Here is a 66,973-nt window from a genome sequence, read left to right on the forward strand (position 1 = left end):
TTTTATTTTTAAAAGAGTTTTAATCTTTTATAGAATTTATATAAAAGGCTTTCTTAAATAAGTTTATTATTATAATATTGTTATTCTATTAATAACTATATATTTAAAATAAAAATTATAATATATTTAATTTATTTAATAAAAGTAGATTTAAATAGTTATATAATAAATATATTAATAAAAACTAGTTTATTAAATTTTATATATTATAGAATTCTTCCTTTTATAAAAGCTATTTTAAATATTTATTTTAATTTTATTATATAACTATTTTACTAACTTTTTAATATAATATTATTAAAAGTAATACCTTTTAATTTTATTTATATAGTATAAAGTTTAATTATATATTTATAAATATATTATATTCTTTTTCTATTATTATTAATATTATATTTTTTAGATATTAGGTTCTAAGTATTTATTATTATATAAAGGTGCTATATATATTTTATATGTATGGGGATTAAAAATGAAACCACCCTCGCTCTCCTACGCTAGTGGCAGAAAACGCCCACCGTAAGAAGCAGCAATGCAACAACTGGGCGAATGGCACCGCCAATTATGTTTGTGCTGTCAGGTTTTGACATGGAATTTCTGACAGGAAGTGTGGCATATTCAGTACATAGGTCAATTGGTGCTCCAAAGTGGCTGTGGTACCACAACGTGCTATTTTGTACATTCATAGTATCTATGCCAGCCTGCCAGGGAAAGATGCTTCCAGTACATGAGTGACAAGTGAAGCAGGAGAGAACTAGACAGCCGATCGACGCAATGCAATCCAACACATTCAGAGTTGCTAGAGTTCACAAATTCAATTCCAATCTCATAACTTTGCCCTTGGCCTCTCGGGTAGTGATAAGGAGCTAGCGGATTGGACATAAGAACTCTGATGGCACCTGCTAGTGACTGCAGCAAATGGGGAAAGCAGTATTGAACTTCAATTCACCGGATAGCTACAGTACTAGTAGTGTTGGACCAGTTGAGTGGAGTGTAAAACTTGTATTAGCTGCTGCTATGGTGCTATCTCCGTATGTTACTTGCCTTCAACGACACCGTGGACTCGGTCTGAGTGGTTGGTCGAGCTGTTCACCCGATTGTCTATTTCAGATGAGCCTGGTAACTCGCTGATGTTCAGACGTGCACACTCATCCGTTGTGGTAGAATCATGAAAAGGTTCTGCTGCGGCCGCAAGTGACTGTTGCTGTGAATTTTGGTTGTTTGTGCCGCAATGCTCAGCTCCTTGCATCTCCTGAATATTGCCATTGGGGCGGATTTTGGCTCCCTTCCGGTCATCAGAAAGCTCAACGGGCCCCGGAGGTGTCGCCTGCTCAGGTGAGGAGACAGTGTCGGGAACAGAAGTGGTTTCTGCGGCCAGCTTCTTCCGACGCATATAACAGAATACTACCACCGCGAAGCAACCAAAGGCCGTGATTGCACCAAAAAGTGCGCCGATCAAGATCCCCACCTGGCCAGCCTCCGTGGCGTTGGTCGGGTCGCTGGTCTTCGTCATCAATGATGGAGGGGCGGACAGCATTTGCCGAGCCCCTCGCAAAGACTCAGGCCCGCATGAGAAGAATGTATAAGTAGGAGTTATGGTAGGGACATCTGCACTGGCATCTCCAGTCAGAAGCCAAGTCACACACGCAGGGGTCATCGAGCCACCGCTGTAATTCCATCAGTCATTGACTCGTCGGCATTTGTGCGAAGGCTTCGTCATTACCAACAGAGAGTGTTTGATCCGCAAATTATTGCATCAGACGAAGCTTCTATCAATGTATTGTCTGTCGAGGACACTGTAGACAGCGTGGACGTCATGGCATGAGCGTGAGACGGACCATGTAATGCGTCAGATTCGAGGCACTCGTACCCCGAGTACACGATGTTCATGCTGTCCTTCGGATCAATACACTTCATGTATTGACCCCAGGTCGTACAAATTTCGGAGCCCACATTCGGGCAGAGAAGCGGAATTCCTAGAAACAAAACTCGTCAGAAACCTATTCTGGTTAACGCAGCAACCATCCCAACGTGTTTACGCAGTATTGGAAGGGAATAATCAGTTTCTTGTTTATTTACTTTTTCAGGGGAGGGGGCTCCGATGTCAGCATACCATCATTCCCGAACCCACATGCACCCTTGATAGAAACTTGGCGAGGAGCTTTAGTTGGGATTGGCGTTGCGGGTTTGTCATATCTTTTCGGAACAGTTGACGTCTCTGGTGCCTTCTGCAACAGGTGGAATCCATAGGAGGGATTGGTCAACAGTAAGACCTGCAGGAGTCCCAGTGGTAGGAGCGGATGCACCGAAAATTGCATTTTGTTCGCGTTGATCAGATGAAAACGAGTCGGCAGCGACGATGTGTTCGAAAAGCACTGCACACCTAGCTCGCGGAGGGAGTCCTAGCCGTGCGATAGATCCTACACAACCTTGACGAAATGGTAGATGATCAAAGACACGTTGAAGGACCGCATAATATCAAGTTGGAGGAGGCAAGAAATCCGAAACTGGCCTCCATGAGGGGGGCTGGGGGTGACTACCGATTCACATCTCCCTTTGCCAGTAAATCATCCCCAATTGTCCCGTCTCAAGGAGTGTGGCAAAAGCGTCACGAAAGTAACATCTGCGCCAACTCCTTGGTGTGGACAGAAGCATTTTATGGCACAGCAGCCTGCTGTGCAATGGTCTGGAATGCATCTCATCCCGTATGTGACCAAACCTGCCTGCGCGCACCTGGCGAGAACTCCCAATTACCTATGAACCTACGGACTTCAGTAAGGTTGTGGTCTATCACAAAGATTCGACTTCTAGATATGTCCATACTGATTCCTTGCCGTATGTTGCCCTCAACGTACATCTCTCCACTCTTGCTGAGAGGCCTACAACCATGTATAAAACTTGGGTGGGTAATTTTCTATGTACATAAGACTGGGAGTCAAGCCACGCAACCGAAGTGACATTGGTATTGGAAAGCATTGGGTAGATCATGGGGCATCCGTCGGGTCCCTGCAGTCTGGTCAGACAAAAGACACGTAGATTGAAGGGGCCCTCGGCTGGACGGGAATAAAGCACTCACCAATCCGTAACAAGCCCTTCATCCAAGTTTGCCATGGTCTCCAGATCATCGTTCGATATTTCAAAGCCGTTGACGTCGACGTTCTCGATAAGCCTCTCCTTCCTGACGCTCTTTGGCAGGGTGATCATGTTGTTTTGCAGAGACCACCTGGCCGGCACGCGATCAGTATCACGGCCTTCCGGGAATGGGACAGACGAGGGCGGAGTCGATATGCTCACCTCACAAACAACTGCGCAGGCGTGCACTTGTACGCCTTGGCCAGGCTGACAATCTTGGGGTGTCTCATCCGCATAGCCCTGGCCAGCGGCGCGTACGCCTCCACACTGATGTCGTGCTTGGCACACGTCTCACGGATGGCAGTCTGCGTGTTAAACGGGTGCACCTCAATCTGGTTGATGACAGGGTGGACCTTGGGATTCGACGCCATGAGCTCTTCAATCTGTACACCCGGCGCATTGCATCAGCACACAACAAACAAACGCTGTTTGCCTCTTCTTCTCCCGGAGTCCGACTCGGCCCGTTGCAGAGAGAACACACTCACATGTCTCACGCCAAAGTTGCTCACGCCAGCCATCCTGACCTCCCCCGCCTCGACGGCATCCTCCAGCGCCCTCCAGCTCGTCAGGCGGGCCTCCTTGCCGCCGTACGGGCTGTGCAGCAGGAACAGGTCCACGTACCCCAGGCCGGACACGTCCACGGACTGCTTGATGCTCCGGCGCACCTGGTTGTAGTTTGTGCTGCAGCTGGCCAGCTTCGAGGTGTAGTGGATGTCCTCGCGCTTCAGGCCGTCGGTGTTCTCGGCGCTGCTGAGCCAGTCCAGGATCGCCTTGCCCGCCTCGCGCTCGTTGTGGTACATCTGGGCTGAGTCGAAGCCGCGGTAGCCTGCCGACAGGGCCCACTTGGTTGATTGGTAGGCCTCCTTGCCGGACATCATGTACAGGCCCAGCTGGATCTGGGGGATCGTCTGGCCAGTGGCCAGCTGTCGTATGGGTCAGCATTCTGGATGGTGAGATTGCTGGCCCTCCGCTGTCATTGGCATACCTTGACCCTGGTTGCCAGTGTGTAAGTTTGGGATGGCATGATATTAGTGTGTTTATCAGATTGAGGCCGTGGCTGGTCGAGATGTCGGAGTTGATGACAATGAGTTGCATCCCCATCCCTCGCAACAACGACCAAGCTGACGGGATGACAGCTGCAAAGATGTTTGGACTGTGACGTCAGAAATTATCCAATGACTGCCCTCCGACATCGGCCCTCGGAACGACGTTCTGGGACTCGACACAATGTCTACAGTGCTAGAACGAAGATATCCACCATTAAAGGCATGATGATTCTGGGCCAGGTCCAAATGTGAATAGCCGCTGTCATCGCGTACGGGATGGCCTCAACGAAATCACCTGCAGTATGGCGGATTCCAGTCAGTCTGCAGAAAGTGATTGATGTCTGCCTTGATCGTCGTACTTCTTCCCTTTCTGCCTGAGAGTCCACGGTGGCTTCTGTGAAGGGATAGATATGAATTTGCGCTCTATAATTTGTGAAATCTGATGGGAAAGGCGTCCGAAGATGAATTCCGGCCCGAGCTTGACAGCCCTGGAGCCTCCGGTACCTTGGCGCAAGGGAGATTGGGAGAGCTCTCCAACCAGCAGAATCGGGCAGGTCGATTTGGACGAGCCAAGAACCTTGTGCAATTTTGACATTACTTGATAGCTCGGGACTCGCATCGCTGTATTCGCGATGTTCGGTCAGCAGGTAAGGCCTTCAGAATGGTGTCAACAAGGTTGACCACGAGACTGACTGGCTCGGCCTGTTCATGTGTGTTGTAGATCATCGGCCAAGCGTGTCCCTTGCAATATGGGGTGGTCTTCTATCAATCACAAGGCTACGCAAACTTCGTGACGCGCAACACATAAGCGATTCCGCCTTGGCATCCTTGCCATTCTTCGACAATCTCCTTGAGGGAGGAGTGCTGAGATCACCTAGTACGAACATGACAGGCATGAGCGAAGCGAGCGAGACTCCTTAAAGAAAGAGAGCACGCAGGCCAGAAGTGTCGACAAGGATAATTACAACTAGAACTGCAACCATGCAAACAATGTTTTGCACAATGTTGAACGGAACGTCCTGTGCGTCTATGATCTCTCAGTCAGATTCGTCGAGCTCGATCAGGTCATCCTCCTCTCCACCCGAGTCAGCCTCGTCTTCGGCCTCCTCACCATCATCCACGCCAGCCAGCTCGCGGTAGTTCACACTGGCACGGTTACCACGGGGTGTTCCAACTGTTCTTCAATTTATCCTCGGCTCCTATGTAAATTAGCCCTTAGAGCTTCCCATCAAGTGGTAATGTGTGTATGCTGGCACGCGAATGATAACTGATATCTCCCAGTGCTTACGTTATTCTGTCAGAGGTAGCAGATTCTCGCGTGAAGGAGAAGACAAACTTGCTCGCTATTGTGGTCTTTGTATTCACCACCTTCATTACTTCGTTCACGGTACTGTATCTTACAGATCCCGAATATGCCAATCTCGGTAGGAAGTTGGGATATATCTACGGCGTCATCAACATTGCCATGGCGTTCGCGATCTACTTCATCATTCTCCACTGTAAGAATTGTACGCTGGACGAGGTCGACAAACTCTTCACAAGCGGCGAACCTTTGAGGGACTTTTGCAGAGTCGATACTCAGGGTGCGATCCAGGTTTACGACAGATATCGGAATTTGGGTGCCGTGAAAGCGGATGGGTCAGTAGCGCATGTGGAATAAAGTTTACTTAGACACAAGGCATTTGCTAATAAATGCTTTGTCCATGACAAAAGATATTGGAGTCTACTTTGGATACATCTGGCATCTTTGAGATATCCCGTTAATCATTTTCCATCGCTAGTGACTAGTAGTAGTGTTGGTAGAGACACCAATGTGCTACCCGTTCGCTCGTCATCTCACCGAGGCACACACCAGTTGAACCCGTGACCTTTGCAGCGTCTAACCTGAGGTAACTATGGCCTCAAAAATATAACCGCACTGCATGTGTGACGTCGAAGCTGGCATTACTGAAAACAGCAGCCTGCATGCCTATTTCATGCCCAGAGGCCTGACCCAGTGCAATGGCCATCGACGACACCCGGCCGTGGGTCGATTGGGGGGAGAAATAACCAACGGGGAAAAGGAACGGGTTCCAAATTCTTATTGACCTTACTTGTCCATAAGGTCTCAATATTCTTTCACACACACATGTTGGAACACATTCAACACACCGCCCGCGCCCCCAACAGCCATCCACACATCCAGTCCAACGTACGGACTATACTCCCGCAGTACTCAAGTTCCCCAGAAGAGGCTTTCGACTACACATACAGCGTCATTTGATTGAAGATCATCGCCCTGTGAATAATATACCTAGGTATTCCAATAATTGACGATTGGAACCACAGATAAAGTGGAATAAGAGGCCGGCTGGTTTGCCGTACCACGGCACCAGCTTGTTGCCCAATTTGTTTGTCTTTGATTTCTCAAATCTAGATAGGTTTTCGCGTACCGGTTCAGTAACGTGTTTACTCGGCACAGAGTAGTTTGAACCGAGTCGTTGCCCCCAACCTCGAACGTGTGTCTGTCGCGTCTCGCTCCCAGCCTACCTAGGTACCTAGGTATGGAGTGCCCTCGGTACTGGGAAGCACGAGATCTCTAACCTTCTGTTTAGGGGCTCACAGCTTTTCACTATTTGAATGAGTGGTGGAAGTAACTGCAATTCCTGCTATTTGCTTAACCGCCCAAGAGTATGGAGCTCGAGTGTGCTCAATCCGACGCAGAGGCTCAGCAAGTATCGCATGTTGCATGTAGGCTCACGCATCACTTCACGGACCTCGTGCCTTCCTATGCCCAGCGCTTTACCCAGCCGCCTAGGTAGCCATTCAGACCGATTTAACTTCCAACAAATTGTCAGTGTCGTCTCAAGAGGTCAATCTAGTCAATATGTTGTGTACTTTCAAAGGCTGAGTCTTGAGCGTTTACCACTATATGAAGGCGCCATGTGAATATGCCTTCGGACGTATAAGGAGTAGAAGCGAAGCCAGTGACTTGAGCTGAGCTTGTGGATAGGTGGTTAGGCTTGACAATGTGGTTGAAATCGAATCCACTTTGAGTTGTTTCTTCACCTTGTGATCCGTCAGAGACGCTTGAAATTTGTTTTCTAGCAGGAATCGGCCCCTTCGACGATATTTGAGACTTCTGAAGTCGACGCCATGTCTGCAGCGCTGCCCAGGTGGCACCAACATGCCCGCTCACCGTTGGCCGGTTTATCATCTGTCACCAGCGTGAACGATGACTGCAGCCAAGATCTTGTATCTAGCTGTTCAGTAGTTCAAACCAGACAGCCATCCTCCGTAATGCTCAAAATACCCGGGAACAAAGTTGTACATTCCTAAAGGGCTCGCTGCCTATCCACCTATTCGTGTGTGTGATACAATAAGACGGAGATTTCCTGCGGTGCATTCGTCACAGGGGCGAGGGCGTCGTCTGGCAATGCTCTTTCCTACAGTATCCTATACCGTGGTCAGCTGGGCGAGGTACCTAGGTATAATGTGATGCCACAAGTGGCTGTCCATTGGCGGTTTCCCTTCTATTGAATCGCCCCATGACGGATACTTAGGGAGTCCCGAGGGTGGATGGTCAGATAGCTGCCGTGTAAAAGGCTGGCCTGTTGGTGATTATCCTCTTCATTGTTGGAGATCTTCCTGCGTATGCGTGTCTCAAGTCATAGTACAGGTGCCCAGATGTACCAAGGTACTAGCAGGCAGTGTGTCAAGGATTTACATGAAGCAAGTAACGGCAGGGGTGGCACGAGGAATCGGAGAGCTGGAATGGTCAGCCACAACGTTGATGAAAATGTTGTTTTATTGATTTTGTTTAATGATAAACAAAATGTTTATCTTGCACTCTCACTGCGATGGATGACCCCCATGTAGTCGAACATTCCCAGCACCGCACCAACAGCCACGACGACCGCCACCACTCCAATCACGACCTTCACGACTCGACGACACCACCCCCAACGGTGTTCCTGACTGCGCTGCGCCTTGCACCTCTGGCACTGGCACTAGCGACCAGAGGTGCATTGATCCTCAGCCCATCCGACCGAGGCCCAGTAGTCGTCCGAATTCTGCCGCCTCCACCGGCGGGTAGGAGCGGACGCGGCTGACAAGGCATCCAATGGTCAGCAACGTGGATGGCCAAAGCAGCCCTGAAGGGCAAACAAAAGATTTTGCGCGAATATCGAAGCGGAGATAGGCATGGTGGCCCTGCCATGGAGCTCGAAGACGCGAAGGAGGCTCGACGGAAATGAAAACACGAAGGAACCTTGACGAGAATGGCGAGGAAGGTGATGTACAGGGCAGCTCGACGGCGCAAAGAAGATTCATGACGGGAAGGGGTCAAGATAAACAAGGGAGAGAGAACGTGAAGGAAATGGACTTACGTTGACTCCCGGCCGCTCCCTCTGCCCCGTGGAGGCGTGGCGATGGCATTCGGACGACGGATTGGCTTGACTGGGCCGGATTGACGTTGTCGGAAGGATGGGCATCGGGAGGCGCGCGGCTACCCTGGTGAAGGGCGTCAGGAACATGGGGGTCTTCGGTGTCGGTCGCGACAGGTCGTGGCGAAAGTGTTTGGAGTGGGACGGCGTCCATGATGGCTGTGGCTGTTGTGCGGTGCGAGATGGGAATGTTGATTCGATGGGGGTCTTGTGTGGGATTGCAGTGAGAGTGCATGATGAAGAAAAAAGAAGAAAAGGGGAAAAGGAGAAGACGCGAGGGCGGGGGACGGGATTTGTTTAAGTATGCGACAGATCTGGGCTGTCTGTTGACTTTGCGCCTGCCTTCGTCTGAGAACGTCACCGTGGTCAGCTGCTGCTCGAGTGAGTGCGTGGAAGGCGAGCACTTTTGGAAGGACCATTCCCAGCCAGGCGCATGACTCCTCGGAACCACAGTGCCTCCCCCATACTTCCTGGTGCAGCGCAGAACGGAAGGAGGATTGACCCAGGTGCCACTTGGGTGTTACGGACCGCGAATAATAACGACGGATTGTGCTGTGTGTAGAAGAAAATGGATAATGTTGTACTAGAATCGGGGACCCAAGTAGATATATAATAGACTTGTCTCAACAATGTCCAGACTTTCATGCCAGGCCACGGGGATGCGCTTTGCTCCTGGGCTGAACTCGAGTGACGATCCAGAGGTACCTTGAACTGGACAATGCCTCGCGTCCTGGCAGCTTCCTTCCATGCGTCGACGAATCAAGGAATCTGCCTGGGTTGGCCGAGGATTCGGCCCGGCATCTGCGCGCCTTCTTTCCATAGAGGGGATTATCTCTTCGCGCCGGACCATATTCTCCGGTTCAAGAGACCATGACATCGTTGCTCCAACGCAGCCCCTTCCCTGGCAACGCAGATGATGGGCTGACATGTGCTAAATGATGCCACTGGCAGCCGACTTGCATGTCTCCCTGTGCTTTCGGCAAGCAGCGGAGGCGAGGTTGATAAAGGAAATGCATCGAGAGTCAGCTTGACCCACGTGAATGATGTACACCTAGCTACCCTACGCATGGAGTGAGTGCTGGGCAGGTATAATGAACATCGAGCACTCTCCCTCGATGTACATTCAGCGCCTACAGGTGGTTACCTAGACATCCAGGTGGTTCTGTTTTGCACCTGCTGGTGTCCGCAAACAAGTCCACAGTCTCAAGTTGATGCCTGAGGAGATTACAATTGATGCTTGTGGCAGGAGCTCTTCTCCCACAACCCTAGGTCCATGCCGGCGTCATCCTTCCGCCCGGTCCCAAAGCCGTGTTAGTGTTGAGAGCCGACCTGGACGCGCAATGTTTTTTGATTTATATGCATCAGTGGTCACCATATATGAACAAGTCGTGCACACAATCAGGAGAAAGTCCGAATCCTGAGGCCAGATGATCAGAATGCCTGATGCTTTCTGGCCAGGGGGTAGACGATGTCACAAATGAAGAGTGTTAGGCCGCTGTGCCAGCATGAGTTTGCGCCTTCCCCCCAAGTTGCCCACAACTCTGGGCGTATCGTCGTCATCCGGACTCTTTGCTCCTAGTGCACATTCTCTCCCAGCAAGGCGCCTTCCTATTGACACAACTGGATCTCGACCCTGCCCGACTAGGCTACCCTGGGGCAACTTCGATGGTCGACAGGGGGTTAAGGCCATACCTACCTCACGGTCATTGCCCAGGGTGCGCTGGGAAGACAGGTCTGTCATGCAAGTATGATCCCAAGGATGACATCTCACAGTCCAGGGATCTCCACGTGATGAGACAACCATCAATTGATGCGTTCTGCTTTCTACGCGGTACCGTTGTGGACACCTTGTGCTATCTGAAATGAAAGACACGGAGAGAAGTCTGCCCAGGTGGAAGAACTAGATGGAAAGCCTGAGCCAAGCTACCCGGGTCGTGCCTAGTTGCAGTGAATGTTGAGATGATCCTTCTACGGTTTGGGTTCTCCTACTCCGTACTCCTAGTCGTTGGGTCCACCTAATAACCTTGGAAGTTAACCAAGTGGGTAATGGGTACGTACCTAGGTAGGTACCTGGGTACCTACCTAGGTTAGGTAGATCGGTTCTTGGATATGTAAATGGCACCAATGATCGCTAATGATTGCCCCCACCGTGTCCGCCAATGTGTCGTCGAGGATAACATGCTTACTACCCGCCTACGTAAATGGAAGCCCGCTGCTCTCGGTGCTTTCACAGCCCTTTATGCAAAAGCAGCCCCGTGATTGCATTGACTATGGCGGGCGCTTCATCGCCCTCAGCACTTGAACGTGATTTGAAGCGTAAGGCCGGGGGGGAGTAGACATTTCCAGTGCCTGGTGTGCGAGCCACTAACATCAAGCATGGTTCTTGGGACCGTCTCTTGACTTTCTGTATTAGGTCCCTTGGCAGTGAGACTAGATATTGTGGGTTTGCAACGAAGCCGGTGCCAGTGTACCTGGTTGCTTCTTGATGAACCTTCCTGATCTCTCTTTCCACACGGTGGCTTCCTCCGGCAAAAACTACCCTAGGGTAGTTACAAGATTGATGCTTAGATTGAGGTGTCAGGCAAGCAGTGACTATTTATTCCGGCCATTGTCTCGCTCAAAATGAACCATTGACCTTTCGCTTTCTCATCACATCAGTCACTTTGAATACACATGTACAGGAAATCACCAACGACCAGACTTCACATATCACATACTTCAAACGACCAGAAAGCAGAAGCACCAAGAGTACTGTGCACTATTATCGGCACCTACTACTATATCGTCGCCTCGGTATTGGCACTGGCCAGCGCAGTCAATGCCGCTGCGTTACCCTTACATCCACATAAGTACCTAGATACCTAATATCCCCAGCCTACATTCTAACAGTCCCCTAAATCCAACTACCTTCTCCTTTAACCACCCTTTTACTTTAACCCTATTTATACTACTATTATAATTTTATCCTCCTTAATAGTTAAAGTCTTTAATTAATTATTTTTATTACTTTTTTTAAATATCTACTTAACTTTAATTTAAATTTATTAAACTATTTTAATATTTATAAATAATTTATTTAAATTAAATTAAATCTTTTTTTTAAATTACTTTATTAACTTTTAATTAATATTTTAACTTTTAAACTTTTTATAAATATTATTAAATTAATATTTTTAATTTTAATTTTTAAAATTTTATAAAAAAGTTATTATATAAAGCTTAAATATTTATTATAAATATATTTAGTTATTATATTATATAACTTTTATAATTATTTAAAAATCTTAAAATAATTCTTTAAAATTAATAAAAATATTATTTATTATAAAAATATATAGTATTTTATTTAATAATAATCTCTTTTACTTTCTTTATTTTAATAATCTATTAATCTTTAATAAAATATATATTAAAAGCTTTATATTTAAAGAGTAATTATAAATTAATTATTTATTATTTAAATTAAATACTTAACTTTATAAAGGCTTTAATATATATTTTATAATAATAATAAAAACTTTTTTATAATTATTAATAAGAAATTATAGTTACTCTAATATTATAAATATTTTTAAAGGTGATCTTAAATAAATTAAAAATTAATATATTAAATAATGAAAATATATATAAATTAATAACTAATAAAAATAATATAAATATTATTTAAAAGTATTTTTATATAAAATTAATTATAATATATATATAATACTTATTAATTATAAAAGGTATTATTTAAATAAATTTTTAATATAATTTTAAAAACAAGACTTTCCTTAACTATTTAATTATAATAAACTCTTTTATTTAACACTTTTTATTATTATAAACTATTAATCTATATAATTTTAAAAACTATAAAAATTACTACTATTATATATTTAATCCCTTAAAAATAATAAAAGGTTTAAAAACTTACCTATAATAAATATATACTTTATAAAAAAGTTTATATATATAAATTAAAGTCCTTTTAAAGTAATTTATTACTTTTAAATAATTAATTATAAATACTATTTTAAACTTCTCTTTTATTAATCCTTCTTTATTAATATTCTAATAGTTATTTAATTTAATAACTTTTATAATAAATAGTTATATTAAATTAAACTATATAAATATATTCTTTTATTATTACTTTTAACTATTTTACCTTAACCTATTAATATTTATAACTTTTAAGGATAAAGTAATAAATTAAAAACTTTTAACTACTTCCTCCTAATAGAAAAATATTAAAAAAAAGACTATTTAACTTATTAAAGTTTATATTTTTAATAAATTAAAATATATTTTAAACTATTTTAATTTATTAAAAATAATATTAATTACTTTTTTAAATATTAAAAATTAATAAAATTTATAAATAATAAATTTACTTTATATATTAAAGAAATAATTATAAAATATAATATATAAAATATATTAAATTCTAAAAGTTTTTTATATAAATATTTTATTTTTAATTATTCTAAATATATTATAAATTCTTTTTCTCTATATTTTTTTATAATAATTAAAATAATACTTAAAGAAAATTTAATAATTAAATAAAATTTCTTATAAAGTTATAAAGAGGTATAAATAAAGTAGGAATAAATATATATATATATAAATATAGATATAAGGTAGTTAGATTTAGAGGATTATTAGAATGTGGGCTAGGGATGTTAGGTGGTTAAAATATATAGGATATATCTTGCTTGTTAGTTTGGGGGAGCTGACGAAGCAACCGCGTAGACGATCACGCCGAGTTGCATGCTGAGGGAGTTGTCTGCTATACTGTACATTGGTGTGTATTAGAGATAGTCACTATAATATTTATTTACCTATTTAACTATTATCCCTCTAAGATTAACTTTAAATATATTTAATGTAAATAGTAGCCTTTTAATATAGGTGATTACTTAACCTTTTAATAGTTTCTTTTTAGTTAAATAAACTTATAAAAGAGAGACTTATAGAGAGAAGAAGTAATTATAGAGAAGTCTTTATATCTTCCTTTATATAAGGAGAGGAGGAGTACTTCTCCCTTCCTTCCTTCCTTCCTTCCTTCCTTCCTTCCTTCCTTCCTTCCAACACCAAGTCCTCCACCTTCCCCCTTCAAGTCAATCAGAATCCCACATCCAGAGATTCAGAAGCAGAGCCATCAGAAGCAGACCCTTCAGAAGCAAAGCCAACAGAAGCCAAAAACTTAAAAAAGACCTAATAAGAAGGGGAAGGAAGGGAATCTCTCTCAGCCAGCCAACGTACCTAAGCAGGAGACCTACCTTAAGGATTTAGAAGAGAGTTACTCAGAAGGAAGGAGCCTCCCAGGAAAGTCCATTTCCACACCCACAAGCCTTTTTTTCAACGACCACTTTCACTTCAAGATACCCTTACGATTCCTAGAGAATTATTCAGACTTGACGATATGTACCATCTTGACTGTCAGATTAAGGCGAATACCATGGTGATAGTTTTGGGTAGTAAGAAAGGGCTTCAGAGTGAGGAAATGACCTAGAAGCCCTGGGTCCTCACGGTGGCCCTCTCGAGTACGCACCAAAGCACGGTATGGAGACCGTCGCGACACGTATAAGGCATGGCGCCTCAAGCATACATTTAGTATCAGACACGACTATGCTGAGACCCTATACCAACGCGTGGCAGGACTACTGGCATACATTAAGGAGCACGGAATCATCAAGTGCCACGCCCTCAAGCCCACCAAAGTCGACCAGCTTGTGAAGGCCACCACGGATGAGACCGTGATCTCCCACTGGGGCAACGTCTTCGCTGTCCAGAACGAGCCTCGCAGTTGGGTTTGAGAGCCGCCATCGCACGCCAACCGCGTTCTCTAACGTGACTCACGGGCCAAAAACCCGTGTCATTGGCACGCAGTCGAACCAGTGGACGTCAAGCTGCCACAGAACCCCCCAAGCCTGGAGACGAGGCGACACAAGTTCAAAATATTTGGTTTTGGCTGCGGATGCAACATTCTAAGGTTAACAGTGGCTGCGGATGTGGTCACTAGGAGGTTTAGGTGATTGGGCTAAACTGGGTGGATACATCATCAATTTACTTCTGCTTCAGTAGCTGGCTTCCTTATCATTTAATATAACGACTGAGTTACTGAGTGCAGATGACCAGCTTCTAGATTGGAGCCTCCCGAAGGAGGGTACGAATATTTTCCGTAAGGGCGTCAACACTGTCGTCAAGACGGTCCCCCTTAGCCTTGTCTGTGCGTCGCAAGGCTGAGGCCATAAGAACCTATCGTATTATGACTATCATTATCGACATTGTATTCTTTTCAAGCGCTAGGTCTTGAGTGCTTACCACCGTATGAAGGCGCCATGTATGTCCTCGGATGTATATAGAATAGAAGCGAAACTACTTATCACGTAAGAGACTACTAGTAGGAGTATGTTCCGTAGGAGGTCAACTCATAAAAGGTCAGGACGATGTCACATAGCAGATCCACCCGAGGCTCGCCCTGTCGTGAGCTCCTCTTGGCTCGTGGAGCAGAGGCAGAGTTGCAGAGATGTTGTGGCTGGTGCCTGAAACTGCAATCTTGGAACCTGTAGTATGACATGCACGTTGCGCAGCCCTTCATGGGAAATAGGAAATCTTTTTGTCGTCGAGTTGAAAGTCGGGAAACGAGACCACAAGATGATTCAATGGAAGCGGCCTACCTGGACAGCCTTAGATTCCTGATTCATGAGTTGAACCCCCACTGACGCTGGCAGAGGCTAGCACATCGGCCTTGCGATAGTGATCAGTTTGTCAAAAGTCCAACTTCCCTCCAGTGTACTAAATCAACCTACGCCGACACCAGAGAGAGGTGGGTGACACCAGATAGCATCGCATATTTTCCCCATTTCTGTGTCCGTCCCAGGCTCCCTCGGGGCGCACTACAGCTCCTAGGACTCGCAGCTGCGGCCGCTCCATCCCGAAGTCACCATGTGGAATCTCGCCCCGCGCCATCGTAGACAAGAATCTGAAGATTATGCAGCCGTCAGCCCTTGGCGGTATCACTGCTCTTCGAGTTGCCCATGAGCGTGCCCACTCAAGGTTACCAGGTCTCATTGGAAGCATTCCATCGTTTTAGGCTCCAAGTGAGGACCCGAGGTGAGTTTCAGCTCAAGGCTGGGCAGTGCAACGGCGCAGCATGATTGACGTAGTGTGGATGGTAGATCATTTCGCATTACCTCCAGCCACGAGCTTATCCGCGTCAAAATGCTCAAAGCATCTGGAAAAATGTTGCACTTCAATGTTTGATAGTCCAATGGAAGGGCCACTTAACTGTGATGGCGGACCCAGCATTTCCACGTGTAACTTCCCCCACAACCTCGCGGCCGCCAGGATGCTTTGCCGGCGCGTGCACATGTGAGATATCAGCCCAGGCTCACTCCATGTGTAGAGATTAAGCAGAAATGACTGCAGGATCCGGCCCAGCGGTCACCTCGCTTTTTTTGTTCTTATATAGATATTAACTGTAAGTAGACGGGCGTTACTTGTTCCGATCAACTTCGCAACGTCCTTGCCTGTCCACGACGATTACCTTATACATAGTCACAACAATGACAGACTATAAGCCATTACAGCAATCAAACTGTCGTAATCGCTTGTCCTCAACTTGGTGGTGGGAGGAGATAGTTAGTATCATGGCCAGCATTAGCTGCCTAGTCGCAGTTGTTGCGGTTTTAGCGACAATGCAAGACAAGCCGGCAGACCAATGGCACTTCTTCGTAAGGTCTTTCCGTCATCCCTTGAACTGGCACGCTAACTAACAAAATTTTCTGCTGCTTCTCTAGATCAGCTTAAACGCCACAATCGCTGTATTCATCACCGGGGCTAAATCGACTGCGATGCTTTCCGTGGCCGCGTGCATTGGACAGTCGAAATGGGCTTATTTCAGCGCTAAAGCCAGAAGGCTTGCCGATGTTGATATCATGGAGGCAGCGGCCCGCGGCCCCTTGGGCTCTATCATGATGCTGTCCAGAATCCCCTGGGGTGTGGCGACTCTGGGCGCTGTTGTCACGGTCTTGGCATTAGGGGTTGATACATTTGCACAGCAAGTTATCAGCACTGAGGCCGTACCCGAATGGGCTGACGATGGCACTGCTGCCTTCGGTCTGGCTCGAGATTACTTTGGGGGCGCCCTCGGAGCGCCTAGAAGCTGGAGCAGAAGCTATTGGACAACAGACCGTATGCCAAGCCATGTTTCCCATCTAGAACACAAGGTAGTGAGTGTATTGGAAACAACTGACCCGAAGCCTTTCATTCAAGCTTATACCGTCGATACTTCTACCTAGGTATGCAGGGCGCAATCCTCAAGGCCTTCTATGAGCTTGAAATTCCACCTTCATTCGGCTGCGGCACAAACTGTTCTTGGGACCAGAGCCACGTGTCCCTAGGCTTCAGCACAAGCTGCATTAACGTTACTAAAGCGACATATGCGACGATGAATTGCACGTCCAACGACCTGGGTGGTTCTAGAAATTGCACAATGACAACACCCGGTAACGTCACATTTGATACAACGATCCATCCGACCTTCTGGTCAACCGTCCTCGTTATAAAGGCCAAAGCTCTCTACAGCAATTTCCCGGAGATCTCTACTGTGTGTCTCACATGAATGGTAATTCTTTATAAAAGACTTTGGGTAAATCCTGCATGGAATCTAATGATTCTTTCTTCTTTCACTACAGCCATTCGAACGTTTACCGTCAAAATTTATCCGTCTAGCTGCATTTAGACAGCCAAGCGAGTATAGGTATAGCGACGGCACAGTCGAGCAAACTCTCGAATGTGATGTAGGGTTTGCGGCCTACAACTACACGAAAGCATCGTCCACCACAAACAAGTTCACCATTGAAAGCATGGAAACCATTCCACTTGATGATGGCTACCTCCATATAAATGGGAGCGAGCCGCTAGGTACATCATCTACTGATAGCCTTGAGCTTTTCAGTTACATTCTTTTTAACACGACAGGCCTCCCGGAGTTCCATGTCCGCACTTTGGATGTTGGCGCATTGGTCGATTATTTTGTCTCTCCGTCATTCAGCGGCACACTCGCCGACGGAGAGTGGGTGCCTGTATATCCAGCAGGCATCACTGAAGCCATCCGCGATCCGCACAAGAATGTCTCAGAGTTAATGGACTCGGTGGCTATCGCCATGACTGATCAGCTCCGTCTAAATAACAATGCGATCGCCCATGGTCTCGCCGAAAGGACGACCGTACTCGTCCGGGTTCAATGGGCCTGGCTGGCGCTGCCCTTCTTTGTCGTCCTGGCGTCCGGGTTGTTCCTAGTTGCCGCAATGGTCGAGAGCAGAAGCAAAAGCGAGGTCGGTCTATGGAAGTCAAGTGCCACCTCGCTGCTGTTCCATACAGTGTCTCCAGCTGAAGGGCAAATGAGGCCTGGTATTCCGGGACCTGAGCAACTCCACAAGATCGCCAAGTCAACGAAAGTAAGGCTCTCCAGTAACCGAGTTGATAGGTGCGGGTGACAAGCTTTAACAGGTGTCATGGAAACAATTGTTTGGTATTGAGGAAATACCGCAATGGCTTACTTGTCCAACGGAAAGGGACAGCGGTCACTCAACTGCGTCAAACTAGCTATTTTTGATGTTGGTCTAGAAATGCTTCAGACGCACAGATGGTTCGCAATAATCAACCCGTATTGCAGTGAATATCTGGATTCTCTCAAGTGCTTCCTCTGGATCACGCACCCCAATGAAAAGCCCCCGGTGCTTCACTACAACAATTTTCTCACTCAAGTTTAGTCACACCTTCTCAGCTACTTGCTCATGGCAGAACGTAGCCTCGATCTCCAAATACTATTTCCGGTGAAGCACTTGAACACAGTTTACCCCATGCCCGCAGGTGGCCTTCACGGCACTCGTGAGAGGTGAAACTTGGTTGACATTTGGCAGGGAGACAGCCTGGCCATGCTCCGACATCGGCCTCGATCGTCTCAGTGCTCTTTTGACGAGCACATCTTAAGTAGCCTAGCCGACCAATTATCTATCATTCGTAGTCAATTCACCAGTTTTACCCCGTGATGCATTTGGGATCGGCACACAAGCCTAATTCATCTATTAGATTGAGCCTTCAACAGCGTATTGGGCTTCTGTGGTCCAATAATGCCGTCGAATTTGTTACGGAACAGGTTGTCCGTGTCATGTAACGCAATCACTTCACGGCAACTTATCGAGATAAACTCCAGGGCTGGGAATCCGTCGGGTGATTTGGATAACCTTTTGCAGGAGCAAATTAGGTTTCACCAAATTCCGGGTCATCTTGGTCTCTCCAGGGTATTCAGTCGTGCCCGTTGACTCGGGACGCATGAGCCCCTCAGCCAGATCCACCCGCCAGAGGGGCTACCCCAGAAAGCCCGTCGATAGCGACCCACTAGCACCGACACGCCTCAATCTCGGACCCATTGTTTGTGATAAGCTCGGCACTCGGCGTGCACCCTGGCGGCTACGACCCTCCTCCGGGCCCTCGTCTCCCCCCACGGGCGTCCTCGACGGCTCCCGGGGCTGCATATTCGTCACCTCAGCACGCGGGAACAATGGAGCCAAGCACCGAACACGACTCCAAGCGACCGGCCCGGGACCTGGAGGGGGATGAGGTGGTCGTCGTGCACCAGGACCAGGACCAGCAGCAGCAGCAGCAGCATCACCATCATCATGCACTCAGCCCCCCGCACTCGAAGCGCCGCCGGGTGGCGGACAGCGTCCGGGTCCGCGCGGCACGGGCGTGCCAGCGCTGTCGACGGCTCAAGGAGAAGTGCGACGGACGACACCCGTGCCAGCGCTGCTCCCGGTCGGGGCGGAGCTGCGAGTTCACTCCCGTGGCCGCCGGCTTCACCGCCCCCGCGAGCTCGCTCCCGACCAAGCAGCGGGCCTCACATGCCCCCGCGGCCTCGGTCAGGTCCGTCGGGGAGAGCAGCAGCGGGGGCGGCGATGACAGCCGGTCCGAGGAGAGGGTCAAGTGCCTTGAGAGCCTGGTCCAGCACCTCTTGGGCAACGTGCCGATGGACCTGAGCAACCTCCGGCGCATGTCGGACAAGGTCAGGCAGAGGCCTGCCACCGCGAGCGAGGTTGGAGATGAGAGGCCCGAGCCTGAGTATCTCGATGACCTGGCCCTTGAGGACGAGAACTTCACGGTCAAGACGCTGTCTCAGAGCATAGCACGTAGGTGCCCACCATCTATCTCACCATCATCCAGGCTGATGACTGACTGGCTCTTAGACTATTCCGGCGAGTTCTCGCACTGGAACTTCTCCCAAAAGCTGCGTCGACGGCTGAGCCAGTGTCTGGACTCGGATATACCCATCTCATCCGCCAGACTGGACGCCCGCGATGCAAGAAACCTGCCCCATGCTGCCGGCCGCGGCGGTGGACCTGCGCCCAAGAAGGGCATGAAGATCCTCGAGTACTGGCGCGCGACCCAGCTCCAGTCGCACAAGTCCCTCGTGCAGAGCGTCATCAGCTGCCTGCCCCCGCGCGCCGTCGCCAACTTCCTCGTGCAGGTGTACTTCCGGCACGCGCAGGTCAACTGCTTCTACGTGGAGGAGTCGTGGCTGCGCAAGAAGCTCGAGTTCCTGTACGAGGCGCCCGGGCACGTCAACAGCGAGGACTCGGCGTGGGTGTGCTCGGTGCTCATGGTCCTGGCCATCGGGACACAGTTCGCACACATGGCTGCTGGCGCCCCCGAGGACAACCTGTCGGAACCCGATGTCCCGGACAGAGACGGGCAGAAAACCCCCAGTGGGCCTTCTGATACGGACTCGGATGTCGGCGTCACATTCTACCAGATGGCCTCGAAGCTCATCCCGGACATTATCACCATGGCATCGATGGAGAGCGTGCAGGCGTGTCTGCTCCTGGCGCACTACGCCCTACCACTCGACACACACGGACTGGCATATACGTATCTCGGCCTCGGGATCAAGATGGCTATCCAGAATGGCATGCACAGGAGATATGCCGGAAATGACCTGGATACATGGACCATCGAGACCCGCAACCGGTTGTGGTGGACGGCATACACCGTCGAGAGGCGTGTCAGTGTCCTGCACGGCCGGCCGGCTTCCATCTCCGCCACTGAGGTGGACGCTGAACTGCCCAAGGACCTGCACGAATTCCGGGCACACGACGAGGTGTCCAGGTATGCCAACATGTCTGCTCTGATAGACATGACGACCCGTCTGGGTGAGGTGGCCAACGCCATGTGAGTTCCCTGCCTGTCTGGCCCGAGGCGACTTCACACATGCGTCAACTGTTCGACATAGCTGACCAGGATCACAGCACACTCCTCCGGAGGTGTCCCAGAAACCTACAGCCGACCTACTTCGAACGCATAGTGGGGATATGCCAGGCCCTCCACACATGGTGGTCCACATTAAGCCCAGACGTGCAAAACCCAACCCCGTCCTCACCAAACTTCCGCTCAAATGCCCACCTCAAGCTCTGCCTATACCTAAACGACATCTTCGTCGGCCGCCCCTTCATCTTCTTCCAGACAAGCGGCGTCACCCCAGAGTCCGCAGCCTCCCCAGAACAGACCCGCCGCCCCACCGACACCAACCCCTCCTCGGCCTCGCCGTCCTCCCCAGCGCCCCCAAACACCTCCACCGCCGCCCCGGAGCGCCCGCGCAACCGCGCCGCCCTGGTCGAGCGCGCCGTCGAGGCCGCCATAAACACAATCGCCCTCCTCCGCACCCTGCACGAGACAACAGGCCTCGCGCGGTCAAGCTACACCGAGTTCAGCTCGTGCCGCGCCGCGCTGCTGGTGATGCTCGCGCAGTCCGTGGTGCTGGGCCCGGGCACCCCGCAGCCGCGGCTCAAGGCCGCGGTCGAGATGGGCATGCGGCTGATCCGGCGCATGGCGGCGGGCAACAACGTGTCCACGCAGAGCGAGGCGAGCATCATCGAGGCGCTCGAGATCGCCGTGCGGCGGCTGCACGCCATGCAGCAGGACGCGCGGGGCCCCGGGGCCGGGGGCGGGGGCGGGGCGGACGACAAGGGGCAGACGTTTGTGGAGATCAACGTCCGTGGGGAGATGGACCTGGGCAAGACCGGGTATGAGCGGTTCCGGGAGTGGGCTGCCATGTGGCCTGTCGGTGCTGCTGGCGGCCCGGGCGAGGCGCAGCAGCCGCAGGGCCAGCAGCAGCACCACCAGGCTCAGCAGCGGTCGGTGCCGGGGGATGATTCTCTCAGGGGCCTGAAGAGGGCGCACGAGATGGCCACTGTGCCTTCTCCTTATCCCGGGATGCCTTCTGGTCCGGGTGTGCTGGGGCCGCCGCCTGATCTCGAGGACAGTCCGGGATCTGCAAGGTGGATGGCGCTGATGGACAACGCGGGGATGAGGATGGACCCGCAGCTGGATGACTTGAGCCTCTTTGGTGGGTTCCCCGAGCTCGGGGGGCTGGATGCGTGGCCGGGACTTATATGAGTAGGGGATGATGATTCCAGACGAGCCTGTTCAGCTGCCACATGCCGTGAAAGCCAACCACGTGCCCATGATCATGATTGAGTGTAGCCAGTATGAATATCATGTCCACCAAAAGCGTTGCGAATCAGCCAGAGACACCAGTGACGTGGCTTTGAAGACATCGACTGTGTTTCCCTGACAATCCAGTGTAATCAGACCTGAACGAAGTACATAAATGCTGGTCGTTTACGCCCCACGGTCCCCGGTTCCGAGACGGCCGAGAAAGACCGGCCCGGTTATGGCAAACCGGCCAATAGTCGTGGACGGACTGCATGACACTGGCAGGCTGTGCGCAATTGATTAGACGCACAGGGAACAGAATAACTCACGATATCTTGTGCTTGACGTTATATCGGCAGGCAATCATGGCAAACAGCATCAGGATTTGACGTGTTCCACAAATGCACACCCCCGAGCCGTTTAGCATAGATAGACCTGCACACACCATTCGATGACGGCCGTCTGTCAACTGGGAAGCTTGAGCGTCGGCAAAACTGTGCAAACACTGGGCGATTCCCCGGAATGGATTGTGTCATGTAGAAGCAAGTACACAGTCCCATATCAGCATCATGGCGTCACTGTCCTTCAGCTATGTGATTCTTCGGGCTTCTTCGCCGATATTCAGCCGCAACCTCTGGGGATAGAAATGTTGCTGCCGACGACGAAAATGTTGCCCAGAGCTCAAACTCCATACTCGAGGGTACCCATGACTGTTATATGATTTTCTGACTCTACCATTTGCCATGACTAGATCCGTCTGTGTCTATTTCATTGTTGTTATTGGATTCATACATTGTTTTTTCTCTCTAAAACGAAAAGGTCTGTCCGCATGAACCAGCTCTGGGGCATTACGGCGTACACATTAGCATAATCGGGAAACTCACGACCATTGGTGACACCCGGCGTGAGCACTGTTTGGTCTCTTATTGTGCTTCGATTCCTTATCATACGTCAAGTTGTAGATAAAATTGGTCCTTTACTCAAGCTGCATAGAACTTCAACAGATTTTACCTGGTAGGACTAAACCCAAGTTGCTAACCTTAGCAACAGTGGACAGTTATTAGGTGGCCAAGAAGGTACCTTTCTACGGGACCCTTGTGGATCTATGCGCTGAATAATGCTATGGATTCGTTATGACAGTTGCGGTAGGTTTATAAGACACTGAGCATGCATGTTTGCAATGGCTGACTCTAGAAATTCCTATCCATCCTACTATAGACCTAGCTCTGAAAGCTGTAATACCGGGTTGTTGGTGCTTGAGAGGACCAACCAGCATAGCCGGTGACAGAACAACATGTAGATCGAACAAAAGTACCGGGGTACTCTGCTGACGCGATGAAACATACGGGAGGGGCGAGGGATCAGCCAAGGCACACGGTAGGAAACGGTCGGGGTAATCAACTTGCCGAGTGAGTTCTTAAAACATGCAGACGGCCACAAACAGAACACTGCTGCCTGCATTCGTTAATTCAACATCGGACTGCAGAAGCGACTTTCTAAAAATGGGACTGTACAATACACTACCCAGTGCAGTGCACGAGGTGGATGTCATCGTTGTTGGGGGTCAGTTGACCTGGATACCCGCTTGGACATCACCTTCATTGGGGGCTTTTGCTGACTCTTGTCTTTACGACAATAGGAGGCACTGCAGGCTGCATTGTTGCATCGAGGCTATCTGACGCGGCCCCCGACCTTTCAGTCTTGGTGGTTGAGGGCGGACCCAACAACCGCGACGTGGCAGAGATCATACACCCGGCTCTCTACCGAGCCAACTTTTCCCCCGATACCACGACAGCCCGTTTCATAGTGGGAAACGAGGAGGCACAGTTAGCAAACCGCCGCCCGCTGCTGGCTACAGGTTCTGTCCTCGGGGGAGGCTCATCTGTGAACGGACTCATATATGCTCGGCCCCAAGAGGATGATCTCAATTCCTGGAACACGGCTGGCTGGACAGCAGAAGAGCTTCTGCCTTTCCTTGCGAAAGTAGGTCGGATGATAGGCATAGATGTCGTTGATGCTGACTAGACAGTACAGTTTGAGACATACCACGGGCATGGAAATGATACCAGCCATGGCTTCAACGGCCCCGTCGACGTATCGAGTGGAAGGTACAGAGAAGAAACAGTCGGCACAGACTTCGAAGCTGCAGTCAAGAAGCTGGGTTACCACAGGGCAGCCGACGTCCAAGATCTAGTTACGAACGATGCTGTGTCAGTCTCACGCCGATATGTCTCCCCGGTCTCCGGCAAGAGACAGGATTCTGCGCATGCATTCCTCCACCCCCGGCTCGAAGACGGAAAACACCAAAACCTCCACGTCTTGGTCGCGTCTCAGGTACTTCGAATCCTCTTCGACGAGCACAATCAGGCTACGGGGATCGAGTACAGGCCAAACCCATCACTCCAGAAGGCCATCACTGGCAATGCTACGACTGAGACTGCCACGGCGAGAAAGCTGGTTGTGATCTCTGCTGGCTCCTTGGGCTCGCCATCTATCCTCGAAAGGTCGGGCGTTGGCAACTCTGAAATCTTGACGGGTCTGGGGATTGAGGTCAAGCAGCATCTCCCTGGAGTCGGTCATGATCTCCAAGACCACCATCTCGCGCAATGGACCTATCTTGCGAACATCTCACCACTGGACACATTTGATAGCATTGTGGATGGTCGCCGGGACTTGCAGCAGCTGCTTGCAACCGACGACCCTATCTTGAGCTGGAACGGTATCGACGCCTCCTCGAAGCTCCGACCGACGGACCAAGAGGTCAGCTCGCTCGGCTTGGAATTTCAAAATCTCTGGCGCAGAGACTTCAGCAGCCCCAACAAACCACTCGCCATCATGCTCGCAGTTGCAGGGTTCGTGAAACCAGCTTGATCTTGATACCCTGACTGTTCATCCAGACTGGCTGAAGCTTGGCAGTATCCTTGGGTCCCCCACGGCCTTCCCGGCATCGTCGTACTTTACTATCGGCAGCTTTGCTACATATACCTATTCTCGCGGTCATATTGTAAGCCAATTCACTCACCCCGTACAGACGAATTTCCACACTGGCTAACTCTGATCATAAGCATATCACCGGGCCAGGAATGGACGATCCCGTCAATGTGAGGGCAGGATATCTCAGCGACACTCAGGACTTTGACGTCAAGACCCAGATCTGGGCGTACAAGAAGCAGAGGGAAATTGCGCGGAACATGCCGTGCTTCGCCGGTGAGATAGCGTCCCAGCACCCGAATTTTCCGGCGTCTTCCAACGCGGCTGTTGTCGACAGCGGCGAAGGCCCGCTGCCAAAAATTATCATATACACCGCCGAGGACGACCAAGCTATCGAAGAATATGTGCGCCAGAACATCGGGACGGCGTATCACTCGCTCGGCACATGTAAGATGGCACCGTTGGCTCGGATGGGCGTGGTGGATGGCCATCTCAACGTACATGGCATGAAGCGGTTGAAGGTGGCAGACCTTAGCATTGCCCCGGAGAATGTATCGGGCAATACGAACAGCGCTGCCATGATGATTGGCGAGAAGGCGGCTGATATTATCATCAAGGAACTTGGGCTTGGCCACTAACTAGTCTTTTTACTTTTAAAAAAACGTGCACAGTCAACTCCTCTGATTGTGAAAACTGCTGGTCTGGTTTTGATACCCTAGGGTAGATTCTTTCAGTACATGGGAGTCAGGAACTCCTGATATTAGCCTGCCAGCCCTGGATAAGTCTATTTCGCTACTTTATACGCTAAACCTAGAAACTTCTGGTTATAATCTAAGAGAAGCTAGCATAAATATTAAGTCCACTACAATCCTCTACCCAATAGAACCAGCTAGAGAGACTATTAATATAGAACTAATGACATCGGCTATATTGCCCTACCTGTAATACACCAGTCTATCAAAACCTGACCCAACTATATAATTCATGCTACTTGGTTAAGCCCTACGGGCCACGGTTCCGAGACGGCTGAGGAAGACCGGCCCGGTTTTTAGCAAACCCGCCGAGGGCCGGGAATCGAGGATCCAACCCCGGAAAAGCTGCATATTTATCGCCGGTCTCCCCAATCCCCGCAATACGAAACTGATATGCTCGCCGAACTGCCGCGTCGATTCTCGTTCGCCGGTGCGCGCCTAGCTTTGACTAACCACGTCACAGTGACTATTGCTTACATACTTATAGGTATCTAGATGTTTAGGTATTCGAAATAGCAGGGCTTGCCGGGGTCATAGCTCTCCTTTCTTACCGCCAATGCGACAATTTTGTCTCTCGTATCAGCTATAACGTTCGAATGACCAGCCCTTGTTTTTGAAACCCCACCGCTCCGCATTGCAGACGCTCTCCCACCATGTCGATCCCAGCTACCAAGGACGTCGTCTTCGACGTAGTAGGCACCCTGGTCTCCTACGCCCGGCTCTGGGAGGCCATGGAGGAACGCCTCGGCGACAAGCTCAGGGCCGCGGGGATCAAGCCGGCGCTGCTGGGGGCGTGCTGGATCGAGGCCGCGGAGCGCGAGTACACGTACCTCTCCCTGTCGGGCCGGTACAAGCCCTTCTTCGAGGTGTTCGGCCAGCTCTTCTACCGCATGCTCTTCTTCGCCGGGGTGCAGGAGCCCAGGGCCTTCTGCGGCGAGGACGACGTGCGGTGGCTCGTCGGCGAGTGGCAGAAGCTGTACCTGCGGGAGGGCGCCAAGGAGTGCGTGCAGAGGCTGCGGGATGCGGGGTTCACGGTGTGGTGCTTCACGGCTGGGGATATTGCGCGCGTGGGCGGCTATTTCAGGGACGCCGGGGTGGATATGCCGTCTGAGAACCTGCTCAGTTGTGATACTGTGGGTGTTGCGAAGCCGGTTCCCGAGGCGTACCGGCCGCTGCTGGAGAGGTTGAGCAGGGACGGGAAGAAGCCTTGGTTTGCGGCTGCGCACATGTGGGATGTGAGCACGGCGAGAACGGTCGGGTACGTTTTCCTTTGCCAGTCTGTTGCCTGGTGTGACCAAGCTAACACGTTTATCCAGGTTTCATGGTGCGTATTGCACGGCCTTGGAGAGCGAGCCACTGTACAGTGTTTTTGGTGAGCTGGATGTTGTTGCACCCACACTGCCGGAGATGGCGGACAAGATTATTGCTGCAACTAAATGACTGGTTTCTGACTGGTTTCGTTTCTATTCTGTATACGTCCGAAGCCAAACGCGGCGACTTCGTGCAGCAAAGCTCAAAGACTCAAGTATTTTAAAAACATGCGATGCCGATAACAATGCTCAAGACTTGATGGCTTCTCAAGTGCGACAGTTTCCATATGTTCTATTGCTGAATCAATTCATACAGGCCATTTTGTCGCAGCATGCGTTAACGCTATGCCTCTTTGTATGGGCCTTGGCCCTGTATTCCACTCTGTGGCTTCACCTCATAGAAATAATCACCGAGGTCATCCCGGGGGAAATCCCACCTATTCGTTCTGGGGGTAAATGCAAAGTCAGGGGACTTGATCGAATTATCAGAATTGGCTCTCAGGTAAAAAATGGCTATGTTACAAGTTGTACAGTGGTGGAAAGAATATAGGCCGGCTATGTATAAGGAGCCAGCGTCCACACACCCAGTATATTAGTCTACACACCTAGCAATTTCTTTCTACACACTTAATACCTACTTTTCTTAATAACTCTCTTATAATTATAAATACTTTGTAAATTAATATTAAGTAACCTTATAATATAAGCTTTTTCTTTAATTTTTAATACTTTAAGTATAAACCTCTTTTAAACCCCTTTTAAACCCCTTTTAACACCCTTTTTAAAACCTTTTACCTTTACTTTCTAATATATATTTTAACACACCTTTTAACCCTCTAATATACCTTCTAGCACCCTTTTACCTTTAAGTACTAACTTTTTATTTAAATATTAACTCCTTATTTAAATATTCATTAAATATTAAAAGGTTAAAAAGTAAGAAAGTAAAGGTAAAAACTATATTCTTTTTAACTTTTTAATACTCTTTTTAACTTTCTAACCTTTTAAATTTCTAACCTTTTAATATTTAATTAATATTAAAATACTTAGTTAATATTGAAATAAAAACTTAATATTTAAAAGCTAGAAAGCTTAAAAAGAATTTTAAAAAGAGTGTTAAAAAAGGTTTAAAAAAGGCTTATACTTAAAGTATTAAAAATTTAAAGAATTCTAATTAGCTATATAAGTTAATATAAACTCTATATTTAAAACTAAGTATTATATATATTAACGGAAGATATTAAGTGTGTGGACTAATATATTAGGTGTATAAATACTAGCTTATATATAAAGAACGGAAATTCACGCACCTAGAATTAGAAGGCACGCACCTATCTACTAATTAAGAAGTATAAAATATAAGATATCTTTTATAAAAGGGCTAGTAAGGGTAAAAAGGGTGAACTTTAAAGTATAAAGTATAATAAAAGGTTATAAATAAAGCTAATAAGTATAACTTAAGTTTTTAAAGGACTAACTTATTCTATTTATAATTCTAAATTATAAAAAGGATTTATTTATTAAAGTTATAAAGACTTTAAGGTTCTATACTCTAATTGGCTAAATAGTAGGGAGGGTGCGCGCCTTCCAATTCTGGGTGCGCGAATTTCCGTTCTCTATGTATAAGGTCTAGGCATCCTGAAGTCCTGAGGTCTCCCAGACAACCGGAAGTCTGTTCTGCCAGCACTTTTGTTCTATTTTATTTTTGTTTCTTGTCCTACGCTAGATCTTAAGCGTTTATCACTGTATGAAGGGGCCGCATATGTTTTATATTTATGGGGACGAGAAACGAAACCGCCCATGCATCATTCGTTATTCCATTAAGCCGCAGCTGTTGCAAGACTTCCTTCTCGCTCTCTTCTTTCCTCGTTGACATCAGAACGGCCTCGCTGAGCGTCTTTCACTGTCGGATTGTAATGATGCTGATGTGGGAACCTTGGGGGACAGTACTACATAGTATGTTTGAATTCCATTCCACAAGGGTCATCGCTTCACTGGCAATCGTCGTCGAGGAACGAGATGGACAGGGCTACCCGGCCCGGCACTTGCCTGTCTCAGTCACTGCCTGACTCATCCGCGCGCAAACAGCCGGCATCTGGGTTGTCGAGAAAGAGTGGTCCACGTCCGATAAGCTCGTCGGCAGTCGCTGCTCATCCGGGTTCACACCGGCTCGATGTCGGCGGGTTCCGACGCAAACCCCTGGAAATCTCTTGGGCCCTATAACTTTACTGCAGCACAACAGTCCCGGGCTGCATCGGGACCAAGACGCCTCAAGCCGTCCCAATGAACGCGATCGTCACCGCTGCCTAGGCTCCTCTGATCTCCTTGCAAAAGACAAGCATGGCTCCTTCCCCACTTCCCGTGGCCAACTCCACAGATTCTTTCTGGAGGACGGAGCTCCACCCTCTCGACGACCACCGGAGCACCCCGGACCTCCCGGATGCAGTTGATATCGCGGTCGTTGGTGCTGGATATGCAGGTGCCTCAGTGGTGTACCACATCCTCCGACAGAGTAGAGAAAAGAGTGTTTCGCCGCCGTCGATAGTCATCCTCGAGGCACGGCAGGCATGCTCGGGTGCCACTGGCCGAAATGGTACCATATCGTCCTCATCCGTTTGGCGCCTGTGATAAGATACTGACTGTCCTCAGGCGGCCACCTTAAGCCTGACCCATACAACCGCCCAGCCTCCGTGGCCGTCTCCCACGGCTTCGAGGTAGCAGCGGAATGCGCCTCATTCGAGGCAGAGACGCTCGCCGCTCTAAAGACCGTCATCGAGGAGGAGCAGATAGACTGCGAATTCGTGTTGACGCGGGCCGTCGACGCGCTGATGACAGATGCCATCAACGATCGCATGAAGGCGGGCTTCGACCTTCTCCGCAAGGCTGGCCTGTCCGTCATGAAGGACGTCTCCTACGAGGGAGGCCCCGGCGCGGAGCAGCTCTCCGGCGTGAAGGGGGCCAAGGGGTGCGTCAGCTACTCGGCCGGCCACCTGTGGCCGTACAAGCTCATACTTGCCCTGTTGCAGAAGGCAGTGGATGCTGGTGTGAACCTTCAGACGCACACGCCTGTTACGGGGGTGTCGAAGGAGCCGGATGCGGAGGGGTACTACACGCTGACAACGAAAGAACGTGGCACTCTGAGAGCAAAGAAGGTGGTCTACGCCACGAACGGGTATACATCTTCGATCCTCCCAGAGTTTGAGAACAAGATTGTCCCTGTCAAGGGAATCTGCAGTCACGTCGTCCCCCGGAAAAAGCCCGCCCCCCACCTGCCAAACAGTTACATCATACGGTGGTCGCCGACCGAGTACGAGTATCTTATCCCACGGCTAGATGGGAGCATAGTTGTCGGTGGCGCCAGGGAGAGATATTACCACGACCTTCACAGCTGGTACAACACCGTTGAAGACGACAAATTGATCACGACGGGTGGCGCGCACCATCATTTCGACGACTACATGCAGAAGAACTTCAAGGGCTGGGAAGACTCGGGAGCATACACCCACAAGGTTTGGACAGGCAGTAAGTTTTCAATGGGGTCCACCATATCACATCGTTAATGCATTAACACCGTTCTCCAGTCATGGGGTACTCATCGGATGGGTGGCCTTTCGTCGGGCCTTTGCCGAGTCGACCAAAACAGCTAGTCATCGCTGGTTTTACGGGCCACGGCATGCCCCAGATATTCCTCGCCGCCAAGGCTGTTGCCAAAATGGCTCTGGACGACGTGGATTTCAAGAGCACCGGCGTGCCAAGGTTATACGAGCTGACGCAGGAGAGGCTGGACAGCAAACAGAACGTCATCCTCGAGAGCTGGGCAGCTTCCAAGCCGCCGGAGCCGAAGCTCTGAGTACATCTACCGGCCGGTTCTTTTCCAGGGGTACCTTCGTCTGGATTCTAGGCATGCCAGGGGCTTACCAGGACCTTGGTCCGTTCATCCGCCTATTCCGAACAAATGTGAGGCTCGGCAAAGGAAGGATGCTTGTAGACTTAAATCGCAGTCGAAGATTTTGATACACCGTAGATTATGAAGAACACCGGTTGTGGCACACAACTTGAAGAGTCGCGCTGAAGTCCTTGATGATATTTCTAGGAAGGGCCTGTATCTTGTGTCTGTTCAGGTGGCGTATTAACAAGTACAAGTGATCTCATTTGCAATAAGATCCGTTAACTAAGCAATGCCGCCACCAAGGGCCCGGTCGATTCAATCAAACTATAAGGTGCTCGAGAGAATGAAAGTCGATCCAAAAACAACCATACATGCGATTGGATAACCAAAGCTCCAGCCAACGCTCGTCGATGCCGCTGAAGTCTGACTGCCAGTATTCCCAGCCTGCGTCAGTCCAGAAGTCGGCCCGGCCGGCGCAGATGAAATCGTGGTCGTAAGCGTGCCCCCGCCACTGAGTCCACCGCCCCCATTTGTAGCTCCGAACCCTTTGAACCCTTCGTTGTCAGGGTTCGAGATCTGTCCACTCCCTTGTACGCTGCCAGTCGAGTCCCCGACCGAGGCTGAGGTGAAGTTCCTAAAGCCTGCCGATGACACAGCCCCGCCCGGATTTGTCACGTTGAAGGAGTTGCCCGCGACGACACTATTGCTCAGCCCCGCCGCTTCCAGCACGGACGCGGTGTCGAAGCCCACGCGGGCCTGGGCGCCTGACTGGAGTGCAGATAGCCCGGCCCGGGTCATTGAGCTGGTGTCGACTAGCACCTGGGTGTACCTGTGGCTGAGTGGATTCTGAGCTGGTGGGTTGGGCTGCGTGTAGGGGACCAGAGCACTTGTTTTCTTGGCGTTGGACAGGGTGAAGCCTCGGATGGTTCCGTTTGATACTGGTATGCTTGAGGCTGTTGTGGCCGGGGTAAGACCCGTCTGCACCCAGTGAAGGAAGGTGTGTGGGTTCTGATTCGAAGGTATGTCGAGGTCTACCATGATCACGGCGTACGACGTCCCATCGAGACGAGATTTGGTGGCCAGTGTCGGCGCGCTGGCCGTTGCTAGCAGTTTTTAGCATCTCATAGTCATTTGAAAGGTTGGACTGTATTACCTCCTTTGTCTACCATGACTCCATCCATCGCCGCCGTCTGACCATATACGACCATTAAATCAAAATTAGAGTTCGGCATGAACCCCTCAGGAGTTCGTCCAACGACCAATGTTGCTCCTGCCACCAGGGCGGTAAAAGAGGCTGGAAACATAACAGCAGGAATATTATGGGAGAATTACAAAGAGATAAGGGTGCCAGAGTAGAAAATGAATACCGAACGCCGGAAATCATCCATGATGTGAACTCGCAATGACTGAGAGCTTATAGGAGAGTACAGTCAGGCCATCTTATCGGTAATCAAGTTCCCGGTTGCTGAGCGCTCAAATATTCGTCATGCTCCCAAACAATGCGTAGAGGCTCCTGTCAGAAAGCGTCCACTCTTAAATGTGGGTTCCACGGGTGAGCTTTGGTTGGTTGGAACACTCGCGAACGACAGTGAGACACTCCCCAACTGCTTGCTCCACAATGTTTCGGGTGCGCTCCTGGCCATTCTTCGGGACGGGACTGATTCAAACATGCTTAGGTATGGGATTTAAATTTTGGGGGAGTGACTTTACCAGTCGATATCTGAGGAAGCACCCATAGGCCATAGGCCTTGTAGTGGTTCCACGTCATGATCACCATATCCCTAGCAACCAAGCCAAATGTTTTGGAACAAAGAAGTTTTGCATCACGCCGGGAACCAATGAGCATGTAGTCAATATCTTCGGAAAAGAACATGATCTGCGGACCGATGGGCCTTCGCAGTGAGGCCGATAGTGAAGAAGACTATAAGCTCGGGTAGTTGGCCACGAACCACACGAGACTGGGTTCCTAGAATGACACAATGCTGTCGCCCGCTCGGGAATCATGTGGTGCATTATTACATACACATATAAGTTACCAATAGCATCCATGAAAATCGAAGTAGACGAAGGATATGGCGACTTAACACAGACCTCAAGATTTGATATGCTGTATCCAGTTACATTTTCACAGAGCGTGACGTAGGACGGAAGATACTTCTGCATTGTGGGTTTCATTTATTATGTAGTGTTTGAATCATTTATGATGGCCCATGTCGAATGAGCCAGTGAATCTCGTCGTCACTCATGAGTGCACCAAAATGGCAACGCGCGAAGATGCAGCCCCGGATTAACGGTGTCCTCCGCATCGAATCTCTTATTCAGGGGCTGTGGGCGTGACAGTGGTCGTGGTGAGAGTGGCACAGTTCTGGCCAGTTTCATCAACAGTAAGCTGAGCAGCGCCGTCATGCCCGCTCTGGCACGCTCCACCCGTGGCAACCAGCTGGCTCGTGGCCTGGTTGAAGCTGACCAGCTCGATGCCGTTGGCGGCGCAGTCCTCGGCACGGAAGGTCGTACCGTTGAAGCCGACGCAGGCCTGGACACCGACCAGGTCGGGCCGGAAGCCGGCGGTGAATGACCGCTGCACGAGGAGCACGTCGGCTCCGTTGAGCGTAGACGGGGTTATTTGCCGGTCGGCAGCCTCGTTGACGCAAGCCGCATCGACGATTTCACCTGGGAGAGAATGTCAGCGATCGTCCACGGCGTCGTTCGGCGCATAGACAGGGGACAGCTCACCGTTGTTGCGGAAGGTGAGGCACTCGTTTCCAGGGACACCTCCGTCTTCCTTGAACACCAGCGTGGACGCTCCCCTCTGGACAGCTCCAGCAGCCGCCGTGTTCCCTCCTGCGGCGGATCCAGTCGCGGCCCCAGTCGCGGCCCCGGCGGCAGCTCCTCCTGCGGCTCCTGCACCGACGGCAGCGCCAGCTCCCTTTCCCTTTCGGCCCTTGCCACGACCCCTTTGACGGGGTTGCAGGCTTGCTGCAGAAGCACTGGCGACCAAGATTGTGATGACGAAAGCGAACCTCATTTTCGTTGATGGAAGTTGAAAAAAAGGATTAAAATTGCTGAAAGAGAGGGTGTGAAGTTTGGTAGCGAGAGAATTGAAACTTGGAATATTACAAACGAATCCAACGACCGGCGATAGAGATAGAATAGAGACCTTCAACGGAAATGTGCTCGTGATCGTCCGGTAGAAACACATGAAAGCAGATCCTTCTCAGCCGAAGTTTATATGCTCTAATGGGGTTCCAAGTGCCATCCAACCTTGAAGCCATCGCCAAGCCGCCGCCTGAAGACTAGCAGGTTTGACATTGCCGCCGCAGGGGTCTGTGTGACAGCCGCAGGGGATGAGACGAGACGAGTCATCGTGAACACCTACCTACCCTGCCTTGGCCACTCCCTTTTAAGAAGACGAGGAGTGCGCTCCAGGCGCGCCAGCGGCCAGTCCGCGCAAAGCAGACAAGCTCATTCGAGCGATGTTTTAAGGTTATTTCGAAGCGAAAGGGGGTGGGCGTGGGAGCCTCAGGGGTTTCGGCGTCTCATGACCCTGCGCTGTTCCAGAAGTCGGTCTCATTCGTCTCAACTGGGACTAAAATGGGCCTCGGGACCCCGGGCTATCCCCACACTGATGGGCAAACGGGGGTTTGCCGATCTTCCTGCTGCTGCGGCTCAAAAGCGAGCGCCTGAATTAAGCTTCCTGTGCCGGTTTGATGCCCGTTGAGCCTCGTTCACGCCCATTGCTCCTACGAGTGATTTCCCACCAACTGCGTCGATCTCCCAGGGATCGCTTGATGTGATCTCCAATATTGGAGGGTGACCTTCCCGGGACTCATGCATGCATCACCTAGCTTCTTGCGGACCACTTGTCACTGCAGTGCTCAAAACCACCACTGCAGTTAAGTAAGCCAGCCAAGCACCCCCTGTTGCTTCGCACAGGCCATTGGAGGTCTGACTTCAAGTCGATGCACTTTTATCCTGCCGTGCGGGAAACGCAAATCTTTCGACGGCGCCGTTTAGAATAATTAGGCAGATGAACGTGCCCGAAAGAAAGTATGCGAAGAATCTGATATAGCTGGATGACATGGAAAAGCAGTTGTCCCGTCGCGTTCTCACAAGCAATGGGAATTTACCTCCCATCCAGGGCTTCAACCACATTATATTTTTTATTCAACTATATATTTATCTATTTATTATCTTCTTAGCTTTTAAACTATTTATTAACTTATACTTTAAATATAAAGTTAATAATTATTTAATATATACTTGTAAACTTATCTATATATAATAGACCTATTAGAGGGAGGGGGGTTTTCTAATATAAATAAAATATAATACCTATATATTATTAAAAGGCTTTTATAAGTATTTTATAATACTGAAATTATTTCGTTTTGTATAAATTATATGACACTTTTTAGTTTGATATGCTGTTAAGCTCTAATATACTATTAGAGGCCTGATATGCTATTAGGGGCCTAATATATAGATAAAAAAAGGGGTTTAATTCCTGTTGGAATTAAGTTTTTTTTTCTTTTTCATCCCTAATCTAACTATTTATTAGCTAATTCTTAGCTTAATTATTAATTTATATTAAGTCTATAGAGCTATGAAGTTAAGGAAATATAGAAATCTTATTTCCTTATTAACTTATAAAATTTAAAACTAGTAGATTTAGAATTTCTAATATATACTAATATAATATTAAAATTTAATATATAATTAACCTCTTGATAGATTTTACCTATAATAGTATTTTGTTAACCTTTTATTAGTATTGAGTTATAATGTTTAGATTTTATTTAAATGTTGATTTTTAATATGATTGTATGCCTATGTTAGGGACCCCCCCTCCCCTCGGTAGGGAGTTACTAACTTCCTTTATAAAGCTCCTTCTTCTACTATATTCTTTATATATTATATAGAAGTAAATAAATCCTTAATAATAAAGTAATATATTTAAAAAAGAAAGATTTAATTCTTAAATATTTAAACTTTTACTTTCTTTATATAATATTTATTTAATATATAATAAATAAATTTTACTTAACTTTTTAAAAAAGTTTTAATTTTTTTATAAAATTTATATAAAAAGGTTTTTTTAAATAAGTTTACTATTATAATATTATTATTCTATTAATTATATGTTTAAAATAAAGATTATACTAACTTATTTAATAAAGGTAGATTTAAATAGTTATATAATAACTATATTAATAAAGAAGAGTTAGCTTATTAAGTCTTATATTATAGAACTCTTCTTTTTATAGGGGCTATTTTAAAAGATTATTTTAATCTTACTATATAACTACTTTATTAACTTTTTAATATAATATTATTAAAAGTAATACCTTCTAACTTTCTTTATTTATATAATATAAGGCTTAACTATATACCTATATATTATATTCTCTTTTTATTATTATTAATATTATATTTTTTTAGATATTAAGTCTTAAATATTTACTATTATATAAAGGTACTATATATATTTTATATATATGGGGATTGAAAATAAAACCACCTTGCCTCCCATCCGGAGCACAATTATAGCAACACAACTTGCAGCTTTCTCTTCAGCCGGCCCCTGCTTGCCGCTGCCCCTGCATGGACAAGATGACCTACCTTAGAAAGGGCTTTCTTATCCACGTGCTCAGTCTCCTTATCCCGTTGTTGGCATCGCATTTTTTTAAACACTGGGTGGTTGAGTTTTTACCACTGTGTGAAGCTACCGTACGCCTTCGTGATGCATACGGATCAACTGGTTTCGCTTCTATTCCGTATACATCCGACGACATACATGGTGCCTTCACACAGTGGTAAAGACCGTATAGGGATTACGAAAGAAACTACAACCACTCAATGAATACATCAATCCACGGCGTTGACGCCGAAGGCCGTGCCAAGGACTCCGGGTTGCTTGCGCTCGACACACTGATTGGTGCAATTAACCGAGAAACGGCCCTCAACAAACACGCTGATGTGAGTTCTCCTCGTAAGTATCACTGGTCCTTGGTGATCAGGAACCCGTTTCATGATTTTAAGCTCAGCTATGAGTTGCACCTGTACCACTGGCCGGGCATACCATTCGCTTCGTCCTCGGCAGACCCACGCCAGCACAAGTATCGTCCGGCTTCCTACGTTGGTCAGTCCCACGCTGTACAGCTGTGCATCTCATTGATGGACAAAATATGCAGTTTGTCCAAGAACATCATGTAGGTATCCAAGTCCCTGGCACCCCACAACGCGCAGCTATATCCACCCACCGCCAAGGCCCGCCGCCAGCGAGTCACCTCCACTCGCTTCAGGCGTGCCAGCGATATGGAGGTACAAGCGCAATATCTAGTGCCTCTTCCATAAACACAGGGTCAGACACATCAGGCCTACCCCTCGTCCGGGGGAAAGGCTCTAAACATGCGCTAAAAGGTTGAGGTGGCGTGGACATCAATGGAGCCAGGACGTGATAATTCCCGAGGTCTACATTAAGGATGCCTTTTGAGCCTTGTAACAACGCCAACGCATAGATTTGATATGGTGCAAAAGGCAGACAATGAATCGAATACTTAAGTTACCGATCGTGGAGCTGCGTATGGAGGCAATGCAATACATATGAACCATCTCTATTGCCCTCGTGAATGCGACTATCATCAAATAAAAGCAGACCAACTCCATGTTGTCGGAATACGTTCCAAGTGAAGTGAAAGCGGCCGTCATTGCTACCCAATTCTGTCCATGTGTCCTCAATCAATTCTTGAACCGCGCGGGTGTGGGAGGCCGTGGCTGAGATGGCTTTTCCCTCTCCTCTCTTTCAAAGGCGACGCGATCGTCTGACCTGCCAGAGTGAACCGATTGTCTGTACTGGTCATACAGAAGGGTAGTGCGGGCGACGAGCTCAAACTGACTTCTGCCCAACTGTTTCTGTTTCTTCCTTGTGGGTTCTGCCAAGTCCTCCAAATCCTCGTTTTCGCCGTCCTCTTCACTGTCGTAGTGTGCTAGGGAAGACGCGATCAGGAACGCGTTCCTGATCTGTCTTCCGTTCCACCTTCCAAGGTTGGTCCCGGAGCCTTCATTGTTGCCCCCCCGATCGTAATGCTCTTTAGCAAATTCGAGGATCTCTTTTGGGAGAACGAGGATTTGATCGTCAGGGTCAGGATTTCTCTGTCTCTCGATGTCCCTGAGGCGTTGAATGTGTTGCTTGAAGATTGCCACTGTCTGATCCTTGGTAAGATGGTCATAATGTAAACTCAAGTGTACTCGTGATTTCACAGCCTCATCCAAAACCCCTGCTCGATTGGTTGTTAGGAACATAATCCCGTTGTAATACTCCAGGACCCTAAGAAATGCTTGGGTGACTATTAGCGTATGTTAACATCGACTGTCATGGAACCCTAGCAAGTCTTACCTGATACCAATGCATTGCGCTTCAGGTCGTGCCTTTCCCTTCGTGTGATAAAGACGTCGGCCTCGTCAAGTAGCAAAATGCAGCCCCAGTGATGTGCCAATCGGAAAATTTCACTCAACGACTTTTCCAAAGACTCGGCTGTGTACCCAAGATCCCCACATGTGATTGGGAATAGAGGCTTTCTCCACTTAAGCGCGACGGCTTCTGCCGTCGCCGTCTTCCCAACCCCTGGGACTCCATGAAGGAGAATGATAACACCTTTTCCCTTGCCTCGAATCAAATCTTGCGTTCCAATCTCGGTGTTTGTTCTCTTTTCCGTCTCAACCTTGTCGAAATGCGACTTGACAAGCGCAAGGATGAGCCGCTTGTAATCTTGGTTGATTTCGAGCTTCTCAAACGTTTTGTCATGAACGTGAACATCCGAATTGCGAACAAAACGAATATCCAGAGGGAAAAATCGGCGCTCGATGACCGCGTACGCAAAAATCCGTCTCGGAAGTAACGCGAGGAACTTTCCAGTGGGAGCAGGTCTCGTGCTTGGCATGAATAGACCCAACTCATCTTCAATTATGAACGTTATGGCTTCGTTCTTCTCGGTGGAGTCTCGTATCATCCTTGCGCTTCTATACCGCCGGGGTTTTATCTCACCCTCGTTACCACGATCCACCTGGATCGGGGGTGAGGGTCCGTTGACCATGATGGTAGTTAATTGATACCTATACCAGTCTGAACCCTGGCTGGGGGGTGCTGTTCTATAAAATGGAGCCTTCCAATCAGGAATTGCATGAAAGGTTTCTTGGAAGTCCACGAGGATTTCGCTCTCGATGTGCTCTGGGCTTGACAACCTTTTTCCTGGGGAAGCCGTCTGAACATGTTCAACAGGTTGTCCAAGTGGGTTCACGGTTTGCGTCCAGCCGCTGTAGAAGCCGGAACGTCGCTCCATCAGGCTGACGAAATTCTGTCCATCTGAGATGGCTTCCGCCATGATTCTCTCGTCTTCTAAGTATGATACTGGGTATGCTACCAGCTCTGTGACCTTTTTCTTGCCCGGAAACGGAGCAATAGTAGAGATAAAAAAGGGTACTGGAGCGTAGGATGTTCCGTCATGATCGATGAAGTGGGTCAATAAAGCCCAGCTTTGCGGAAACCCACCTTGAGGATTGAACCCAAATGGGACAGTAGGCGATATGTTGGTGACTCGGGTCTGAATGACACGGAAAATGGTTTGTGTCAATGCAGATGACTTCCACATGGGTCGAGCAGTTGCGTCCGGTGAAAGGTAGATAAAGTCTCCAGGTTTAAACAGGTACCATAGATCTTCATACCGGATCGTTTTGGGTAGAGTGGACGACGGCCCCCTGTACCGTCGTGAATCGGGCATGATTCGAGACTCCATAAAGTCCACAAAACATGTCAGCTCGTCAAGAGCATTGTCCTTATTGATTAGGGCAAGGACACGACTGTCCACTTTATTCTTCCACATCTTGTCCAAGTCCAAGTCAAGGTTGCTTATCCCCTGATTGAAATTCTTAGATTTCATGCTGGCTGAATGGTTCTTCATCTTCTCGTGCATGGATATGAGCACCTGAAATGGTCGAGGGAACTCAACGGGGTGGAACCCGAAACCAGGGTCGGTAGTCGCATGGCCAAGGTGTTTCAGCGTTGCCAACACGACACGTGAGTTGATTCTTATCATTCGAATCCATTTTGTTTCACTGTGCTCCGAGCTCGGTTCTTCGTCTGGGTCCGGTACATGATCTGGCTCCCCAGTATCGATCATACCGGTTCTTCCTGTGGTAAAAGTTTCATTGAGCTGCGGGTTGTCTTTGTCGGGCGAATCGACCTCAATCAAGATATCGATACAATGTGACGTGTTGCTGTCACCATTTGAGGACGTCTGGAACTGCTCGTCATTGCACTCCCTGACGTCATTTATGATTTCTGGCCGCGTGTTGGTGACTTCATCACCATTCTCTGAGTCTTTTGTCTCTTCAAGCCCTTGCCGGTATCTTCGACGTCGCCGAGCATTCGACTTCAGTTTGGACCATGAAAACCGTGGCCTTCCGCGGTGCTCACTGTCGTTTGCGCAGTCTTCGGAGGAATTCCCTTCCGATTCCGAGAGACCGAGCAAGTCCTGTACAGTTGTTGACAACTCATCTACTCCATAGCTGATTTCGCGCAGGGAGTTTTGGACCTCCCTGAGAACCGCTCCATCATGGATGGCACTGACTATGTCGGCATCTTGACTAGTAGTCGTGTCGATGATTGATTGGGGGGCGCTAGGCGTCTCCTCAGGTTCCTGCGGAGTACTGCCTGCTGTCGTGTTCTCCGGATCCACGGTGGATTCCGAAACCGCAGACTGAGTTTGCGTAGAACTGGACACCATATTTGGCGCCATGATGGTTGAGCAATGTTATTTTGATCAGCCCCTTCAGACTAGGCAGATACAGAGGCCACAGCTAGAAAGAAAGACTTTGATGGGTCGTCAAGCTTCAGGACTTGAACTTTCGGTTGTTTTGGTGTATTGTTATGGAAGGAGCAAAAGTCATGACTGAATCTCAGGCAAGGCAAACCACGGTTGTCAGGTGCAGAGACGGTCGATAAACGCACGACTTTTCTGTCCCACAAAGGTGAGGGGTTTTTTCTCACCGGTGCTGCAGCCTGCTGGCAAGCCATGCAGTGTATGACTATTGCGATCTTTATGTGTGTTGTGGTTGGCTTGATAAACAGATCGTCCTGCAGTCAGACAATGGTTGCCGTAACGGGTGTTCACACACCTGCAGTGTTGCAGGGGTGGCGTAACAATGCACGAAGCCGATTAGAGAGGGACGACTAGAATGCGCTTGTGAGACGCCACGTAGGTCAATCAGTCTAGCTATTGATGACCTGTATGAACTTGAGATGTTTCCAAGATCAACTACCTAGGTAGTGTCCACGCACACCGTCAACAAGTTCCGAAGGCCGAATCTGCTGACACTCAATTCCATCAATACCTTGGTCAATCATCACACAGGACCAGGACGGAATGGATGACCTTGTTCCCAATCCCAAGGCGCTAACGGATGTTATGAATGAAGCTCGTGAACTCGAGCTCTTCGAAAGGTTCAAGAGTACATCGGCAAGCCATTTGCATCCAGGTTTCGGGCGGAGGACTCTCTACGATGATCAACGAGCCGCTTTCACGCCGCTGCCGTCGACGTCAGTACAGCCCCCGTTGGCAGGAACACTCAGAAGCTGCTAATAACTATGCCAGGGTTCTGAGCACAATATTGTCCGAGGCGATGCGACAAAATGACCTTGCTTCTGACATAACTTGCGATCCAAGGGAGTGTGGCTGGGAAGATGTGATAGACTGTATCGCTAAGGCCAAGGCAACCTACGACGAAAAAGGCAAAAGCAGCAAGGTTAGGAGCTGGTTGAGGAATCCGGGTGCAATCGCAGATATCCTTCATTCCCTCACAGGCATGATACCTGACGAAAAGGGATTGAGCGTACTGCGCCAGGGATTGGTCATTATTTTCCAGGTAACCCCATCAGCTCTGGGCCACGTCCATGTCACAGGTATCCTGCTGTTCATAACTAATGGCGACTGTCCAGGCATGGCAAACGCGAATCAAAAATAAGGAAGAAATCCTCCGGCAACTTGAGGATCTTCCACTACTTCTTTCGGGCGCCACCGAAACGTGGAAACTGTACCCGCGCGATGAGAAATTGAGCAAGGCGGCTCAAATGGTCTACGAGACTGTAGTGGGCTCCCTCAGCGAGCTAATCAGTATCTTGCTCCGGACGCAAAGGGGCTCATGTAAGGTGGTTTCTTGCACCGGTTTATGTGACTCACTGATGAACCAGGGATCTAGTCATCTCGAAAAACATAAATCGCATTCCTGCCGTCGAGTCACAACGAATAGATGAGATATCCAAAACAGTCACAGGAGCCAAAACAGCATTGGCAGCTTGTGTCAGCAGACTTGAGCCTGAAAGACTTGCTAAGATATACGACACGTCCACCAGCACCCTGTTGGAAACTCAGTCAATTCGTCAAACCATGTCAACACACCACAATGACATGATGCGCGCGATAGCAGAGATTGTCGCTCTTCAACGGGAGCCACGAGTTTCAGATGACAACACCATTAAAACGACGGTCAAAGAATGTCTCCAAGAATTTCTGGCAGCCCAGATGCAGACAGGTCTCTATCGATTGATTCAAGAAAATGAATATATGCAAAGTAAGCATTTTTGCCCCCTCTTAACTTACCAATATAGCTCAGGCCACAGAATTCTGAACAGCGACGTTAGGGCTTGGCTACCAGGCGAATATGAATACCACCTGGTCCGAGAATGCGGTCAAGAGGACAATGAGCAAGGAACATCTCATTCAGCATCTAAAGTTGACTGAAATCGACTCTGTTGCCGAAGATATCGACAGAATCCGCCAGCAAGAGAGCAACGTAGAATCAGAGGGACGCGAACTGGCTCGAAGGATCATGAGCATGGAACAATTCACAGAATGGATAACGAAAGATGAGTCGAAGCTGCTCATGCTCGACGGCCACTGCAAGAATCTCGGAAACGGCAAAACGAGTCCACTGTCCGTGTTATGCGCGTCGCTCGCCTCTACTCTTGCCCAGGCCCAGTCGCTCGTCATCTTGCAGTATTATTGTGGTCACCATGCCTTGAATACAGACCACCTGCCGAGTGGGCCCTTGGGTCTGATTCAGAGTCTACTTGCACAGCTGCTGTCCAAGCCAGATGACATTCTCCCCAAGATGCTGCAAATTGACAAAGAGCTCTACGAGCGAGCCCTACCAGATGATATCGACAGTCTTTGCGAGATATTCGGGGCGGTCTTCACCCAGATCGAGCGCAACAAGATCACAATATGCATAATTGACGAGATCGCCGAGTTCGAAGGCGCATTTGGTGGATGGGACAAAAGCATGAGCTTGGTAGCCTTCCAGCTGAGATGGATGGTACATAAGTTTCAAGGACCGCAGAGGCTCAAAGTGCTAATGACGAGCGCTAATAAGTCAACTGCGGTGTCCGACCTTCTTGAGGAGGATGACAAGATGTCCTTTAGGGGCAGTGGGCTTCCTAATCACTCGCCTCGGCGCCTGATAACGGGTGACATCCTTTCCCTTCCCTGATTTTCCAAGCAATATCAGTTCCAGAGAGCTTCTCTTTGTTGGATGATCACCGGGGCAGATGGACATGGGCTTTCACGACGAAATGATTGTTTGATTGAAACTTGGACGGTGGTCTTAATTCCTGAGATGCAAATTAACAGTTGAAACTGATACAACGTCCCTTTGTGTAATGAGATCAAGTTGATATGATGCATATCATTATGTTTGAGGTATGCCCGGGAGTAAATCGACGCAAAGACCCATTTAACCAGATACGGCAGATTGATCATCTTTGGCCTTGCGATATATCAGATGCGCCTGCGCATAGAGATGCCTCGGATGGATTCCCGTCATGTGGCCAGCACCCATTCCGAAAAATACGTCGAACAACCAACTCCCTCGGGGTTCCTTCAATGTTCGCTTCCAACTTGCCACACATGTTCGGTCTCGGGGCCGCGTCGGCTCCGTCGGCTCCGTCGTCTCCAACCCCTCCCTCCCGCAAGTAGGCTATATGCCCGCCATCTTAGATTCAGGCTAATCCTAGTCTAATATCATGCACAGCATGGCTGCTGCCGGGTACTATTAGTAAATACCGTTGACTTTTGATGTTGGACTGGAGGGTCTCTCGACTGTGAACCTCCGCTAAAGACAACAATCGAGTTACACAGGCAGTTTCTGTCCCGAAATACGAATAACAACATGGCTTCAGAACAAGCAATAAAACCACTTGCCCAGCAAAATGGGAATGCAGACTCTCCCACCAAGGCGCTGGCGCACTTCGCATCAGCCTTGAGCCCCACATCCCTTCCTGACGAGGTCACAGACACCCTCAAGAAACTGGTCCTCGACTACATCGGCGTGACCGTGGGAGGCGTGAGCTACGCCGACTCAACGCCGGCCTTCCTCGCCGCGTTGAAGAAGCTGAGCGCCGGCGAGACCGGAAAGTCAACAGTATTCGGCAGCGGCTCCACATTCACCCAGTCAACCGCCTCGCTCCTGAACGGCGCCTTCGCCCACTCCCTCGACTTCGACGACACCTATGCCCCGGGGACCCTCCACATAGGCGTGACGGTCATCCCGGCCGCCCTCGCCGAGGCAGAGAACATGGCCGACCTCCAGCCGGGCCGCCTGCTCGCCGCCCTCGCGGCCGGGTACGAGACCGTCTGCAGGATCTCCAAGGCCAACGGCATGGGCGGCTACGCCAAGGGGTTCCACAACACGTCGACGTGCGGGATATTCGGCGCCGTGGCCGCGCTCTGCAACCTCCGGGGCCTGTCCGCCGAGACCGCCGAGAACGCGTTCGGCCTGGCGCTTTCAAAGGCCGGCGGGAGCATGCAGTACCTTGAGAACGGGGCGTGGAACAAGCGGCTGCATGCCGGCTTTGCGGCCTCGGATGCGCTCGTCTGCGTCAACCTGGCTGAGGCTGGGGTGGTCGGGGCCGCCAAGGCCATTGAGGGTAAGGATGGATTCCTGAACTCGTTCGCTGAGGGAGCGGACGTGAATGCCCTTGCTGTCCATGACCTGGGTAGCAGGTGGGAGCTTGTTGATACTGCTATCAAGCCGTTCCCCGCTTGTCGGATGACGCACGGGCAGATCGAGATGGCGGCGGAGTTCGGGCGTGCTGCGAGAGAGCAAGGCAAGGAGGTCGCGAGGATCGTTGTCGGCCTGCCTAAACCGTGCTGGGGAATCGTCGGGGAGCCGACCCCCAACAAGATACTCCCACAGACTGTTGTCGACGCTCAGTTCAGCACCTACTTCCAGACTGCATCTGCATATCTATATGGCTCTGGTCTGGGGTGGGGGGTGTACGAGAAGATGACTGATCCCGCAGTCAAGGAGCTGAGCAAGAAAATCGTTGCCGAGGTGGACGAGTCATTGAAGTCATTTGGGAGCACGGTGAAGATCGAATGGACGGATAGCACGCAAGTCAGCAAAGCATGCCCGCTTCCACTTTGGGAGAAGGAGAGGCCCGTCGACTGGGAGGGCGTGAAGGAGAAGTTCCAGACGCTCTACGTCCCTGACCACAGCCAAGATGCGGCTGACGAGATTGCGGCTCTTGTGGGAAGGTTGGAAGATATGGATGTCAGGAAGTTGATGCAGATACTGAGTCGATGATGGGCGCAGTTGAGGGAGGAAAGGGGAACCAAAATGTCTGTCGGTACACTGCAACTGATTCGAAAAGGCACAGGTAAATTGAAACTCTCACTTCGCGTGTGCTTTGTTTGTGTGAGTGTGATCATAAGCCAGAATAGACGCCCTGTGTTTCTTCTCCCGCATGCGTTGCCTTCCACCAGTTCACTTGTACGAGTTCCACCGACTTCGTCTGGAAAAGCAGGCCGACATGCCGCCCGGGTCCCGCGCGATGCCACTCAACCGCTGCTCATCCTTCAAATGGGCTGTGCATTACATCCAACCAAAGTCTGATATGCCATGAATGGTTCACAGCCAGGCAGGCTTTATGGAACCCTCGTATTATTATTACGGTGCGGAAACTCCCGCCCGATGGAGCTCGATAGCAACTTGCCCCTTCGCCGTCAACGCGCAGGCACCGTTCGCATGTTTCAGAACGTTGCTTTTGGTCTCATTGCCGCCCGAGAAAAGACATAATAGTCGCGAGAGAAGTATCCCAACCCAGTACGCACACGTTCAGATGTACAGATCGCCGAAAATGGCTTTCCCTTGAGGTCGAGGTCTTGTTGATATGCTTGGGAACAGGTGTCTGTGTGTCAGGCGTGTCAATGGCGGGGGCCACTGCTTCCATAGTGATAATGAGTCCTGGGCTTGTACCGGGTGCTGGCGCGGCCGCGGAGAGGACGGCTAGGCCACATTGCGCGAGGGATGCAACGTAGCTCATGATGGTAGTAATGTTTGGGTTGTTTTGGTGGACCCATGGTGTCGTGAATCTATAATGGAGCCTGTCTTGTTCGAATATTCCACTAGCTTGGTGACCGGGGAGCAGTAATATCGTCTTATTTGGTGATCACCGGTAATGGTTGTACTGTGCTTCATACCAACTTGTGACAACACTCAAATTGTCAGCCGACTTTGTTCAACGTTGTGTCCATTTTGTTTGGATCAAATCTCGAGGTTGATGAGATTTCGGCAACAGGTGCTTCGGGCATTGACTCGGGCACATGAACCATAATTCGGCAGGACCAGTACTCACTTTCGAGCTCGCTGGGGCAGTGGGCCGTCATAGACCTGGCTTCGGTTTGATATCCATCATATGAGGTTAGCCTCTACTTCCCAGTTGTCTACTCGAGGAAACATGTCATGGAAAGACGAACATAAATAAATAGGAATCAAATATGCACTTGAGTTGCTGATTAACGACTAAAGAGCTTAGTAGCGGGATTGAGACCCAAGTGACTTCGATGTTTACGCCACATCACCAACAAGCGGGGAGGAACGGTAGTACGAAGAGGGATGCGTTGTGCACCACCATTCCTTCTCGGGGACTTAGGCCACACTACCCATGCTACACCCAGGTCACATTTGCATTCGATCCGGACAAGAACTGCTCCAGCCGCGATGGATCAGCATTGTCTGAATTGACGGTGAACGGCAAAGCATCATCGTCTTACTCATTCCCTTTTAACTGCCACAGCCATTATATCCATTGGCTTGTCTGCCCGCCTCTCACGGATCACACGTATGAACTACAACGTTGCATTGCCGCATACGAGAGGTATGACGAGCCAACAGGTAATCATGTCTTTTTGCGTTCGAATTTACTGACAGTGGCTTTTATGACCGTTATTGCCTGCCCAGGTGTTCATTGCCATAAGGTCTGTGGCAGAAGCGGAGAGAAAATGGCGCCAGCCGCACTTACTCCCGCTGGCTATGCATCCCGAGGTCCTCGCGGATCTTACCAACCCACACATTCCGGACGATCACATTCCACCTCCACAGTAGCCATATTAATTCATCTGTAATGAAGTGTCAGCCTGTTGAGTCTCGGGAAGATAACGAGGATGCCGGCATACCTTCAACTATACCGCGTCATTCGGAGGTAACCACATGCAATGAATGCGGAGCCCGCTATGGGACACGATGCGGGCATTGAGCATGTCTGCAAATGTTCCCAAGACACAGTCGAGTCGATATCAATTTTAATGTAACGTTGCAACGTGATAACACAGCATTGTCGATCGATATCCATGTTCCGCTGTTTGCCGTTTGTCAAATATCACACTGGAGCCTGTGTAGCTGGCTGTCTGTTGATACCAGTTTGAAGGGTTCAGAAGCCATCCCACTGCCTATTGAGATACCTAGGTGCTCTGAGGATACCCAATCAGAACTGAGGATATATTAATGTGCATCACTGCGCACTGCATCTTCGTGATTGGATGGTCATGTCAGCTTCGCCGAGCTGTCAGCCTCATGGTATGGGATTTGCACACAATGCAGCGCCAATTATATTTGTCTATGCCCGTGTAGTATCCCTGCAGATGTAAGCTGTCATTATTGAAAGTACCAAACCACGACTTCGACTGCTTGCATATCCAAATTCTGTCCCTAGGTGTCGCCAAGAAACTGCAAAGAGAAGCAATTTGCAACTCATTACCGAAATCGGGATGAGTCAGAAGGTCACCCGACAACCAGAACGTTGGTGACTCTGAGCTGGTGGCTCTCGTGTGGAAAAGCCCGGAGAGAACTCGGGTTAGCAATCACTTTCGACCCCTGCCTCGAAGATGAACTACACAGATGTACCTTGCGCCCCCTCAAGCAATGCATCCTGGAGCACGTTGAGATGTCAAGACCGCTAGGAAGGCTTTCTACTGGGGTCAAAGTGTCTTTGGATAGGTGTACTTGGGAACAGGTGTTTACCTGTCAGGCGTGACATTTACTGACCGCGGGAAGCGTGCAAATTTGCAGCGTGCGAGAAGGGTGCACAGCTTCGCCGTTGGGAATATTCTACTCATGATTAAATTCCTTCGCCATTTTCTTATACAGTCTTCAAGAACAAACTCTTGTTTGAGAGTTACGTGTTCTTTCTCAAATCTCAGTCTTCGTTCTCATCTCCACCCCATTGGCTCCCCTTCTGGCTGGCGGTATGCGGTCGTAGGCGTGGACATGCCTTCCTCGCTTCTGGAGGAAGGCGCTGGTGGCAGTACCCTGCAACCTTCGTGCAACGTCCATCTTCCCCTCCAACCGCTCCTACGACCAGACCACTGCAAGTGTTGAGGCGTCTATTCCTTGAACCAGTTATGAAGCAGCTCCAATAGGGGAGCCATTGATTGATTTAGGGGTGCTGTGTTCTCAAATCACCTTGGGCACGACGTGTCTAGGGTGCGCATTTCCAAATCAATCTTTGATCCTAAGCCCTAGTATAGCTGAGTGGGCATTTTGTGACCCAGGCCCTGCGCCTGCTTTTCCTATCAAGCTCAAGGCTGCAACCCAGTTTCGACCGACGAGGGAGCCCTCGAGTGTGCGGAGCTCCTGCTCCTGCTCCCTTGGGGCCCCCAGGAGCTGGCACTCCGGCGGAGAGACACCTCGACTCAGGGAGGAAGTCGCGACTCTTTCTCTACCACGGGCTAGGAGTGACAATGTCAAAAGCTGCCTGCGGAGGCCCAGTGCTGAGAGCTTCCTCTCCAGTCTCGCACGCACACAGACACACAAACAAACAAACACACACACACACACATACACATACAGGCACACACACCCTGTAAGTACAAGACTTCTCATACGACACACCCCCATCTACCACTTTGGCTCTGCACTCCATGACTGACAGCATCCAGCCGCCATCATGATGCCGATGGTGACGGAGACGGCGACGGCGACGATGACAGCGACGATGACGGCGACGGAGACGGTGACAGAGACGGTGACAGAGACGGTGACAGTGGCGGCGACGGCGACAGAGCTCGCCAGGCTGCTGTCCGCCGCCGCCGAGGTGGTCAAGCATTGGGAGGGTGGCGCCCTCTTCCCCGTGGCGGCGTGGGCCGTCATCTTCTGCGCGGTGGTGGGCGTGTGGGGCTTGCTGGTCCTCGGCTGGCAGCAGCAGCAGCAACAACAGCAACAGCAACATCAGCGGCCCGGCGGCGGCCGTCCGGCGGCAACGGAGGAGGAGGCGGAGGAGGAGGAGGAGTAGGAGGAGCAGAAGCAGCAGTACCAGCACCAGCAGCTTATTTTTGGACGGGGGGGGGGTATATTTTCAAAGATCTTGATGAATAGACGCCGCTGCCTCGGGGCGTTTGAAGCTTGACCTGCTTGTGAACTGTCTTCTCGTTAACTGATCCTTGGATAGCCAAAGTAAGCTGGAGCCATCGACACGTCTTCAAGTCTCGAGGTACAACACCTATGGCTGCTTACCTCAACCAGCTGGGTAGACGGAGAGCAATCAGGACGAAAGCTTAGCAGAGCTGGGAGCAGTAAAATGAAGGGCCAGATGACCAAAGAAAAGGTAAGGGGACGTCGTGTATAGCCGGGCGCTCTGCGTTCATCATGTCGGCCCCTCACCCATGGACACATAGACCTGCAGACATACAGAGACGTCCAAGGATCCACATGTCCCCACACCTAGGTAGGCTTCATTGAAACGGAATTGGCCCGTAAAAACCTTGGAAGTCTTCAGACAGGGGGTCCATATTCCATGCGAGCCTGTCTCTGCTCAGCTCCTCAGTCTCCTTTCTCTTATCCCAATTTCCCTGTCTTGTCTCCCACCCACTCATCCCACTCAATCCAGGAGCAGAGCATGGCCTCGGCTTCAGACTTCATCATTTGCTGAACTACAGCTTCAAGATGACGTATATTCATAGCTGGAGGTTTGGACAGAGGTGGTCCAGAAGCAGTCCTCAACTAGCCATGGGCTGGCTACGTGGATCAGCTGGCTGCCGGCTGGCGCCAGCTCCATACACGCTCCTGCTATCGATGCACCTCAGAATACATACAACGCCTGTACCGTGCCTCACCCACCTTCGGTCACTCCTACCTTTGGACCATGCACATTTTGTAACACCAGGAGTGGGTAAGTGGAAGCCGAACCACGGGTAGATGGTATGGGCTGGGCGCATGTGCTGGGCGGGCGTTTGGTAGCTCACCAAGCAGTGGTCAACTAAATGGAAGACAACGCTTCTGATGACTTGTCAACTTCATATCCTAAAACGGGGTAGTCCTGTGGGATAATAAATACATACATGCCGACGTGACGGGAGAAGACGGGTCATGAATGTCATGTGGCCAAGCACCTTTAGGCGTGATACCAGCATCGGCGGCTAGAGCAGTTGACTGGTGTCGGCAGCGGCACGAATTGCTTCCAAGGTTGCCTTGTGCGGTCTCCCTCATCACCACGGTCGGGCTCGTGATAAATCAAAGCCACACTCTCAGCTGCAGTAGTAGCAGCAACAAAAGCAGCATAGGAGCGCGAGGTTGTGACAGCAACAGCGGTACCCCGGACAGCACGGGCGGCGACCATTCTGTGATCTTGCTCGTCAAGGGCACGGCATACCCCGATCACGGTATTAGTGGAGGCATTTTTGGCTGCTCTATAAGGTCAACTGGTGTATATGCTTAGGAGGTCGCAAGACGGGCGAGCCCTCACGAGGTGACTGAGCCGCTGGGCTTCGGGCACGGGGGGGCTTCGAGGGTCTCGTGCTGGGGCGTGCTTGTCGGAGGGTTGGCGTGGGCGTCACAGGGAACATCGGGTGCAGAATAGGGAGGTGACGCGGCGTCCTTTTGAGAATCAGGGGCTGGCCGCGGCTGTAAGTCTTCCAGCGTCGTCCCCTCGTCCTGTTCCTTGTCTCTCGGCACCACTTTGCGCAGCAGCCAAGCGTAAAGACGGCTAACCATTGCGTGTTCGTGCTTGATTGAGGCGGTCGGCGGTATAGGATAGCCACACCTAGTGTGGGTGTTGGGAACAGGGAGTCAAGCTGAGGTCTTGGTGACGAGAGCAGGGGGGCAGTTTTGGGGTGTGATTATCGCCAGTGTTGGCTCGTTTCGTTGGTGGACATTGATTCAAGTTTTTGGAAGGCGTTGGCACTCGGTTGGCGGGATAAATAAAAAAGGCAATGACTTCAAATAAGAAGCCGATTCCTGGTTAAGTCAAGGTTTTCTGTTCCTTTTTTTCAGGCATGGCTTGTAACTCCGGGAGGAGCGGCTTCATTGTCCGCTATCTACTTGATTACCTAGGTAGTATTCTCTAGGCATGCGGTTTCTCGACGACTCCTAACGCTAGAGGTTTGAGCTGGGTGGTCAGGCACGCGGCGCCTTGGTAGTTCAGTAATTAGATGGGAACCCAAATCAGTGTCAGGCGCCTAGAGACCACCAAGTGGTGGCTATGTCAAAACACACACCTGACTAACCTCCGGTGATCGATTACCTTAGGGTAGAGACAGCTCCAGTTAGCCAGAGTCCGCGTTTTAAGACAGCCCAGGCATACGGAGCAAGACGATGTGATATGGATGCGCACCGGCTCAGTGATCGTTTGATATATACACTTTCATAACCTGAATGAACACTGGGAGGTACCGAGCAGGACTCGTCGTGTTGTGTTTTATGGGGCCTTAACTTCTTGTTAGAGACCTATAAGCGCACGCAGGTTGTGCATGTTGCTAGCTGCCCCCCCACCCCTCAAGAAAATGATGGTACAAGGACACCGAACTAACAGAATCACAGCTGGTACAAAAACTCACTGAACCACGCCGTACACCCTGAAGAGGGACATATACCAACGATTAATATCGTAGAGAAAAGATTACAGGCATCGATCTGCCGATCCTTGCGCCCCAAAGCAAGAAGCTATCAGATGTCTTAAATAATATTTGATTTATGGTGAATCTCGGATGTAATGCCTTTCATGGCTTAGAACAGCATTGCTGAGGAGGTCTATAGTGTACCTAGATTTTTACTTATTTCGGTTTGCTTATTCAATTGAAGACAAGTCTAGAATCTGTGGTCCGGAAAAAGAAAAAAGTGAAAACGAGAAAAGTGAATCGTAAGTAAAGTAATACTCGCTGAAGTCTCCCGACCAGGTGTCACGATTCGGGAGTTATCATTAGTCAGAATGACAACATTCCATCCAAGACGGGATTGACCTTGGCCCCGGAAGCACTCGGCTCCTACAACCAACAATCAGCAGCACTGCAGAGGATCGTCTCAGCCTTAGCTCCTTCCCTAGCCACCGTCTGTTCCCTGGGAACTAAAAATAAACCCTCTTCCTCACGCCAGCACTGTCAAGTACGGACAGCAAACACAAGAACAAACACACAACTTGCCGCCGATCCCGACCTCACGTCCCACCACCCGCATCTCCCCAAACATCCGCACCGATGTCGTCGCAGCAGCCCTCCCCAGGCCCGGCGGGGCCCATCCCCGAGGAAGAGGTCATCACGAGCATGGGCACCTCAGCAGCCCTCGACATATCCGACGTCCCCGCCGGCCCGGCAACGACCAACGGCACCCTCAGCACCGAGGAGGCCATCGTGCACAAGCTGGTGGCAGCCGCGCACGCGGCGATCGCAAAGGTGGACAAGACCAACCAGACGACCCGTGAGTGCACCCATCCAGCGTTCATCACATGCAGTCAGTCCACTGACCCCCGCCCCAGACCAGGTCGGCGCCGCGGCCCTCAGCGCGGACGGCCGCACCATCTTCACGGGGATCAACGTCTCGCACTTCAACGGCGGGCCCTGCGCGGAGCTCGTCACCCTCGGCGCCGCGGCGGCGGGCGGCTGCGGCGTCGCCGGCGCGCTGACGCACATGGTCGCCGTGCGCAACGACGGCGTCACGGTGCTGAGCCCCTGCGGGCGGTGCAGGCAGGTGCTGATGGACCTGCACCCTGACATCCGCGTGATCGTGGATACGAGGCCGAGGGGGCTGGTGGCTGGGGAGGCGGCGGTGGCGGATGCGAAGGGGGGCGTGGCTGAGTGGGATGGGGGATTGGGCAGCCTGCGGGTCGTGTCGATGGATGAGTTGTTGCCGTTTGCTTATCGCAAGTCGGACTGGTCTGGTGCCCCGTCTCGATAGGGATCCGAGGTGGTGTGGGTGTGCCGGCGGTTCATGCCATGACCGGCATTGTGATGGTTCACTGGATGGCGTAATGCTTAAAGCAGAGGATTTTGATTTGCTAGGTTGCTATGGCGTTCCCATGGATAAGACGCAGGTGAGCATAGAGGTAGACTGAGCCTAGAGATGGCATGTAGACTCAAAGAAGACATCTTCAATGTGCAATGACGGGCGGTGTAGGCTCTACGGGTTGATGAGGATGGGGTCGTCGAGGAGTCTGGTCACACCCGTGATGGGCACATGTTTCTAAAGCACGCAAGACGAATATAACAACATGACTGAACTGCAAAGAGCACCTATGGGCCTTGATAGATGACTAGCAAAGCAAGCGGTTATGTCGCTCAAATTAAGGGCAACCGACTGCCATAAGATCATCTCACTGGACTGGTCCCATCACAGCCCAACGCCAAAAAAGTTACGGCCAACAACCTGCCTCAACTACCCACTCGCATCATCCGACTGCTGCACCAGACCCCTCCGAGTCGAATCCCAGCCCCAGACCACCCTCACTTGGGCGCATCCGTCAACGGCACATACCGCACCCCAAACAGCCTCTTCTTGGTCACATTACCCTCGGCATCCTTATCGACAGCCCAGATGTGCTGGCCCCCAACGCCCCCCTCGTCCTCAACAGGGATGAACATCCTCCCCGGCGACCGCAGCTGCTGCACAAGCTCATCATGCAGCCGGACGGCCGCCGCGCCGACGTGGATCACATCCCACCCGGCCTCCTCCTCCCCGGGCTCGACCCACCCCTTGCGCCCGTCGCCCAGCCGGAACCGCACCCGCCCGCTCGCGAGCAGCGCCCGGCCCTCCTCCGTCTTGGACATGTTGCGCTCGCCCATGTCGCGCAGCGCCTCGATGTGCTCGAGCCCCACCACCGACGCGGGGACCCTGCCGTCGGCGGCGGCGGAGACGTCGGATGGCGCGTCGGCGGGGAGGAGCTCGGCTAGCAGGTGCGTGAGGTAGCCCGAGCCGGAGCCGATGTCCAGCACGCGCGTGGGCCGGGCCGTGCTGCTTGGCCTGCCTGACCCGGGGGCCGGCTGCAGGATGGGAAGCAGGTGCTCGACGGCTGAGGCGTGCATGTGCGGGGCGGAGATTGTGGCGCCGTGGCCGAGGGTCTGGGGGCAGTCTGCGTAAGGGGAGGAGGGGGCGTAGTTGCCGCGGTCGACCTTTGGGTGTCGTTAGTGTGTGATCGATGATGGCTTTGGCGTTGAGGGTGGGGTGATGTCGGGGGTCGTCGCTGTTGTCAACAAACCTTCAGGAACGCCTGCTTGACCACGTCCGACTTGATCATGTTGTTGAGGCACAGCTTCTCGACCAGTTCCTCGTTGGTCGAGCCGGAGCTTCGCCACGCCATGCTGATGTTTTTACGTGGCGTGCTACTGATGGTTGGTGATCGTGGCTGTCGGTATTGATGTTGTCTCCGAGTGGGGCTGGTGGCGAAGAGGAGGCGGCAGGAAGGTCTCGCTGGTGAGAGGAGTAGAGCCACTGTCGACTAATTTGAGTGAATATCCAGGTGGGATAGGTAACCTTGAGTATTGGCTGATATCTGCAAGTGTTTCGAATGGTGTCAAGTGAGCTGGCTTATCGTCTGGTGAGGGACGTTTCGAAATGTAGTGAAGGCGCGTTCAAATATATGCCAGTCTGTGAGTTCGACGTCACTAACAGTGAGTGACAACCTCATTTATGTTAATACCTGGGCAAGTATGGCGCGGCCCGGCAGTGGGCGGGTAGGTGCGGGAGCCGGGAGTGACAGCAACTACTCCCTGTCAGCGGGGTTCGCATGGTCCTGTGAGTTGCTGCCGGTACGAAGTACGTACCTCGTGCTATACCGTCGATAGACAAAGCTGCCGATTTATCCCCAGCATCTCTGCAAATTTAATCGTATTCGTCAACCATAAAATTAATCGAGTCTCATCTCGCCAATCCGCAAATTGCAGAAGGATGAACCTGTTCCTCATTTTTCCACTTCAACACACCAGTTCTCTGACTTCTTCACCAGCCCTTGCACGCCCTCTGCTGACACCGTAAGACAGTTCCATCGCACCCATTGAACTCCACAAGACGGCATCTCTACTTCTGCTCAAGTGTTGTTTCATATAAAATAGTTTCTTCTATTTGAAATAAATCAACTCTGTAATCTAAGCCTGTTTGCATCAAGGTTGAACCGGTAGTCAGAGGCGTGATATGAGGCCGCAGGGCAGCCTCCAGGGCTGCCGTACACTACACTACACACACTGGGCTTGCCAGTGGAATGTAAATGTAAATACTTTAACCTTTAATATAAATATAACATAATATAAAGACTTTTAGTGTAAGTGTGTGTAGTGTAGTAGGTTTAAAATTTAAGTGTAAATAGAGGGGACTAAAGGGGAAAGTCTAACTATTAGTCTATTAATCTAACTATTTATTTAATTATTTATTTAATTATCTATTTAATTATCTATTTAATTATCTATTTAATTATCTATTTAATTATCTATTTAACTATTTATTTAATTATTTAATTATTTAATTATTTAATTATTTAATTATTTAATTATTTAATTATTTAATTATTTAATTATTTAATTATTTAATTATTTAATTATTTAATTAGTTAATTAGTTAATTAGTTAATTATTTAATTATTTAATTATTTAATTATTTAATTATTTAATTATTTAATTATTTAATTATTTAATTATTTAATTATTTAATTATTTAATTATTTAATTATTTAATTATTTAATTATTTAATTATTTAATTATTTAAATTATTTAAATTATTTAAATTATTTAAATTATTTAAATTATTTAAATTAAATAAATAAAATAAATAGAATAAATAATAGAATAAATAATAGAATAAATAATAGAGTAAATAACAGAATAAATAATAGAATAAATAATAGAATTAATAATAGAATAGTAAATAAGTAGGTAAAAGAATTTTATTTTATCTTACCTTATCTTATTTATTTACTTAGTTAGCTTTTCTTTTATTATCTCTCCCTCCTCCTCTAAACCCCCCCCTTCTATTTACACTTAAATTTTAAACCCACTATATTATATATACTCAATACTTTAATATAATATAGTGGACTTTAAAATACCCTTAGTGTAATGGGGTGTAGTGGGTGTATTTATATGCACTATACTATACTGACTATACTAAGTATAGTAAGCGGCAGCCCTGGTAGCCTTGGTGTTTGTGTCCTAAATACTACTATGCCCATGGTTTGATGGTCAATGAATTACTATTAAAGTAGGCAGTAAGGATGACTAAAACACTATACCAGTTAGGATGACAGAGGTATGGCCTGAATCATCGTTTGAAAGTGACACCGGCCACGAGCGTCAGCTTCACTGACTGAGGCTTTGCGACTCAACCCTGGAATTTAAAGTCCCAATACGGGCGTTTCGACACAGCTCAGATATGGAGCCCTTTGCTAGATGCTCCCTTTGACCAACCTCTCCTACCGACAGCGCCAAAGGAACAATCGTTTCACTATGCCGCAAGCCGTCGGGCAGTCCCATTGGATATGATGGGTGTCAAGTGGATTGTGCCCCGGGCCTCAGGCATTCAGGCTAGGGGTCGGAGTAACATGCGAAAACCAACCATGTGGGTAAGGGTAGGGCAGATGGATGATTCGGAAATTTACCGGCGCGGATCACCAAAGAAAAGCCATCACCCACGTCTTTTAGTCCCTCTCTTCTCACCCCAGTTCCTTCGCCTACCACGTGTCTCGCGACCAGTCCCTATACAGTGCCAAAACATACTAGTACTCACCGCACCAGGCGGTTTCCCCCCTATACATAAAATTTTTATAGCACCTTCACACATTAGTAGAGACTTGGGGCCTAGTGTTAAAAATATAATAATACTAATAGTACAAAGACACAGCACGCGGTCATGTGGCCTCAGCCTCATAACGTATATACGAGGCTAGGAGGCATCGTTTCGGACGGGGCCGCGGACTAGAATCGTCGATACAAGTAGTCCAAGGGCTAATAGGCGGCCAGGCAGGGGTCTCGCACCAACACTGGCTTATACGCCAGGATCAAGAATTCAACAATGAATTTTCCGAGGGCAGCGCCGAAAGAATTGCCCTTTCTTGTAGAACCGGAGTCTCAAGAGGTCTTTGGTCTGGTACTCATAGGCGCTAGAGAGGCTTCAGAATTTATATAAATGCCGAGTTGCACTTCTCGTCACAGTTCTTCATCCGAATGTCAACCGTCATCCGCGAACCGATCCCTATCACAATCGCGACGGGGCACAAACTTTCCGGTGTGCAACTTGATCATGGAACCCATATTCGGGCAGGAGATTCGGCAGGTAAGTATCATTGATCAACATGCCAAATTTGTTCTGCCAATTTTTATTTCCTTTTCCTCTTTCGCTTAGTAGCCACACAGTTCGCTTAAAACAACACCATCGCGCTCTTGACCTACTCTCTACTCTTGCAATTCTTCCCTTGCGCAAAATTCTTGGATGCTTCCTCTTCCCCCGCAGGATGGCCCAAGATGACTGGATAATATATTGAATAACTGTGCTGCGATGGACTAACACCGCTCAAATCCCCTAGATGATGTTTATCGCAGGAGAAACGCAGAAAGTCTCCACAGGAACCATCAAGCTCATCGAGGATATCATCAGAGACCAACTCGCTCTCCTAGTTAGTACCCTTCCCAATCTGTAGTGACCTTTAGCTTGCGATGCTCCCGCATTTCTAACAGGGATCTAGCTCAATGCGGCCACGGTTACCGCCAACCGGCGCGGCTCTCGCACATTCTCAAAGGACGACCTCGTATTCCAAGTCCGCGATAAAGCCCGCGTCCAGCGCATTCGCGCCTTCCTCGCGTGGAAGGCCATCCGCAAAACAGCAAGAGGTGCCGAGGACAAGGACGACCCGGCCGAGGAGGCCGACTCGGACGACGACGTCGCCGCGGGGGCGGGCGGCGCACCAGCGGCCAGGAACAGGGCCAAGCCCGCCGCCGTCCCCGGGGTCTCCTTCCCATGGGACATCTCATCATTCTTCGCCGATTACGTCGCGCACATCGCGGCGGAGGACCCCGCAGAGGCCACCAGCAGCGCCGCGGCGCTCGAGAAGCTGCGCGAGAACGACGAGCGGACCCGCGACATGACCGCGGCCGAGTACGCCAGATGGTCCGAGTACCGCCGCGCGTCCCTGACGTACCGCAAGGTGAAGCGCTTCAGGGAGTGGTGTGGCCTGGACGCCTATGATAAGAAAAACAAGATCTGCGATGATGTGATGGATATCCTTGGCTTTCTGACCAGTGAGATGGCGCAGAACCTCACGGCTGAGGCGTTGAGACAGCAGCGATCTGAAGGGTACCTCCCGCCCGGGGCTGTGTCTGGTTCCGAGGTCGCCCAGCAAGCACAGGGCGAGTTGGGTACTGAGCCTGAAGGGGGCAGGAAGGCAATTGAGGAGAGACACGTCCGCATGGCATTAGGCCGATTACAGGAACGACCGAAAATCTACACCTTTTTTGGCAGTGCTAGACCCCCGGGGGGTTCACGGCCAGTTTCCTTGTGGTAGGTTTTATATGGAATATTGAATAATAGCCTGCCTTCGATACACAGGGGATCTAACCAGTGTGGAGATCTGCATTGGTTACCCAGGTACATCTGCACCATGTGTTCTCCCTAAAATTCCTCGGAGGATACCCCAACGAATGTTCTAAAAGGTTCTTGACTTTTGAACTGCGCCTAACAAAATACTGCATTTATAAATGTTACTTGCTTAGTGTTAGATCGGCGTTCTAGATAAGGCCGCCCTCAAGACAGTGCCCCTTAGCCTTGTCTGTACGTCGTAAGGCTGAGGCCACAAGCACCTATCTTATTTCAAATACGATACTAATATCATATACTTCTTAAGCGCTAGCACCGTATGAAGGCGCCATGTATTTCCTTGGTCGTATACGGAATAGAACGCAACCAGTTGACTTGACCGGGGTTTTCAAGAAGGCGGGTTTCTAGTTCGGAGGAGGATATCAGCCACCCGCGTTAAGATTGCACATTATAAAGGCCACTCAGAGGAGATAGAGCTACGTTCAATCCCATAATATGGTTTGAGCAACACTGGTATATCTATTTGACAGTGCGTATTTGTTCTACCTCTGTTCTGATGCTTTCCAAATGATCCGATGTCGTTTCCTTGACTCACAGCTACTGCCAAATAGATTGAGCTGGAGGGTCTAGAGGCTCCGACTCGGGAGCCCTCAGGAGCTCTACACTGTATTTGAGCTCCGAGAGCTTCCTGCCCATCATATCCAAAATCTGCGCGGGGGGAGGGTGTTGAATTTACGACGAAGACGAGTTATACCATCAATGGCTTCAAAATCTCTATACCTAGGTGATGAGACGAGACTGGTGTCTGTAGAGTCAGTCTTGCGTCATTGTCAAGAGCTTGAGCCTCTTAAAGCTACTTAAGCTTAAGTATCGTGCCGTACAGTCTTTGTGGGAAAGCCGCGGGCCGTGTTTTCCGCACCTGGGCAAGGCTCAATCCACAGCCGCTCCGCTGATTGTGATGAAAACGTCATCTTACCCGACAAAGGACGGTTTTGTATATGAATATTTGATGATAACGCCTCATGGATCACGTAGCGGGAATCAATTTCATATACGTCTAAGAGCTTAAGATATGCAAAGAGCACCTCGACATCAAAAATAACATGTCATTGTACGACAAGATACCGGCGGGAACGCCTCCGCCCGGCATGAAATCAAACTTTGTCGATCCGCCCTCACAGGGCAATATGCCCCGAGTTTTCACCTACGTAACGTTACCACCAATGATACTATTCCTAGCTCTACGGTTGTATGTCCGGATCTTTAAGATGCATGAGATTAGTCTGGATGATTGTGAGCTTCCCATAGCATTTTCCTGGTAAACAGATGCTCATTCAAGTGTATCTCTAGACCTCTGCACGCTCGCTTCAGTTAGTCGTCCCAACAAATGAGACAAATGAGTTGTGCAGAACTGATTTGGTTCGAAATTAGGCCACCATCATAGTCTACACCGCTTTGCTTTTCACAAGTAAGCCATTTAGTTACCTTCCAATGCAAGTACTTCTGGCGCCATAGCTGAGTTACAATAGCTCTCGATAATCCGAGTGGCCCTCACATGTGGGACATACCAGTCAGCAAAATGACTCCGTACTGGGTGCGGGTTAGTACTCAATCAATCCTGACTTTGAATCACTAGCACTGGTCCGGGGATTCGACCTGAGCGTACATCGTTTAACATACTCTTAGACCTCGGTGATCACATCAATGCTCTTCATGGTAGCAGCCATGTTTGCCAAAACAGCGATTCTAGCCTTCTATCGACGGATATTCGGCCCCTCACGTCGCTCTCGTATTCTAATTTTGCCTGGCATGGCATTTACCGTCGTGTTTTATATCTCGATATTGATTGTAGTGGCCGTCGGGTGTGTCCCCAAGCCTGCAGACTGGGCCACTGGGTTCATGGGGAGTGGATGGCTATCTCCACAGTACCTGGAGAGGATGGATAAGTACAGTGCACCAACTACGGCGGCCTCAGGGATTGGTGGGGCTGTAATAGATGTATATATCTTACTGCTCCCACTTTTCTTTGTGTCCCAGCTGCATATTTCCAGGAGTCGCAAAGCAGGACTTGCTGCTGTGTTCGTGCTGGGGTCCTCGTAAGTTTCGAGGGTTATCCAACGCCCTGGAATTCTTTTCATACCACGTGTGCTATTGGTCCTGGGAGACTGACCTTTAACAGAGCATGCATCTTCTCGATAGTGGGTGCATACTATCGCTTTCTTATTCTTTCCTCGCATGACCTCACGTGGGACTCGATGCCCGTCTACAGTTGGAGGTTTGTCAATTACCTTTCCCTAGTAGACTGAGACAACTATTGACGAAAATTCTGTAGCATTGCGGAGATCAATCTAGGCATCCTGTGCAGCTGTATACCCGTTGCCTTTATCTTGTTTAGAAGTATGACGGAGAAAGTCACGTCATGGGCAAGCAGCTTTCAGAATACTTTGACGCGCAGTTATCAGAAAACACCAGACTCCAGGAAATCCATCAAAAACCAGACAAAAGATTCCGTAGAAGTCAAAGCTCAGCACGCTCCAACCCTACCGCAGATACCGAAGGCAACCATGACCGGGGTACATTCACTCCTTGGCAAGATTGGGCAAAGCAGTACCGGGATGAAGACCGCCACGAACACGAATGACCCGAATTTGACCTTGATGAGTATAGATCAAGACTATCATGGGCATTTACGGGCTGAGAATGAGGGATTGAGGCCGTGAAATTACTTATTGATAAAGACTTTAGGTAGTAGATTTGAAGAGTTGGTGGAAAAGAAATTTGTTGACTAAATTTGTGCACGTTGCTTGATTAAGTTAGGGATACTCGCACCTTGTATTTTGCATTTCCATGGCGTTTACCCACGCAGGTTACCAGCCAACCCGCCCTTTCAGCTTTGTTGTCATCTTCAGCTCTCTTTGACAGATTTGGAGAGCCCCTTCCCCTTGTGTACTTGATCGAGGGCGCAGGATGATAAATGTTCTACCGTGGTAGAGCTGGTCATCACTAATGAATTCGTATTGAGGTGACGACCGCAAAATGGCCAGGGTGACCAGGTGGACTGGTGGGTCGACAGCTGCTGCAGTTAAACCTTCGTCAGAGCCCAGCCAATACTGGCAGTATTGCATCCCGTAATGAAGACTCTTCTTCTGAATTGTCACAGGCACTATTACCTCGACGGTAGTCCAGTTCGATTTCGACAATAAGTTGGACAGTCCGAGACTTACCTTAGGGAAGACTGAGTGCAGCTGTGGGGGGCGGACCAAAGAGACTGACGGTACAATGGACTCGACAGCCACCTAAATCTACCGTCGCCAGGCAAGCCAGAAGCACCATGGTCCCCATCCCAAGCATATAGCCAACAGAATGGTAACTCTATAATATATAAGTGTTGATTAAAGTAAAGGAGTATAATTATAATTTAAGCTTCTTTTATTATTATTTATAACACCTTTTTGAATTTTAGGAAGAAATTAAGGAAAATATATTATAAAAGGTAACTTTATTATATATTAATTATAATATAAGAAAAAATAAGAAATTATACATTAAATAAAATAAGTTATAATATACTGTAAAATTATTTTAGATTATAAATGTTAAGTGAAATTAATTCATTAAGTATAGATAAATTACTAGTATAGAGTGTGGCGGGACTTTTGTCTCCTAACTATACTTTTGGTCAATTGTGGCGTTTGTAACTCCCCGTTTGACCGAACCAACACGCACCCAATACCCTGCGCCACCTTTCCCCCCTCTCGTCACTTTCAGCTCTTAGAAATTATTGCTCACACGCCGTCGAAACGACTGAGCTTGCAGACCGTGGCGAGATCCCCCTTCTTCTGCCATAACTCTACAGTCTTGCCAGCAACACAATCGTGGGATTCACTCCATCAGTTTTCCCCTAATATTCTCTGCAACATCTACCAAGACGCAAGAATGCCATCTGCAATCGTTTGGTCGGTGGCTGCCGCAACGGCCCTTTATGTCTTTCTCTTAGCACTGGCACGTTTCAAACATGATCCAAGAGAGCCAGAGGCGATTATCGGGTCCATTCCCTTCGTGAGTCCCATTGTTGGCATGCTCACTCACAAAGGGCAGTACTACATCCGGCTGAGGTACGTATACTATCGATCTATTCTACCCTAGGGTAGCTTTCAGCTGTCAAAATCTCGAGATGCATCTACTTAAACGGATTCTGACGACCACTTCCCTCATTCAGAGATCGATACCGTCTTCCGATCTACACTATACGAGTTCCGGGGCCGCCTCTCTACGTCGTCAACACCCTTCATATGCTTCAGCGTATCGACCGTCACATCATGACTGTTGCATTCTCACCGATACAAGCCCGCCTTTGCGAGAAGGTTATGCTCCTTGAGAAAGACAGCATGGATAAAGTCGCTGGAGACAAGGAGACGGCCGAGGACGGCTACCTGCGAAGCTTTTCAAGAGACATTGCCCCGGGTGCCTCTCCGGGACAAGGATTGGATTCCCTCAACATGGAAGCAGTCAAGCACTTCGCCGCCGCCTTTGACAGGCGGGCCAACAAAGGACCAAGCACGGTCAATCTATATGAGTGGCTCCGCCATGAGATATTTGCCTCTACGATGGAGGCGACTTATGGGCCACACAACCCGTTCAGGGACGCTCAGAACGAAGACGCATGGCTCGAAGTCGAGTCTGGGATTATGACTCTGATGTTGGATCTGTTCCCAAACATCTTTGCCAGACGAAGTCTCAAGGCATGCCGCGCATTGATTACGGAGTTTGATCGATACTTCAACGACAAGGGCCACCTTGATGGGTCGCTGTTTGTCCAGCTACGAGAGAAGCACAATGCGGCCTTCGGTCTCGACACCAGGGAGACAGCGCACACGGAAATTGGCCAGGTGACAGCTGCAATTGTGAACACTGCGCCTACAGCATTCTGGCTCGTTTGGCAAGTCCTTACAGATCCTGTTGTCGCCAAGGACTGCCGAGAAGAGGTCAATCGGCTGGTAACAGTCAGTGCTGATGGCACTCATACCATTGACCTCGCAGACGTCATGACAGCTTGTCCTATCCTTGTGTCAACATGGCAGGAGGTCTTGCGATTCCACGGCATCAGTATAGCAGCGCGTGTGATCAAAGAGGACACGTTGGTAGACAGCCAGTATCTGCTAAAGAAGGGCGGCCTCGTCATGATTCCAAACGCTGTGATCCACAGCGACCCAACTCTGTGGGGACCAACAGTTGGACAATTCAACCACCGTCGCTTCCTCAAAGGCGGGAAGAACGCGGAGTCTCGGTTTCCAGCAGCTGCTTTCCGCGGCTTCGGCGGTGGTCAGGTCTTGTGTCCTGGCCGTCACTTTGCCAGCACAGAGGTCTTGGCCCTGCTGGCGCTACTTCTTGTACGGTTTGACGTGCAACCTGTTGGGGGTAAATGGGTCGAACCGGAGAAGGACGTCGTTATGGACAGGGCATGTCCGCTTCCGAAACGCGATGTGAGGGTCGAACTAATTCCCAAGAGCAGTCACAACTGGCATGTCGTTCTTTCTGGAAGCCATGGTGGCATCAACATTGTGGCCGAGGATATTCGGGAGAGCGAGAATTAAAAAGGGTGGAGAGCTTGGGTTTCCCGTCATTCGTCCTTCCAATGTCGTCTGCGTTATTTTCTAGGTTGAAAAGTCATATTCTCATGATCCTGCTCAGTACAAAGACATTAATTGACTAGTTCTCGGAATGTGTTTTCGTTTTGCTTTCTAATGAAGTGGCAAATCGCGTCTTCTTGGAAGCAGTGTCAAAGGACATCGTTGTGCAACTGTTGACCGCGCCATTTCCCATTACATTTGAGGCTGGAGTGAACTCTGCAAGTTCTGATGGGGGTTGTGGATCAATACCAGGAACTTTGGCCAAAAATGAAATGTTTATTGATGAAAGCGAATAAAATGTTCTCTGCAGGTTTATGTCCTCGATGGAAAATGTCCGATCGAACCGCGTTCCACATGCGTAGCAGACCTCACACCAATTTTGTAGATGAGCTTTTTCGTTGTTTGAGTGCTCGATGTTGTTTGGGATTATGCTCGTGTGCCAGGTCCCTCATGTGTCTGCCATCAACGAGATGCACCTTGTGGTGAACCTTGGAAGACAGGAAGAAGATACGTAAAACTAAGCCAATAACACCACAGCTTCCAGGCAAGCTTATCAGAGGAAATCGTCCCGCCTAGAACTATTTTGAATGACATGAGGCTTGCTATGCCGAGCATTGCGACCCAGACTTTCATGGACTTCACGTCCCAAAAGGCCAAACACACCACCGACCAGAACAGGACAAGAAAGGCAGTAGCCACGCGGGCCAAACTCTCGTTGAACACAATTGGGATCGACTTTCTGCCTCGAGCCTTATCACCAGCAATGTCTGGGAAGTCCTGTGCCTGTATCGTTGTCACGACCATCGCCGCCGTGAGAGCTATCCAGCGGATCACCACGGTGTTGCTTTCCACGGCCTCGCTCGAGCCCAACAGGGTTGCAAGAGCCCCCCAACAGCCGCAAGCCAGGCCAGAGGCGTTCAGCACGTTGCGTTGCAGTGGGCCTGCGCCGGCACCATCTAGGTCGTTGTAGAGCCAGACGAGCGTCATGGCGGTGGCGCTGGGCCCGAAGCTCTGCAGTACCGCGCCTGTCAGCAATGCCATGGGCACGACCACCCTGAGGGCCTGCTGGGCTTCATCTGCAGATATGCGCCCAGAAGGGATCGGGCGCCAAGGCTTGTTGATAGCGTCCTCTGCTATCCCCCCCGGAAGTCTCTGGTTAGAGATGTCCTGAGCCAGTAGATGTATCCAGAGCCACCATATCATTAAAGGTATTCGCATCAATATGCTCCCAAGTTCAGACCCAGCCGTTCCTGAATTGAGAACATCTGCGTTGGAAAACACCACAGAAATGGCAAAAATCGAGTGTGGCACGACTATGGACTTGATGTCTGTTTTTGTGAAGAGGTACAAGGTCTTAAGGTTGAACAATAAACTCCGGCGTTCACGCTATCTCTATAATTAGCTTTTCATCATTTCACATGTCAGAGGGCATCAGACAAACCTTCGCTAATTGCACATTAGCCGTTGCCATGTTGGCAGTTGAGCTAACTTGCATCGAGACGTGTTTATACCGTTAGGAGCAGACGGGGGCTTGATGATGTCGAATATCAAGACCAAGAATAGAGCGCCTTATGTATTCTCTTCCACTGTATGAAGGCGCCACATACGTTTTATATGTATGGGGATTGGAAACGAACCCACCATCTAGTCTCTCAATGGCAAGTGATCCTGAGAAGAACAAAGACACATCTCACATCTCACATTTGACATCGGATTTTCGCCGAACTGGGACTTTTAGACAGAGATAATGCCCCTGTTGCTAACTTGGGCGGCCCACATCTCGCTTCCGAAAATCGCTGGGTTTGTGGACGCTGGCTCCTCATTCAGTGCGCTCTTCGTCGTTCTAATTGGTGAAATAGGTCAACCTGTTGGTTGTATCACCATCCTCCCATGCAAAAATGACCTGACCTCCTGGTCGTCATTCACGATTCGCCAATCCTTCCTCCTAACACTGCTTTCGTAGCTATCCACAATGAAAAGACACCGCGTGATCGTAACAAACACAGATACGCAATCGTGAGGGCGATGGACTGCAGTTGGGGCTAATCCGAAACTCGCTCACGTTAGACCATACCTAGGTGGATGCTGTCTGTGACCAGCAAGAGTTCCAAGGTTGCTCCCCACTGGTTAAAATCGCATTATCGTACGTACCACAAAAAATCAGTAGAAAGAAAAAATTTTCAAGTCTAGCTTTAAAAGAAACAAGATAGTATTAAAAAGATTAAGGCTCTTCTAAGCGATTATTACCTTTCTCTAATTTTTC

At 49.4% G+C, this 66,973-nt stretch overlaps 16 protein-coding genes across 16 annotated transcripts; 10 read left to right on the forward strand and 6 right to left on the reverse strand.

The window, feature by feature from the left end:
- Positions 1-2,642: 2,642 nt before the first annotated feature.
- Positions 2,643-4,240, reverse strand: KVR01_011811 (uncharacterized protein). The gene is made up of 5 exons (XM_044791579.1): positions 4,118-4,240; positions 3,618-4,055; positions 3,295-3,515; positions 3,077-3,223; positions 2,643-3,006 (listed from the first exon to the last, which is right to left on the reverse strand). Exons 1-5 carry the CDS (start codon positions 4,154-4,156, stop codon positions 2,985-2,987), a joined length of 867 nt encoding a protein of 288 aa, XP_044638892.1. The 5' UTR covers positions 4,157-4,240; the 3' UTR covers positions 2,643-2,984.
- A 12,206-nt stretch (positions 4,241-16,446) lies between these two features.
- On the forward strand, positions 16,447-18,093 carry KVR01_011983 (uncharacterized protein; the record flags this gene model as incomplete). Its single annotated transcript, XM_044783295.1, has 3 exons — positions 16,447-16,786; positions 16,894-17,201; positions 17,290-18,093. The coding sequence occupies 3 exons, from the start codon at positions 16,447-16,449 to the stop codon at positions 18,091-18,093; spliced, it is 1,452 nt and encodes a 483-aa protein (XP_044639064.1).
- Positions 18,094-18,885: 792 nt separating this feature from the next.
- On the forward strand, positions 18,886-22,095 carry KVR01_012045 (uncharacterized protein). The gene is made up of 3 exons (XM_044785708.1): positions 18,886-19,785; positions 19,843-20,824; positions 20,902-22,095. Exons 1-3 carry the CDS (start codon positions 19,161-19,163, stop codon positions 22,046-22,048), a joined length of 2,754 nt encoding a protein of 917 aa, XP_044639126.1. The 5' UTR covers positions 18,886-19,160; the 3' UTR covers positions 22,049-22,095.
- Positions 22,096-23,589: 1,494 nt separating this feature from the next.
- Positions 23,590-25,656, forward strand: KVR01_011952 (uncharacterized protein; the record flags this gene model as incomplete). The annotated part of the gene is made up of 4 exons (XM_044794014.1): positions 23,590-23,650; positions 23,727-24,070; positions 24,122-24,939; positions 25,119-25,656. 4 exons carry the CDS (start codon positions 23,590-23,592, stop codon positions 25,654-25,656), a joined length of 1,761 nt encoding a protein of 586 aa, XP_044639033.1.
- A 678-nt stretch (positions 25,657-26,334) lies between these two features.
- On the forward strand, positions 26,335-27,221 carry KVR01_012101 (uncharacterized protein). Its single transcript, XM_044791682.1, has 2 exons — positions 26,335-27,028; positions 27,087-27,221. The coding sequence occupies exons 1-2, from the start codon at positions 26,424-26,426 to the stop codon at positions 27,208-27,210; spliced, it is 729 nt and encodes a 242-aa protein (XP_044639182.1). The 5' UTR covers positions 26,335-26,423; the 3' UTR covers positions 27,211-27,221.
- A 2,105-nt stretch (positions 27,222-29,326) lies between these two features.
- Positions 29,327-31,231, forward strand: KVR01_011898 (uncharacterized protein). Its single transcript, XM_044782339.1, has 3 exons — positions 29,327-29,673; positions 29,730-30,602; positions 30,662-31,231. The coding sequence occupies exons 1-3, from the start codon at positions 29,421-29,423 to the stop codon at positions 30,928-30,930; spliced, it is 1,395 nt and encodes a 464-aa protein (XP_044638979.1). The 5' UTR covers positions 29,327-29,420; the 3' UTR covers positions 30,931-31,231.
- A 62-nt stretch (positions 31,232-31,293) lies between these two features.
- On the reverse strand, positions 31,294-32,007 carry KVR01_011996 (uncharacterized protein; the record flags this gene model as incomplete). Its single annotated transcript, XM_044781899.1, has 2 exons — positions 31,294-31,798; positions 31,877-32,007. The coding sequence occupies 2 exons, from the start codon at positions 32,005-32,007 to the stop codon at positions 31,294-31,296; spliced, it is 636 nt and encodes a 211-aa protein (XP_044639077.1).
- A 1,276-nt stretch (positions 32,008-33,283) lies between these two features.
- Positions 33,284-33,994, reverse strand: KVR01_011854 (uncharacterized protein; the record flags this gene model as incomplete). Its single annotated transcript, XM_044790617.1, has 2 exons — positions 33,284-33,639; positions 33,703-33,994. The coding sequence occupies 2 exons, from the start codon at positions 33,992-33,994 to the stop codon at positions 33,284-33,286; spliced, it is 648 nt and encodes a 215-aa protein (XP_044638935.1).
- Positions 33,995-37,500: 3,506 nt separating this feature from the next.
- On the reverse strand, positions 37,501-40,971 carry KVR01_011979 (uncharacterized protein). The gene is made up of 2 exons (XM_044788714.1): positions 38,366-40,971; positions 37,501-38,306 (listed from the first exon to the last, which is right to left on the reverse strand). The coding sequence occupies exons 1-2, from the start codon at positions 40,761-40,763 to the stop codon at positions 37,708-37,710; spliced, it is 2,997 nt and encodes a 998-aa protein (XP_044639060.1). The 5' UTR covers positions 40,764-40,971; the 3' UTR covers positions 37,501-37,707.
- Positions 40,972-41,295: 324 nt separating this feature from the next.
- KVR01_012028 (uncharacterized protein) lies at positions 41,296-43,705 on the forward strand. The gene is made up of 4 exons (XM_044794043.1): positions 41,296-41,889; positions 41,963-42,167; positions 42,223-42,594; positions 42,665-43,705. Exons 1-4 carry the CDS (start codon positions 41,437-41,439, stop codon positions 43,510-43,512), a joined length of 1,878 nt encoding a protein of 625 aa, XP_044639109.1. The 5' UTR covers positions 41,296-41,436; the 3' UTR covers positions 43,513-43,705.
- Positions 43,706-44,172: 467 nt separating this feature from the next.
- KVR01_011826 (uncharacterized protein) lies at positions 44,173-45,606 on the forward strand (the record flags this gene model as incomplete). Its single annotated transcript, XM_044787256.1, has 1 exon — positions 44,173-45,606. The coding sequence occupies exon 1, from the start codon at positions 44,191-44,193 to the stop codon at positions 45,604-45,606; it is 1,416 nt and encodes a 471-aa protein (XP_044638907.1). The 5' UTR covers positions 44,173-44,190.
- A 6,857-nt stretch (positions 45,607-52,463) lies between these two features.
- Positions 52,464-53,762, forward strand: KVR01_012044 (uncharacterized protein). The gene is made up of 2 exons (XM_044782313.1): positions 52,464-52,986; positions 53,045-53,762. Exons 1-2 carry the CDS (start codon positions 52,767-52,769, stop codon positions 53,461-53,463), a joined length of 639 nt encoding a protein of 212 aa, XP_044639125.1. The 5' UTR covers positions 52,464-52,766; the 3' UTR covers positions 53,464-53,762.
- A 5-nt stretch (positions 53,763-53,767) lies between these two features.
- KVR01_011955 (uncharacterized protein) lies at positions 53,768-55,194 on the reverse strand. Its single transcript, XM_044792017.1, has 2 exons — positions 54,761-55,194; positions 53,768-54,674 (listed from the first exon to the last, which is right to left on the reverse strand). Exons 1-2 carry the CDS (start codon positions 54,860-54,862, stop codon positions 54,009-54,011), a joined length of 768 nt encoding a protein of 255 aa, XP_044639036.1. The 5' UTR covers positions 54,863-55,194; the 3' UTR covers positions 53,768-54,008.
- Positions 55,195-55,211: 17 nt separating this feature from the next.
- Positions 55,212-59,048, forward strand: KVR01_012114 (uncharacterized protein; the record flags this gene model as incomplete). Its single annotated transcript, XM_044788771.1, has 3 exons — positions 55,212-55,310; positions 58,074-58,154; positions 58,233-59,048. The coding sequence occupies 3 exons, from the start codon at positions 55,212-55,214 to the stop codon at positions 59,046-59,048; spliced, it is 996 nt and encodes a 331-aa protein (XP_044639195.1).
- A 4,399-nt stretch (positions 59,049-63,447) lies between these two features.
- Positions 63,448-64,674, forward strand: KVR01_012059 (uncharacterized protein; the record flags this gene model as incomplete). Its single annotated transcript, XM_044791220.1, has 2 exons — positions 63,448-63,758; positions 63,810-64,674. The coding sequence occupies 2 exons, from the start codon at positions 63,448-63,450 to the stop codon at positions 64,672-64,674; spliced, it is 1,176 nt and encodes a 391-aa protein (XP_044639140.1).
- A 498-nt stretch (positions 64,675-65,172) lies between these two features.
- KVR01_011891 (uncharacterized protein) lies at positions 65,173-66,181 on the reverse strand (the record flags this gene model as incomplete). Its single annotated transcript, XM_044789588.1, has 2 exons — positions 65,173-66,096; positions 66,152-66,181. The coding sequence occupies 2 exons, from the start codon at positions 66,179-66,181 to the stop codon at positions 65,173-65,175; spliced, it is 954 nt and encodes a 317-aa protein (XP_044638972.1).
- Positions 66,182-66,973: the final 792 nt, after the last annotated feature.

The sequence above is a fragment of the Diaporthe batatas genome (genome assembly GCF_019321695.1).
Source record: "Diaporthe batatas strain CRI 302-4 chromosome Unknown Contig00017, whole genome shotgun sequence".
NCBI classification, from domain to species: Eukaryota; Fungi; Ascomycota; class Sordariomycetes; order Diaporthales; family Diaporthaceae; genus Diaporthe; species Diaporthe batatas.

What these genes read in the sequence shown, in the direction of transcription:
- KVR01_011811 (XM_044791579.1), bottom strand. Translation starts at nt 4,156, where the DNA reads ATGCCATCCCAAACTTACACACTGGCAACCAGGGTCAAG. An exon ending in CACTGGCAACCAGGGTCAAG is followed by an intron (nt 4,056 to 4,117) that starts GTATGCCAATGA and finishes CCCATACGACAG; the next exon opens with CTGGCCACTGGCCAGACGAT. An exon ending in GAAGGGCTTGTTACGGATTG is followed by an intron (nt 3,007 to 3,076) that starts GTGAGTGCTTTA and finishes ACCAGACTGCAG; the next exon opens with GGACCCGACGGATGCCCCAT.
- KVR01_012045 (XM_044785708.1), top strand. Translation starts at nt 19,161, where the DNA reads ATGGAGCCAAGCACCGAACACGACTCCAAGCGACCGGCCCGGGACCTG. An exon ending in GCTGTCTCAGAGCATAGCAC is followed by an intron (nt 19,786 to 19,842) that starts GTAGGTGCCCAC and finishes ACTGGCTCTTAG; the next exon opens with ACTATTCCGGCGAGTTCTCG. An exon ending in GGTGAGGTGGCCAACGCCAT is followed by an intron (nt 20,825 to 20,901) that starts GTGAGTTCCCTG and finishes CCAGGATCACAG; the next exon opens with CACACTCCTCCGGAGGTGTC.
- KVR01_012101 (XM_044791682.1), top strand. Translation starts at nt 26,424, where the DNA reads ATGTCGATCCCAGCTACCAAGGACGTCGTCTTCGACGTAGTAGGCACC. An exon ending in AGCACGGCGAGAACGGTCGG is followed by an intron (nt 27,029 to 27,086) that starts GTACGTTTTCCT and finishes ACGTTTATCCAG; the next exon opens with GTTTCATGGTGCGTATTGCA.
- KVR01_011898 (XM_044782339.1), top strand. Translation starts at nt 29,421, where the DNA reads ATGGCTCCTTCCCCACTTCCCGTGGCCAACTCCACAGATTCTTTCTGG. An exon ending in GGGTGCCACTGGCCGAAATG is followed by an intron (nt 29,674 to 29,729) that starts GTACCATATCGT and finishes GACTGTCCTCAG; the next exon opens with GCGGCCACCTTAAGCCTGAC. An exon ending in CCACAAGGTTTGGACAGGCA is followed by an intron (nt 30,603 to 30,661) that starts GTAAGTTTTCAA and finishes ACCGTTCTCCAG; the next exon opens with TCATGGGGTACTCATCGGAT.
- KVR01_011979 (XM_044788714.1), bottom strand. Translation starts at nt 40,763, where the DNA reads ATGGCGCCAAATATGGTGTCCAGTTCTACGCAAACTCAGTCTGCGGTT. An exon ending in GCGCAATGCATTGGTATCAG is followed by an intron (nt 38,307 to 38,365) that starts GTAAGACTTGCT and finishes TAGTCACCCAAG; the next exon opens with CATTTCTTAGGGTCCTGGAG.
- KVR01_012028 (XM_044794043.1), top strand. Translation starts at nt 41,437, where the DNA reads ATGAAGCTCGTGAACTCGAGCTCTTCGAAAGGTTCAAGAGTACATCGG. An exon ending in CCGGACGCAAAGGGGCTCAT is followed by an intron (nt 42,168 to 42,222) that starts GTAAGGTGGTTT and finishes CCAGGGATCTAG; the next exon opens with TCATCTCGAAAAACATAAAT. An exon ending in AGAAAATGAATATATGCAAA is followed by an intron (nt 42,595 to 42,664) that starts GTAAGCATTTTT and finishes CAGCGACGTTAG; the next exon opens with GGCTTGGCTACCAGGCGAAT.
- KVR01_012044 (XM_044782313.1), top strand. Translation starts at nt 52,767, where the DNA reads ATGTCGTCGCAGCAGCCCTCCCCAGGCCCGGCGGGGCCCATCCCCGAG. An exon ending in CAAGACCAACCAGACGACCC is followed by an intron (nt 52,987 to 53,044) that starts GTGAGTGCACCC and finishes CCCCCGCCCCAG; the next exon opens with ACCAGGTCGGCGCCGCGGCC.
- KVR01_011955 (XM_044792017.1), bottom strand. Translation starts at nt 54,862, where the DNA reads ATGGCGTGGCGAAGCTCCGGCTCGACCAACGAGGAACTGGTCGAGAAG. An exon ending in TCAAGCAGGCGTTCCTGAAG is followed by an intron (nt 54,675 to 54,760) that starts GTTTGTTGACAA and finishes CGACACCCAAAG; the next exon opens with GTCGACCGCGGCAACTACGC.